Source organism: Muntiacus reevesi, chromosome 11 (assembly GCF_963930625.1).
Source record: "Muntiacus reevesi chromosome 11, mMunRee1.1, whole genome shotgun sequence".
Taxonomy (NCBI): Eukaryota; Metazoa; Chordata; class Mammalia; order Artiodactyla; family Cervidae; genus Muntiacus; species Muntiacus reevesi.
The window spans coordinates 13783313-13855401 of NC_089259.1; the positions used below are offsets into that span (position 1 = coordinate 13783313).

General features: G+C 42.4%; 1 long non-coding RNA gene and 1 pseudogene across 2 annotated transcripts; both read left to right on the forward strand.

Annotated features, from left to right (window-relative positions):
• Nucleotides 1-15008: 15008 nt before the first annotated feature.
• On the forward strand, nucleotides 15009-50325 carry LOC136144219 (uncharacterized). 2 transcript variants are annotated; one of them, XR_010658503.1, is made up of 5 exons: nucleotides 15009-15130; nucleotides 15583-15722; nucleotides 39410-39491; nucleotides 40359-40453; nucleotides 50165-50325. It is a non-coding gene; the product is annotated as an uncharacterized lncRNA (long non-coding RNA). The 2 variants fall into 2 exon arrangements; XR_010658502.1 differs by lacking the exon at nucleotides 50165-50325 and adding an exon at nucleotides 41311-41470.
• A 9899-nt stretch (nucleotides 50326-60224) lies between these two features.
• On the forward strand, nucleotides 60225-61106 carry LOC136144302 (pre-mRNA-splicing factor SPF27 pseudogene; annotated as a pseudogene).
• Nucleotides 61107-72089: the final 10983 nt, after the last annotated feature.

Genomic DNA, 72089 nt, shown 5'->3' on the forward strand with positions numbered 1-72089 from the left:
TACTCAGTTCCTTCCACTAACCTTACCCAATGAGGCTTGTAGCGATCTAACCTGAAAGAGATAAAGCCCAATTTCCTCAGCTCTGGAGCTGATAAACACCACGGCAACGACCAGCTCTGTTCACAGAGGGATAATTAAAGCTCTCAGGAATCCAACCAGTGGTCAAAAGGACAAGGACAAACTCATATTTCTCAATGCCATTCTGGGCAGCTGTGAGCACCTGTCCTCTTGTTGGAATTTAACCCAGTGGAATTAGCATTGCCATCACCCACGTCTTTATGGGTTCAGCTGGAACTTAGTAGTCCATGAGCAGTCCAGCTAGCATCTAGCTCACCGATCACAAGCACCAACTGTGCTACTAACTTAGCACTCCTTGGGGAGGCAAGATTCAGCAAAAATAAGCTCTAACACGCTTTCTTACCGATCAAGGAAAAGTCTAAAATTCCAGAAATTATACATTCCCACATGCAGGTATGGTGATTTCTTTATTGAAAAAAACACGCGCAGCAAGTTATTTTCTGACACTGTTGCAGTTCATGAGTTCTGCAGGGCAAGTTCTGTTACTTGGAGTGTTTGGATCCAGTACAAACGTGTGTGTGTCATGAGATGGGAGGTCAGAGAAAGCACAGCAAAAGGAAGTAACATGCGTGTCCATGCTCTCAACGCCCAGAGGTTTCTCAGAGGGAGAACTCTATGAGAAGCAGGAGGTGAGAGGAGACAGAGGAACGTCCTACCAGGAGGTCAACCTTAGTATGTTCCCCCGAGAACATGCATGCCAACAGGAAAGGGACAGTTCTCCAGTGGAATCAGAGCTGATCCTAAGGACTTCCCTGGTGATCCAGAGGCTACAGATCCTAAGGACTTCCCTGGTGATCCAGTGGCTATGACTCCCAAGCTCCCAATTCCACAGGTTCGATCCCTGGTCCGGGAACTACATCCCACATGCAACTAAGAGTTCAAATGCTGCAACTAAAGATTCCCAGTGCTGCAATAAAGATCTAAGACTCCCCATGCCACAACTAAGACCTGGTGCGGCCAATAAATAATTAATTTTTTTTTAAAGTTGATCCTAGGCTTGAACAGAAAATGCGGGCATGGACATTGAGTGGCCCTTTTCTCTTCCACAACAAGTGGACACACTATGAGTGCCTTCCTAGGACTAAGAGAGAGACAGAGGCTGAGCTAAGACCTCAAAGGTTCTCACTTTTTTCTCTTCTTAAGCACTATAACATGTCTTTTTAAAAGAAATTTGTCTCGGAGCTCAATTTTATAAAACAGATAAATATGATATTTTACTAATATAAATTTATTTTGAATATTTATATTTTTAACACTTATCAATCAATAATAATAAGAAGATAATTGCTGTTAAGCATTATGATGAACACAAATACTTGAAATTATGTGTTATTCTTAGCTTTATTTTGATTTCTGCACCCAAATTATTTATTTCAATTGCCTTTGGCCTTAAAATTTTTTATGTATTTTGAAGTAACTGGAAAATTCAAATTCACACAGAGAGGTAGATGCAAGTGGAAAGTATGGGTTTTTAACAGCTCTCTTTTCAAGTTATATGCTTCAAATGAATAAATCCAAAAACTTAGGCAAGTGATTGAAGAGATTTTAGTTACAAAATGCAGTTACAACAGACATTCCCTCATGGTCCAGTGGTAAAGACTCTGCTTTCAATGCAGGGGGCATGGGTTTGATCACTGGCTGGAGAACTAAGATCACACATATTAGCTTGATATGGCTCCAAACAATTTTTTAATAAATAAATTTAATTTAATTTAATTTAAAATGTCCCATAACTTCTTCTGAGAAGGCATCTAACAGCTGACAATCACAGTTTTAAAAAAACATAACCAAAATGAATAAATAAATAAAAAAACATAACCACAGCAATATTTATCAAGGGCTTGCATGTTCCTTCATGATATAAAAGTCAGCAACAAACACCCCAACCATAAAGTAAGTGCTAAAATATCTCTAGTAAAATAGGATGCTTTGATACATGTGCCAAAGCTATGAGCCTTAGCTTTGTGTCTGATTTAATTGAGCTTTGTAGTAATGACGAACAATTTGTACTTAAGCAGATCAGGAGTGCCTAATTAAAACAAAAAAGTGTGCAAGCTATCAACTTTTCAAAATAAAGACATACTCACAAGAGCTTCAAGTATATTCACCAAAAAGGTAGAAATTTCTACCTCAGAATTAACTTGATCATTCAAATTGATGGTTCTTAATACATAGAGCAAGCTGGAATCAAGATTGCCAGGAGAAATATCAATAACCTCAGATATGCAGATGACACCACCCTTATCGCAGAAAGTGAAGAGGAACTAAAAAGCCTCTTGATGAAAGTGAAAGAGGAGAGTGAAAAAGTTGGCTTAAAGCTCAACATTCAGAAAACTAACGTCATGGCATCTGATCCCATCACTTCATGGGAAATAGATGGGGAAACAGTGGAAGCAGTGTCAGACTTTATTTTCTTGGGCTCCAAAATCACTGCAGATGGTGATTGCAGCCATGAAATTAAAAGACACTTACTCCTTGGAAGGAAAGTTATGACCAACCTAGATAGCATATTAAAAAGCAGAGACATTACTTTGCCAACAAAGGTCCATCTAGTCAAGGCTATGGTTTTTCCAGTGGTCATGTATGGATGTGAGAGTTGGACTGTAAAGAAAGCTGATCGCCGAAAAACTGATGCTTTTGAACTGTGGTGTTGGAGAAGACTCTTGAGAGTCTGTTGGACTGCAAGGAGATCCAATCAGTCCATCCTAAAGGAGGTCAGTCCTGGGTGTTCATTGGAAGGACTGATGTTGAAGCTGAAACTCCAGTACTTTGGCCACCTCATGCAAAGAAGAGTTGACTCACTGGAAAAGACCCTGATGCTGGGAGGGATTGGGGGCAGGAGGAGAAGGGGACAACAGAGGATGAGATGGCTGGATGGTATCACCGACTCAATGGACATGGGTTTGGGTGGACTCCGGGAGTTGGTGATGGACAGGGAGGCCTGGTGTGCTGCAGTTCATGGGGTCACAAAGAGTCAGACACGACTGAGCGACTGAACTGAACTGAACTGAACTGAACTGAATACATAGAACTATGGTATAGAATACATTTTTATGAATACTTTTAATTATAGTATTTTAAATAAGGAAAATAGATTTAAAACACACATTGGAATCAAACATGAGTAGAACTCCTAAAGAACCTTCCCTGGTGACTCAGACTGTAAAGAATCTGCCTGCAATGTGGGAGACCCGGGTTCAATCCCTGGGTCAGGAAGATCGCCTGGAGAAGGGAATGGCTACTCATTCAAGTATTCTTGCCTGGAGAAGTCCATGGACAGAGGTTCCTGGCAGGCTACAGTCCATGGGGTTGCAAAGGGTCGGACACATCTGAAGTGAGATATATGAACGGTAAGAGAAAGAAAAGGTCAGATTATAAAAGACTTTCTCTCTCATGGTTAAGTGTTTGAACTAGATTCTGAGACTCAAGAACAAGACAATGACATGATCAGCTCTGTATTTTAAAGCGATCACACAGGCTTCAATGTGGAAAGTGGATTTTGGTGGAGGCGAAGGGGAGGGAAAGGAGAGAGACGATTGAGCACTGCGAAGGTGCTGTGGTCATCCCGGCAAGGGCTGATGGTGGCCAGAACGAAAGTCACAGCACTTTGACCAGAAGGAACTAGGGTGTTAATTTAAGAGTTATTCCAAAGGCAGAGTAAACAGGACCCAGTGATTGATTAGATGGAGGTTGTAGGACGGAGGCACAAAGTAGAAAGAACACATTAAACAGTCTGGTGAGAGGGAAGGGATGGAGGCAGTGGGAGGGAGGGTCATGAGGGAGGGGATATGTGTGTGCATATACTGATCCACCGTTTGGTACAGCAGAAAATAACACAACATATATATAACACAACAATAAAGCATTATCCTCCAGTTAAATAAATACTCCGGCACGAGCAGTGAAATGGATGGGGTATCCATCACCAGGGCAGGAAATTCAGGAGGAGGAGATTGGGTGAGTGCAGAGAAGAGAGGTGCTGAGCTCAGACACATTAAGTTTGAGATTCAAGTCAAGAAGTAGTCACAGAATCCTTGTAAAAACAATGCTGAACAGAGTCCTGCACACGAAGACAAATAAGCGATAGATCTCTCCTTTAAGGTATGAGTGTGTGTGTGCTCAGCCGCTTCCAACTCTTTGCAACACACTGAGCTCCTCTGTCCATGGAATTTTCCAAACAGGAATACTGGAATGCATTGCCATTTCCATCTCAGGGAATCTTCCTGACCCAGGAATCGAACCCAGATCTCCTGTGTCTCCTGCATTGGCAGATGGATGGATTCTTAACCACTGAGCCAGCTGGGGCTTGTAACAAATGTAAACAATCTGATTACAAAGCAGACAGGGGTGAATACTTTGAAGAGGGGCATATCTTTGGAAAAATAAGAAAGGGTTCATAGGCCTTAAGAGATGAATAAGACTTGGCTTTTCTGGAGCTGGGAAAGAGAAAGACAGTCTAGGCAGGGACAATAACATGAGCCAGAGAAGGAAGCTCCCCCACCCCCCCAAAAAAAGAGATGTGACATCTGGGGAGTAACTAGAATAATTCAGTTTGTTCAGCTTATGGTACAGAATATTGAAGGGGGGGCTGGAAAGGCAGACCAGGGCATATCATCAAGAAAAGCCATAACTGTTCTGCTTTATTGTAGGAACTGCTCTGTACCTGTGGGGAGCCAGTGAAACTCTTCGACTAGGAAGAGCATGAGGTCATGGGTCCCAATCCCCTGAGGCATGATTTGCTTCCTTCACTTCTGAGGCCAAGGACTCTGACCGGAGGGGTTGCTGGGAAGGTAATGTCATCTGTTCCCCCATCAATCTCCCCAGGTAAATGTCAGTGTTAGTACAAAGGGAAATCGCGGTGGCCGCTGGAGAAACCACTGCAGCGGGGCCATGTGGGTGAAGTCATGCTGTCTGAGTCACCAGTGTTGCTCTTTAACTTACTTTGGAATCTTTGGTTTGTGGTGTGGGGGTGGGTTAATTGGCAGAAATTACAGAAGTAGCTATTACTCCATCTTGATTTGGGGGGTCTGTGCACAGACTTAAGAAACTCTTGTTTTACTTTTGAGTTTGTGCCTTATTCATATATATTTTTTAAAAAGAAAAGATTCTTTTTATGTAATGAGATGAAGCTCACATCCAATGTCAGTAGTCCCAGGAATGCCTGAAGTGGTTTTGTCATCAGAATATAAAAATTGAACTCTCCTCCCAATATAAGCAGGCTGTGGCTTGATAAATACTGTGAAAGTAGAACATGGATAAAAGAAAAAGTAAGAAATTCAGTGCAGGCAACTATTAAGACCATCACAATTCTAACCACTGCCAATGAAAAAACCATGAGAAATAAGTCCGAAAAGGCCAGAATTTTCCAAATCAAAGAACATTCTCCAGGATTTTTGTTTTGTTTCTTTTCAGTTTGGCTACATCAGACTATGGGCTCAGCTGGTAAAGAATCGCCTGCAATGTAGGAGACCTGGGTTCGATCCCTGAGTCAGGAAGATGCCCCGGAGAAAGGAAAGGCTACCCTCTCCAGTATTCTGGTCTAAGAATTCCATGGACTGTATAGTCCGTGGAGTTGCAAAGAGTCGGACACGACTGAGCGACATTCGCTTCACTTCACTTGACATCAGACTATGAGATACCTAGTACATGTACCTGTGGTTAGTTTCACACACAAAATACACATGAAAGCACCGCATGTCAGAAAGGTAACAAGAGAACCACATCTAAAGGTCTATTTAGAAACTGTTCATTTAAATGTACTTTAAATTTTTCAAATGATGAAAAGTTCTAACCCAATTGTGATCTCACCCAAAACATCTGGAAGCTTACATGGATTATTTAATAATCCTAAATTAGTATGTGCTAAATCGCTTTAGTCATGTCCGACTCTTTGTGACCCTGTGGACTATAGCCCACGAAGCTCCTCTGTCCATGGGATTCTCCAGGCAAGAATACTGGAGTGGGTACCCCACGCCCTTCTTCAGGGGATCTTCCTGACCCAGGGATTGAGTTCACATCTCTGTGTCTCCTGCATTAGCAGGAGCCACCACTAGCACCACCTAAATTAGTAGTCCTAACCAAACATATCGCTTGCTCCTTGGAAGGTAAGCTATGACAAACCTGGACAGCATATTAAAAAGCAGAGACATTACTTTGCCAACAAAGGTCCATATAGGACAACAACAACAACCACAACCAAACGTATGTACTCTGAAGAAGGAAACTGAGAAGAAAATCAGAAAGAGTTATCAACAGAGACATCCAATTAGAAATGGCCACTCTCGGGAGGGTTGGCACAGAGAAGCAGACAACCAGATGGTCTCTTTCCAGTGGAGCCAAATAGAATGGAACAGTAGATGTTTTTTTCCTATAGGAAGTTATAGGGGGAATAAACTCCAAACCCCCAAAGTGACTATGAATATTCAGAAGATCAACAATTTCATTTTCTTCAATAAGTTCCAAATCACAAATCAAAGTTTTTAACTTGATATGGAGGGAACAAAAACTTTAAAACAAAACTCTACTGCTGTAGAGTTCCAGAGTGCTAGGGACAAAGATCAATGTTTTATGCCCAAGGACTTTTGACTCAAATACAAGATTTAGGTAAGTTAATCATGTAAGGTGAAAGTTAGGCTTTAGCCAATCCCCACCCTCTACTTCTGACATCCCCTGCCCCCACTGCCATTATTACCAGTCTGATGGGTTTCATTTGAGATCTTTATTTAATGTGTTTGTAAAAATATGACTAAATAGTTGTTTTGTACATTTTCACATAAATTGTTTTATACTCTACATATTTTTCTATAATTTGGTTTTTTTTAACCTATCAAACATCTTGGAGATTTTTCCTTACCAGAGGGTAGAGACTAACTCCAGTTTTTTCTGGTATGATTTTTTTTTCTTTTTAACTTTTTGGGGGAAATTGTAGATTCATAAGAAATTATGCCCCCCAAATTTTTCAGGGATATATGAAAGGTCACCCTTCACCCAGCCTCCACCAATAGTCACATTTTAATTTGCATTTCACCGTACTCTTCTATGTATGTTTGTAGACAGTTCTGTGCACTTTTATTATATGTGCAGCTTCACATAAGCACACTGCATTTTTAAGATGCTATTTAAGATGTTTAAGATTTAAACAAGAGTTCAAGTATACCCCTGGCAGTTTATTTGTGTGTGTGTGTGTGTGTGTAAATTGCTGAAGAAAGTATTTTCAAAGTAGTTTTAAGGGTCTTAGAAGTTTGTCTTGTTAAAAATATTGGTTAGGGTGATTATCAAGATTAAAGATTTAGGATCTTAATCATGTATTGTCCTCTCTTGTTCTTAAATTGTTTATTATTTGTGTGTAGCTCCACAGATAGAAAAATAAATAGAGGGATGGTTAGATCTGATTAGCTTTCCTTGCTAGACTAAAACACCTTGGGAGGTTAGGCTGTAATCTCAGAAACCTGTTAAATTCACCATGCCTTTGTATGTCTGATGCATGCTTAAATGCCTGCTGGTTAGTTAGGCTGGTTGATTTTCTGGTACCCTGCTTACCAGAGTGCCAGCTGAATGAGCCAAGCTGCACATTTCCTTGTAGAAATATGCTCCTGGAAAACTCAAACAAAACATTTGCTTATACCACTCTCAGTAAAAGAGTGAGTGAGTGCTAAGTCGCTTCAGTCATGTCCAACTCTGTGTGACCCCATTGACTGTTGCCCACCAGGCTCCTCTCTCCATGGAATTCTCCAGGCTAGAATACTGGAGTGACTTGCCATTTCCTCCGCCTGGGATCTTCTCAACCCAGGAATCGAACCTGCAGCTCTTATGTCTTCTGCTTTGGCAGGCAGGCTCTCTTTACCTCTAGCACTACCTGGGAAGCCCCTCAGTGTAAGAAGTCTTAGCAAAATCTCCTTGGAAATTTAATGAAAGCACCTAGACACTACAGTTGTACATTTTATTGAGCCAGCTCAGAAGATGGGTAGCTTTTCAGTTCCAAGCTCCATCCGAGACAGTGGCAGTTTCCTACATGACTTCTGGCGAAATGTGTCATGAATATTCACGAAGCGAAAGATCAGAAAATACTCGCTGCTTGTTAGTTATCCTGGGATCCTCCTGGGATGCATATGGCAAGGTTCAAGCAAGGCCACATTCATCTCACTTCTCTTCTTTCTCAGGACATTATTATTGTATTACATATTTTAATTTCACTGAAGCAAAGGCAGCCAGAAAAAGAAACCAGAATATTAGCTCCTCAATTGATTGCAATTTTAAAGGACATTGCAATGATTATTTCTTGCCCAAAAAAAAAAAAAAAACCTGTAAATAGATAAGAACAATGTGACATAGAAAAGCTGTCTTTCTTTACCAATCCTGTTCTTCTTTTAATAACATGGAGCTCAAATCCTACTATCTTCTTGAAAGCATCTCTAACCAAAATTCAATTATTGTGGAATAGTCAAAAATGTGGAAGCTGCCATTAAAATGCCTGTCTGAACATAGGAGTGCATGTATCTTTTTGAGTTATAGTTTTTCCAGATATTTGCCCAGGATATATACAATAGAATGTGAAGAGTGAAAGTGTTAGTCACTCAGCCATGTCTGACTCTTTTGACCCCATGGTCTGTCCATGGAGTTCTCCAGGCAAGAATATTGGAATAGGTTGCCATTCCATTCTCCAGGGGATTTTCCCAACTTGGGGATCTAACCTGGGTCTCCTGCATTGCAGGCAGATTCTTTACCACCTGAGCTACCAGAGAAGCCCATGGTGGAATACTATGCAGCCACTAAAAAGAAAAAATAATGCTATTTGCAACAACATGGATAGACTTAGAGATAATCATTGTAAGTGAAGTAAATCGGAAAAAGAAAGACAAGCACCATTTGATATCTGTAATATGTGGAATCTAAAATATGACACAGATGAATCTATCTACAAAAAAGAAATAGACTCATAGATGTAGAGAACAAATGTGTGGTTGCCAAGGGGAAGGGAGGGTGGAGAAGGGATGAATTGAGAGTTTGAGATTAGCAGTTGCAAACTATTATGTAGAGAATGGACAAACAATGGGATTCTACTGCATTCAATATCCTGTGATAAACCATAATGGAAAAGAATATTTTTAAAAAGGATATATTTTTGTAATTTGAGGGCTTCCCAGGTGGCACTAATGGTAGAGAACCTGCCTGCCAAAGCAGGAAATATAAGAGATGCAGGTTCAATTTCTGAGCCGGGAAGATCCCCTGGAGGAGGGCATGGCAAGCCACTCCAGTATTCTTGCCTGGAGAATCCCATGGACAGAGGAGCCTGGTGGGCTACAGTTCACAGAGTCACAAAGAATTGGACACTCCTGAAGGGCACACATATATGTGATATAACTGAATCACTTTGTTGTAGAGCAGAAACTAATATAACATTGTAAATCAACTGTCAATTAAAAAATAAAAAACAGGGACTCCCCTGGTGGTCCAGTGGTTAAGAATTCACCCTGCAATGCAAGGGACAAAGGTTTGATCCTTTTACTGATCAGTGCCCCAGACTTGAGAACTTCTGTCTATGCTACTTGTTAAGCACTTAACCATAGACTGACTAGATTTATTATTTAGTTACTCATGTTTGTTTCATCTTCCAAAGAAACCTTCTATCTTCTTGAGGACAAAAACCATGTCACATACAACTCTCAGAACATCTAGCTCAGTTCCTCCCCCATAGTAATATTTCAGTAAGCACATTTTCAAAATAGCACTATGTTACATTCATTGAGCACTGATGATATGCCAGGATAATATATGCTAAATGCTTTGACGCATTTATCCCATTTAATCTTTACATTAACCAAATGAGGCAGGCACTATTATTAGACCTATTTGTTAGATGTGGAAACAAAGTTACAAAAGTTATAAAATTTGCCCCAAATCACACAGCTGGTAAAAGGCAAAACCCAGACTGAAACCCCAGTCTGTCTGATCCCAGACCCCCCGCTTTCCACCATTTTTGGATATTGCTTCCCAAATTAAAAGAAAACAAACAAACATTTCTTGATTAATTAGATGCTGAATAGTTGGACATGAATGAACTCTTTGAACTCACTTGTAATATCTAGGTCACTTGGCAATAACTAGATATTTACTATTGTGGATGTTGGAATCTGAGATTTATTCAGTCAGCAGAAAATTTTGCTAGGCATGTGCCCCTGAGGACAGATGAGTGAGACAATGTCACCAAAACAAGTAATTATAAAACAATGCACACAGGGCTTTAACGACCGTTTGGAAAAATGCTCATGGAAACATAGGAGACAAACTTAATTTAAAATAGTTCACCATAGTGTCAGCATTTTTAGGATATCTGCTACGTGCCCAGCACAGTGCTAAGCAGTTTATACATATTTAATTCTCACCACCACTCAACAAAACGTAGGCTTTATTATTCATATTTGCAAAGTAGTAAACTGAAGCCTGAAGTTGTCAAATAGCTTGGCCAAGGTCACAAAGCTAATTAATGGAGCATAGATTGACTCATGTTTAGGTCTGAAAGACACCCAGGTCCATGGTTGGTTCCAGCTTCCCATACTCTCATGAACTAGGTTTTCTTCTGGGTTTTTGCACTATCAAGAAACACCAAGGAAAACATATAAATATAAAGGAGAAAAAATATACATAAAAAAGGTATAGGTGTATGAAGGAGGTTTCAGATCTGTCTCTTTAAGGCACTTCAGCCAGCAGAGTGAACCAACAGGGTCATGGGGCTGAGTCATTGTCTGACTTGGAGAATAGATTATTTCGATATTTCACTTCTTGCTTTTTTTTCCCCCTTCAGCTGGGGTTTGTAATTCCTATTGTTCTCTAGGCTGACACCAGGTTTTGTGCTTCTGGCCCTTGTTGAACAGTTTCTTGTCTAGTCCCCCTACCTCTTTATTAAGCACCATCCCTTCTGTACCTTTCCCCCTACCCTCTTGTCACATCAAAAAGAGAGGCTTGACAGGTAGTTGTTCGATTTACCATTCTCATGATGGAGGTTTTAGATCAAAGCCAGAGCACCATCAGTCACATTTATAGCACATTTTAGGACAAGAAAAAATCAAGCAAATGTGGGGCGTTTTCAGGGGACCTTCAGGAGATGCCTTGGGACACCTTACAGGAGGATGAACTCTGGAGCCCGGGGGTACGCCTTTCATACCCAGGAGGCCCAGGACTGTGTCACCAAAAGAGAAACCAAAGGTCATTACCGATGAAGGACCTTTGGCAACGTGAAACCAGTGCCTTAAGTACAAGCCTAACTTTGGGCCCGGTAGTTTCAATTTGAGGAATCTATTCTAAAGAAATAGAGTTGTGTACTGCAATCACCCTCGGTGTTTTTGTCAGTCGAGCTTTATTGAAACTTTCGATGGCTAAGTTGAAGATCTCTCTCAGTAAATGTCACACTGCACTTGAAAATATGTGGGTTATTTTCAAATATCTTTTCATATTGATTTCTAGCACAGTTCCACAGTGATAAGAGAACATGCTCGGTATAATTTCAATATGTTTAGACCATGAAATTTTTGCACCTGGTTTTATGTCCCTGGGGATATGTTTCAGTGTCTCCTACTTCACAGTCTATGGGAACTTGAATAGAATTTATATTCTACTGTTGTGTGAAAATTGTATAAAACTTAATTATGTTAAATTGGTTCACAGAGCTTTTCAGGTCTACTATATCCTTCTACTTCTCTGTATACTCATTCTATGAATTTTTGAGAGTTTAATATTGAAACTCCAATTAAAAATCTTAATTTATCAACTAAAAAATTATAATATATAGTAGAACTGTATGTAACCTTGCTTTGTATTTTCTAAGTCACCTGTAAATGTTTTATCATATTTTAATAATTCAAAAAATGAAAAATAAAAGAGTTGTGTATAATGATTAACACATCATCAATAGCAAAAAAGGGATTTGTTCCCATTAAGATTCAAGCACAGTCCATAACTTACCTTTAGTGATAGCTCTCAAATTTCTTTTAGTCTTTAGGTTCTACCTCCCTTTCTTTTTTTCTTGCTATTACAAATAGTTGTTCAAGAAACCAGACTGTTAGGACTTACTGTATAGCACAGGGAACTATATTTAATATCTTGTAATAACCTATAATGGAAATGAATCTGAAAAGAATATATGTATGTATGAATATATATATGTGTGTATATATAAATATATGTATGTATGAATATATGTGTGTATATATAAATATATGTATGTATGAATATATGTGTGTATATATAAATATATGTATGTATGAATGTATGTGTGTGTATATAAATATATGTATGTATGAATGTATGTGTGTGTATATAAATATATGTATGTATGAATATATGTGTGTATATATAAAAATATATGTATGTATGAATATATGTATGTATGAATATATGTGTGTTTATATATGTATGTATGAATATATGTGTGTATATATGTATGTATGTATGAATATACATGTGTATACACACACACACACACATATTCACATACATGGGCTTCACTGGTGGCTCAGTGGTAAAGAATTCGCCTGCCAGTGCAGGAAACTTGGGTTCATTCCCTGAGTCGGGAAGATCTCCTGGAGAAGGAAATGGCAACCCACTCTCATTTTCTTGCTTGGGAAATCCCATGGACAGAGAAGCTTGGCAGGCTTCAGTCTACGGGGTCACAAAAGAATTAGACATGACTGGATGACTGCACAGCAACAACACACACGTGTGTGTGTGTATGTATTATAACTGAATCAATTTGCTGTATACCTAAAACACTGTGAATTAACCATACTTGAATAAAAGATATTTAAAAAAGAAACCAGACTGTTGTCTGGAGTTTCTCCCTTCCTAGGCTTTGTAACAACTTCCCTATTAAATATGCTTCTCTGTGTCCTGTATTTCCTTGACTTGAGGTTTGATTTTTGGCAAAAACACTTTGTAAATTTACATGGCCTCAACTGTGCCCTTCATCCCAGTTAATTTGTTGAAGTCCTAGCCCCTAGTAGCTCAGGACGTGACTGTATTTGAAGATGGGGGTCTTCAAAAAGGTCATTAAGTTAAAATGAGGTCATAAGGATGGGCTCTAATCCTCTAAGAAGTGTATAAAAGGAGGAGATTTTTTAAATTTTATTTATTTATTTTGGCCGCACTTGGTCTTCATTGCCGGCTGAGGTCTTTCCCTTGGTGCGGTGCGCAGGCTTGTCATTGCAGAGGCTTCTCTTGTGTGGAGTGCGGGCTCTAGGGCAAGCTTCGGTAGTTGCCCTGAGGCATGTGAGATCTTAGCTCCCTGACCAGGGATGGAACCTGGGATCTATGTCCTCTGCACTGGCAGGCAGATAAGAAGAGGAAATATAGGCTCAGACTCAGTACGGAGGGAAGACCGTGAGAAGACAGAGCGGAAGAGGGCCATTGTAAGCCCAGGAAAGAGGACTCAGCCGAAAGCAACTCAGCCAACACCTTAAACTTGGGCCTCCAGTCTTCAGGGCTATGAGAAAATAAACCTCTGTTTTTTTAAGCCACGCAGTCTATGGCACTGAGTTACCGCAGGCCTGGAAAAACTGATGCATAGATGTGCCTCTTTCATCAGAAGGCACACAACCCATTCTTGAGTAGGGAATTCTGTGGTGGAGAGAAAAAAAAAAATATTGCAAACTGTAAATCTTGTTTTTAACCTACATGGTAAGAATGGCTACCTGGTTCAGAATAAATTATGTGCCAGGCACTGTGCTTCATTCAATAAAACACTTCATTTTATTACTTGACCTTACAACCAGCCCCGCAGGTAGGTATTATTGTTGCCATTTACAGATACTGAGACGAATTCAGAGAGATCCAGACACCAACCCCAGGACACACAGCTGGTTAAGTGGCAAGGTTGGGTCTAAAGGTAGCTACCATATGCCTGCACGTCCTGGACCACTTGTGTGCCATGGAAATGATCACTGAGAAATCGGATGCAGCCAAACAGAGCTGGGGGGCAAGCCCGAACTGCCAAGCTCAAACTGGAGAAGAAAGCAGCCCAAGGAGACATATTTCTCCCAGTGAGAAAAAAAAGGACCACTTCTCAGGGCCCTTGGCATCTGAGGTCCTGACCCTGATTTTCACAGCTCCCTCTGCAGTGGCCAGCAGCTCTCTGATGGTCATTGCTATGCTGACCGTGACAGTGATTCCTCCTGGGTCAACATGGAAAATCACTCTGGCATCATCTTGCATAGACCGCCTGCCTCTTCCCTCACCCCCCTCAGCCCACTAACAACCCTAAACTCCACATGCACGCTCACAGCTGTTTTGTTCTATTTTCATTGGCTTTGGATCACATTTCAATTCAGAATTAAGGAGCAGTGAGTGGGAGGCAGTACAGTGTTAAGGTTGAAAGCATGTGCTTTGGGGGAAAAAAAAAACCCAACAGATCTGCGTTGGGGCCCCTGATCTATCCCCTTTACCTTGGCCACTTTAAGTGAGAGCCTTATTTCCTCTTAGCCTCAGTTTCCTCATCTTTAAAATAAGATTAATTATAATACCTACTTCACAAGGTTACTGTGACAACTAAATGAGATCACACATATAAAGCACACCTCTAGGGCCCTGAAACTTAATCAGGTACCTTTGAAATATTAGCCCTAAAAGAGAAAAGCACTCTGCTAAGAAGTGACTAAGAATGTCTGGAGGAGCAGACACATGGAAAGGCAGATCTGTGATTCTGGGTCACTTTGTCACTAGTCATACTTGACTAGAAAGTTTCAGGAACCCTGGCCTTCCCCTCTTTGGCCCCCAGATCACATTGACTGCTTTTTCCACTGCCTTTTTAGCTAGCTTATCATTCAATCAGCTCTGGACAAATGACATTGAAAGCTACAGTCTGTGTCCAGTTAACTAAAATAGCAGTTAAGCTATGTAAGGAAGCCCAGAGCCAGTTTTCTCCTGAAATTTCTGGCCACTCACTTTGATCAGCAATGGGAAATTTCCAGCCTGTGAAGATTTATCTTACTGTGGGAGTCTATGTTGGCGGTAATCTCCCCCACTTTCCCAGTGGGGAAAATGCATCATATTTAGGACCAGTCAGGTATGTCAGTAGTATCTTTGTTGATGACACCCAGTGTGATGTAGTCAGGGCTGGTCTGATGTTTTTGTGTCTAACGTCTTTTGTTTCATCGCCTGGACATCAGCTTCTTTGTACCCTGCTTGCTGGCCCGGTCATCCTTGATCAATGTGTGGTTTTGTCTTCTGTCTTCATGGTGGACTCCACAACTGGGGAAGCCTGTTGTTGGCCTGATAAATGGGACATGTTTCTTGGAGAGATGCTCTGCCAAGTGGACCTTGGCCCTTAGTGCTTAGAGTCTGGGGCTGTGGGGTGGCCTCAAAAATCTCATCCCTGTGCATGTGGACATTTTCAAGATGGCCTTCTCGGCTTTCAAGGCCTTTCTCTGCTGGGGTGGGGTGGGAGGTGGAGGCTGGTGTAGAGAAAGAGAAGCCACAGCTTCCTTGTTTTCATTTTCTCTGCTTTTTGGTAAAAAGTGTGTGAGGTTTTATGTTTGAAGTAACCAATTCCAGAAAAGAGAACCATCTGACCACACCCCACAAATGCCATGAAGACCCAGCATTTCTGGGAATCTTTGCTGTTTGCAGCTCGGGGAGTTCAAATGAGATCTGGGAAGGTAGCCGGTGGTTTTTCTCCCTGGATCATTTTCTGTCTTTATTTCTGCTTCGTCTATTTTTTAACTACCCAAAGAGAGCAATTGAATTGTATTTTGCTTGGTAGGTTTGAGGGCTGTCTTCCAAGGAAAATGTTAAAATCAGAGTGACAGTCACAAGGAAACAATATTTCACCCTATGAAAATAATTTGTAAGAAATCTGCATTAGGTTACGTGTTATATTTCACCTGAAACTTCCTACACAGCTTTTTTGGGGGGAAGTGATGAGCAGAGCATTGGAGGTTTTGAAGTTTGATTTAAATCCGTCAACAACAGTATTTCAGATGTACTCAGTCTAACATCCAAGAATCACCAAGCGCATGGCATTGACTGCCCAGCAAAATAAAATAAATCCCTCATTCCCCCATTTGGGAAGGAAAGTTAAGAAAAGGGAAGAAATTTCTCTAGTTACTCAGCCAGTGAGACCTAGTGTGGATGAAATTAAAACAAACAAACAAAAATATAGTTCCCAACTTTTAGTTCTCGGTAATGAAAAGTTCCCTTTTTAATCATTTTTATTAACTTCTGGAGTTTTGGGAAATACGAATCATGATCTGAATTTTACTCTTTCTTGGTCAATATTAGCTTTGATTATACGATTAGTCCTTTACTTGAGATCACATTTTTTTTTTCCAGATACAGATTTTCACATTGTACCAAATTCTACCCAGAGACCAACAGTTTTGTGTTATCTTTGCTTAAGTCCTTTATTTCTTTTTTCTAAACTAGATGCCTCTGAGCTAGTTTCCTTTGTACTGTAGTAAAATGGAGGGGTCCATATTTGTTAGAATATCCTTGCTTAAGTCTTGGGTGTTTTTTTTTAAATCTACTTATATTTAATTGGAGGATAATTGTTTTACAATATTGTGTTTTGGTTTCTGCAGTACCTCAGCATGAATCACCCATATGTATTCATATGTCCCCTCTGTCTGGGACCTCCCTCCCACCTCCCACCCCATCCCACCCCTTTACATTGTCACAGAGCACCATACAGCAAATTCCCTCCAATTAGCTATTAATATTTTACACGTGGTAACGTATATGTTTCAGTGCTACTCTCCCAGTTCGTCCCATCTTCTCCCCACACTGTGTCCACAGGTCCGTTCACTATGTCTGCGTTTCCACTGGATATTGTTTTTAAAACTCTTTGTACATGGAAAGAAAATAGAACCAATAGACATTGTGTACCAATATGTACCAAGCACTCTACTAGACATTTACAATATGACTTCAGTGAATCTTCCCTCCCATCTATAAGGAAGCTACTTTTACTACAGATAAAGCAATTGGGGCTCAGAGAAATTAATTAATACCTTACCCAAGATAATACAACCAATAAGATGATGCAAATTAGATTTCGACCCCAGCATTCTCTAACTCCAAAGTCTGTCCTAATTTTTAAAAATTGATATAGTAGCTCAAATTCCTCACTTCCTCATTCTCCCACAGAAGGGAACATGTAGATACAATGAACCTCTTATATCTAAGGTTCAAGTAAACATATGAGCTCCCTGAGGAGTTGACTCTTTTCATAGAGAATCCAGAAACAAATTGGAGCCCCTGCAGAAAATAGTTTGGAATTCCCTGTCACATGATGCATAAGGTATAGATTTTAATAACTGTCTAGAAATGTGGATAGCAAACAGCATTGTTTGGTTTAAGAAATTTTTACTTCTCAAGCACTATCATAAATAATATTATTTTCAAATCTCTATACAGTGTCATTACCCCAGATATTACCTGGTGATATCTAGAATGAGTACTTATATTTCCAGGAGTACTTGGCCACCAAGTTCACTAACAATGCAATAGAACTTCCTTCTCCTCCTTATCAATCTTTCAAAAGAGTCATTCACTCCTTTGCTGTCCTACAATTCTAAACTGTTTAATGGTTCCAAACTTCCAAACCCTGAATACAGTGGTGGTGGTGGTGGTGGTTTAGTCACTAAGATGTGTCCGACTCTTGCAACCCCATGGACTATAGCCCACCAGGCTCCTCTGTCCATGGGATTCTCCAGGCAAGAATACTGGAGTGGGTTGCCATTTCCTTCTCCAGGGGATCTTCCTGACCCAGGAATTGAACCTGGGTCTCCTGCATTGTAGGCAGATTCTTTATCGACTGAGTTACAGGGAAGCCCCTGAATACAGTACTGCATTTAAATAGAGTAGAATGTCTAGTTTGTTAGAATAGCCTTTAAACGAATAATTTCATTTCAAAGACCACAATTTTCCTCATCACCCAGGCTCAATAGCTCAGAAGCATTCTAGAATCTATCTCCAGGCCTTTGCTCTCTAATTCAGCTACTTAGCAAGCTCTATTAATTCCTTCTTTATAATGTTTCTAGAGTCTAGCACTTAATTTCCATCTTTCCCCCTGCGGCTCTTGTTCAGGCCTCTATAGTCTCATACCCAGACTATTATAATAAACTTTTAACTACACTGTCTCCATTTTTATCTTCCTCTAACCCCTAATATACAATATAAGATTAATCTTCCTTGAAATATCAGTTTTATCTAATAGATGCCATCATTAAAACCGCCTTTGTTTCCAGTGCTTATAGATAAAGTTATAACTCTGAAGTCCAACCCTGTGATGGATTTTTCCTGAGTCAACTCAGCTAATCTGGAACCACATTTCCCAACTCCATTCCCCAGAGGGTCTAGGTTAGGGTTTCCCACAAGAGAAGTTTGCATCATATTTGGAAGAAGAAGGGGAGGCAGCCATTTGTTATGCTCTGAAGGTCAAAGTAGGCCCCACTGTAGGCTCACAGCTGGATCTCCTGGCTACTGGCCTGGCCTGCTGCCCCGGCTGCTGCCAGCTCCCTTTTTTCAGCCTCTCCAAGTTCAGGGCCAGGTGTATGTGCAGCTCGGAAGCAAAGGGCTCCTGTTCTGCAGGCCACCATTGTCACTGATCATGAAGTGGTAAGTGACCACTTCCTGGGGTCCACTTTTTCCTGAAGGTTTCATTTTTCACTCATGGGTTCCCATTCACCCTTGCCCCTTCCTAGGTTCTGTTCAGCTTTTCCTCCGGATTCCAGCCTCTGATCTCTGGGGACCTTCAGACCCAATTTCATGATAGGCAACAGCCAGTCTCATGTAGATCTGTCCACCAGCTTCCATGATTGCCTGAGGCCATCAAAAACTAGGACAGGGCCAGGAGCAGAGTCTCTCTCACAGCTTCAGAAGGAACCAACCCTGCTGACACCTTGATTTTGAACTTCTAGCCTCCAGAGCTATGTGACCATCAGTTCAGTTCAGTTCAGTCGATCAGTCGTATCCAACTCTTTGCAACCCCATGGACTGCAGCACACCAGGCTTCCCTGTCCATCACCAACTCCTGGAGTTTACCCAAACTCATATCCATTGAGTCAGTGATACCATCCAACCATCTCATCCTCTGTTGTCCTCTTCTCCCACCTTCAATCTTTCCCAGCATCAGGGTCTTTTTTAATGAGTCAGTTCTTGACATCAGGTGGCCAAAGTATTGGAGTTTCAGCTTCAGCATCAGTCCTTCCAATGAATGCTCAGGACTGATTTCCTTTAGGATGGACTGGTTGGATCTCCTTGCAGTCCAAGGGACTCTCAAGAGTCTTCTCCAACACCAAAGTTCAAAAGCATCAATTCTTCAGCACTCAGCTTTGTTTGTAGTCCAACTCTCACATCCATACATAGACTTCTGGAAAAACCATAACTATCACTCAATGGACTTTTGTTGGCAAAGTAATGTCTCTGCTTTTTAATATGCTGTCTAGGTTGGTCATAACTTTTCTTCCAAGGAGCAAACATTTTTTAATTTTATGACTACAGTCACCATCTGCAGTGATTTTGGAGCCCCTAAAAATAAAGTCTGCCACTGTTTCCATTGTTTCCCCATCTATTTGTCATGAAGTTATGGGACCAGATGCCATGATCTTAGTTTTCTGAATGTTGAGTTTTAAGCCAACTTTTTCACTCTCCTCTTTCACCTTCATGAAGAGGCTCTTTAGTTCTTCTTTGCTTTCTGCCATAAGGGTAATGTCATCTGCATATCTGAGGTTACTGATGTTTCTCCCAGCAATCTTGATTCTGGTTTGTGGTTCATCCAGTCCGCCATTTCTCATGATGTACTCTGCATACAAGTTAAATAAGCAGGGTGACAATATACAGCCTTGGCTCCTTTCCCTATTTGGAACCATTTTGTTGCTCCATGTTTGGTTCTAACTGTTGCTTCTTAACTTGCATACAGATTTCTCAGGAGGCAGGTCAGGTGGTCTGGTATTCCCATCTCTTTAAGAATTTCCCACAGTTTGTTGTGATCCACACATTCAAAGGCTTTGGCGTAATCAAGAAAGCAGAAGTCAATGTTTTTCTGAAATTCTCTTGCTTTTTCGATGATCCAACAGATGTTGGCAATTTGATCTCTGGTTCCTCTGCCTTTCCTAAATCCAGCTTGAACATCTGGAAGTTCACAGTTCACCTACTGTTAAAGCCTGGCTTGGAGAATTTTGAGCATTACTTTGCTAGCATGTGAGATGAGTACAATTGTGCAGTAGTTTGAGCATTCAGAACATAGAGTTGAGCTATTTGAGCCACCCAGTTTGTGGTCCTTTGTTCCAGAAGCCCCAGGAAACTAAAACAGCCCCTTGAGACATCTTTCCCAACTAGGGAGTCTCCGTATTGCTAGAGATCTCCCAGGACCCTGTACCCTCTACTTTTGGAAAAGAAAAAGAACTGACAGTTTGTGAAAGTACCAGCCTCTGTATTAGATGCTCTGCATTCCTCATCCCAGTTAACCTTCAGGCAGCCCCTAGGAGGTATACATTACTCTCCTCATTTGAGAACTGAGCACATAGTGGGACTTCCCTGGTGATCCAGTGGTTAAGAATCCACCTTGCAGTACAGGGGCTTCCCAGGTGGTTCAGTGGTGAAGAATCTGCCTGCCAATGCAGAAGACACGGATTCAGTCCCTGGATTTGGGAAGATCCCCTGGAGAAGGAAATGGCACCCCACTCCAGTATTCGTGCGTGGAGAATTCCATGGACAGAGGAGCCTGGCGGGCTACAGTCCACGGGGTCTGAAAGAGTCAGACATAACTGAGTGACTCGGCACACATGCACACTTGCAATACAGGGGACTCGGGTTCAATCCCTGATCTGAGAGCGAGGATCCTGCATGCTGTACACCGCAACTGCTGAACCTGCTGGTCTGAGCCCTCTGAAGTCTGAGCACCGCAACTAGAGAGTCTGTGTGCAGCAACCAAAGCTCTCACCTGCGAGAGTGAAGATCCCGGGCCCACAGTTAAGGCATGATGCAGCCAAATAAGCGAGTATTAGGGGAGAGGAAGAAAGAAAGAAATGAGCACTTAGAAACATTAAATACTTGCCCAGGGTAAGTGACGGAGGTGAAATTCAAACCCATGTCTAACTCCAAAGCCAAAGCTTTTCCCATGATTTCATTCCTCCCCCCTTTCCTTGAAAGAGCGGATAGTTCAAACCTCAAAACCTTCCTGTCCTCTGACGTTTCTCAGTTGTTCTGTGTTTCCCAAAAGAGACCCACAGAGTTGCAAGAAAAACTGAGAGGCAGAGTCCTCGCTTAACAAAGCTCAGTCCCTACCCTCTGGTACCTCGGCCCCATATACTTCCCTATTTTGTAGAAGTATTCAAGGAAATCTGAGCTAATTAGACTGAACCTAGAGAATGTCAGGAAGAAATGGAAAAAATCAAGGATTTACAGGATGTCCTTAAAGTTGCAATTTTATGATTTTCAAGTGTAAGTGAAATACAAAGTGTGCCAACAAAATATTGCTTGGGAGAGAACCCTTGGGGGATCTGCTTTAATGAATAAGTAAGTATGTTTTGAAATTAGCTTTCTATTGTCTACAGTAAATCCCCCATGTGAGCTTGAAAGTAGTTGCTTTCTAATTCATGAAAAGAATTTCCCTCTATTGTTTTGCTTACCCTGTTGGAAGGTGCTTATAGAGAACCTCAATTCAGGGAAGGCCACTGGTGCAAAATCCGCCAGTCTGAGCCAAAGTCAGAGGGCAGAGGTCAAAGCTATCAGGTTTAGCCCAGGGAGGGCCCCAGGCCCAGAGAGTCAGGTGACCTGACATTCTTGGATCCAGAGAAGCTCATTTGTGGGCCTTCCTGCAAATGAGGCCCTCAGAGAAGAGTTCCTGACTTACGTAGACTTTGCTGCTAAGACCAAAGTTTTAACTGTATCCTGTTAACTGTTTTAACTGTCTACTGTATACTGAGCTACTGTATACCTCAGGGAACTCTAGTCAGTGCTCAGTGTGAGCATGTGTACCTGCTAAGTCACTTCAGTTGTGTCTGTCTCTTTGTGACCCTATGGACTATGGCCCATGAGGCTCCTCTGTCCACGGGATATGCCACGACCTTCTCCAGGGGATCTTCCCAACCCAGGGATCCAACTTGCATCCCTTAATGCCTCTTGCATTAACAGGCAGATTCTTTACCATTAGCGCCACTTGGGAAGCCCATTCAGTGCTCTGCGGTGACCTAAATGGGACGGAAATCCAAAAAGAGGGGATATCTGTGTATGTACAGCTGATTCACTTTGCTGCAGAGTAGAAACCAACACGGCACTGTGAATCAACTATACTCCAATAAAATTAATTCTAAAAAGATCTATCAGTCAATAAAAATGAAGAACCCTTGACTTGGTGTGTTGGTAGGCTTGGCCCCAGGTTCCTATACATAGCTCTTGACCCCAAACATCTCAGTCTGGCTCACTACTTCATGCTGAATGTTTTCTGCTTGCCTCCCAACCCCACCCCCAACCTGATCCATTATCCACCCTGCTCTACATCCCAATCTGAAAGAAATCTAAGAACTGCATCTTTGACCTCCTACCTTCTGGCTTCCATTTATTACCCTGGATCCCTCAGCACTGAGCCAAGACACATCGGTAAATGCTTTCCTCCATCAAAGGCCAGAGTCGCTTTCTGGAAATCCCACCCCTACAGTTATACTTCTGGCCTCGTCCCTTTAGGCTTTGCCTCCCCTTGCTTCTCCAGGCTTATCAGTGGCAGTGTGTGTGTGTGTGTGTGTGTGTGTGTGTGTGTGTGTGTGTGCTCAGTCGTGTCCAACTCTTCCCAGCTCCACAGACTGTAGTCTGCCAGACTCCTCTGTCTGTGGAATTTCTCAGGCAAGAATACTGGAGTGGGTTGCTATTTCCTCCTCTAGGAGATCTTCCCGACCCAGGGATCAAACCCATGCCTCCTGCATTGGCAGATGGGTTCTTTACCAGCTGAGCCACCTGGGAAGCCCTGGCGGTGGTGATAACTTCTTGTTATTGCTAAACTGGCACCTTCTTCATCTTCTACCCATTCCTTTAGCTCTGCCTACAACTTTGCAAGTATTTTCTTCATGAACTTTCGAGTGGACCATTTGCTTTTCTGCTGGTACCCTGATGGAAATGCTACTGCATGTCCAGTATCTAACATTTTGGAAAATAATAGATACTCCGTAAAAATTTGTTGGCAGAAAAAAAAAAAGAGGATGATGGATGGGGAATAGATTCTGCTTCAAAGGGGGAATAACTTTACTCTCCCTTCACTCTCTCCCCAGTAACTGTTGCCCTCCACTCCTTTCTTCAATTTTTTTGCCTCTTCAGCCTTTGGTTTATGATCTTATCCCCAAGAGTCCCCAGGGAAAGAGAACTGAGAGGACAATGATCTAGACACAGTTACCCATCCCCACCCCCAAAAAGAACTAGAATTGAAAATTTGGAGCATTCACATACCTAGTTCCCCAAGTTGGTGTTTGGATTCTGCCTAAAATGTCAGTGGAAAAATGCGACACAAGTGGATGGTGAGATGGGAGACGTCTGTGGATGAAAGTCAGCGAACTGATAAATTAGCAGTACATCCCATCTGGCATGAAGAAGCCACAACAGAGAATAAAGCAGCCTTGCGGAGGGGAATTATGGATTCATGTACACTGTGCCAGAGAGGTTCTCATTTGGCATTTTAACGTGCTGACAAGCTGTGCTGAAAGGCCGTCTCATTTTCCAGGCCCATAATGAAATGATAAAGGAGTGGTCAATTGCCCTGGGCCCTTCTTTAGGAAAAGCCACTAATGCTGAGTTGGTACATCTGGATGGGGAAAGGGGACTAAATACTAGGACACATGAAGTTTGTTACCAGGGATTGGAGCTAATCAGCAGTGAAAACCAAGAGGACTGTGTTCAGCTGGAGCTTCTGGTCCTCATATGTGAGAGACGGGGGCTGCTGGCTCAACTATGAACAGCAAGTTTCACCTTCATTTCTCTTCATCCTCGGGGCTCAGATGGTAAAGATTCCACCTGCAGTGTGGGAGACCCAGGTTCAATCTTTGGGTCGAAAGATCCCCTGGAGAAGGGAATGGCAACCCACTTCAATATTCTTGCCTGGAGAATCCCATGGACAGAGGAGCCTGGTGGGCTATAGTCCATGGGGTCACAAAGAGTTGGACCCGACTGAGTGACTAACACTCTTTATTTTCATGTTTATATAAATACAAAAAGCTTATATCAGCCTCCTTGTATTGAAACAGGGATATTTTCTGTGACTTTCCAAAGAAAATCTGTGATTTTCAACCCCCCTCCCCGTATCTTTTTATTTATTGACTAATTTTTTTTTTATTATTTTTTGGCTGTGCTTCTGTATAGCAAGTGGGATCTTAGTTCCCTGACCAAGAGTCAAACCCATGCCCCTTGCAGTGGAAGCCCGAAGTCTTAACCCCTGGACCCCCAGGGAAGGCCCCCTCATCTCTTTTTTAGGTTTGGCTCCGTTTGCTGTAAGTATTTGTGGAACATCAAGATTGTTCTAGGCCTTCCAGATAGATCAGCATTCCCAGAGATTCCAGTGGGGAGGAGAGGACTACCTTCCACTTATCAGCCACCTGGAACAGGGCCACATTTGGGAGGAAGCCAAGCCTGAGTCCAAATTCTGGCTCTTCCACAGTTAACTAGCTGTGTGACCTTCACCTCTCCATGTCTCGGTCCCCACATGACTCCAGTGGGGATAATCCCTGCATCACGGCATTGTTGGGAGGATTAAGTTAGGCAGCACGTGCTGGTACCCAGAATAGTCCCCAGCTCTTAGTAGGCCCTCAATAAGCGGTGTCTGTAAGGGTCGCTGGCCACCAAGCATCCCTGCATTAGTTGACCACAAAGACCGTGGCGCGGGCGCAGGATGAAATAAATCACTTTTGTTTTCCCTGTCCGGACAAAAGAAGTCCCCTGGCTCTCATTGCATATAAAGCAGCCAAAACAGACTGAGTCCTAAGAGCCCCCTTTGTCCCAACAGAGGCCTCATTTGTCAGACCCAAATGCTGCCCTGGCAGTCCTGGACGCCTGTGCCACTGCTACAAATCTGTTTGGGTTGGAGCACCCCCAGTTCACTGCTGTGATGAGTCCAAACTCCCGGTCTGGCCAGGCGCAGCTGTGAATTCATTCAGAGTGGCCCTGCCCACGGGGCTCCGGTCACCGCCGGCTTCAAATCCTGAGAATCAGCAATTCGTTTTGATGACCTCGCTCCTCTCTGGGTTGAGGTGGCCCAGGGGCCCTGGCCTGCCAGGGGGTCGGATGACTTTTGGAGAGGATTTCTGGGTTCCAGGAGCAAGCATCCTTGGTGTAGGAAGTGAGGGGACCTGGCAGGATTCCTCTTGGTGCCTGCTCTTGGAGCCTGTGCCAGGAGAAAGACACTGCTTTTGCTTTGTAAGTTGTTAGAGGGAAAAGCGTAGAACTTTTAACAGAGTTTGAGACAGGAATTCAGGTGGCGCTAATGGTAAAGAATTCACCTGCCGATGCAGGAGACACAAGAGATGCGGGTTCGATCCCTGGATCAGGAAGATCCCCTGGAAGAGGGCATGGCATCCCACTCCTGTATCCTTGCCTGGACAGAGGAGCCTGGCGGGCTACAGTCCATGGGTCCGCAAAGAGTCGGACACAATCGAGCGACTGGACATAGCAGAGTTCCTCACTCTGTTCAGATGAACTGCAAACCTGAATGCAAGGATACTGGAAGTCATTATAACTTATCAGGTTGTAAGCACAGACCCAGGAACTGGCCTGTGGATAGGTTATCCACGTGGGCCTCACAATCACACCCATGTCTCCCAGGGAATTACTGTTTCGACTCTCCTCCTTGGACAGGGGTGAATAATCAGCACGATCAGAATAATGAATCTACAGACCTTCGCTCCAAGTGGGCTCATGAGCTGTCTTTTTAAATATATTTTTTAAATTTCCCTTCTTATTTCTAATTGTGGTAAAATATGTATAAAATTTACCATCTTAACCATTCTAAGTGTATGTGTCATTCAGTCGTGTTTAACACTTTCACACTGTTGTGCAGCCAATCTCCAGAACTCTTTTCATCTTGCAAAACCGAAACTCTATTTGTTGTTGTTGTTCAGTCTCTAAGTCATGTCCAACTCTTTGTGATCCTGTGGACTGCAGCACACCAGGTTTCCCTGTCCTTCACTATCTCCTGGAGTTTGCTCAAACTCTTGTTCATCGAGTCTGTGATGCCATCCAACCATCTCATCTCTGTCACCCCCTTCTCCTCTTGCCCTCAATCTTTCCCAGCATTAGAGACTTTTCCAAAGAATTGGCTCTTCACATCAGGTGGACCAAAATATTAGAGCTTCAGTTTCAGAATCAGTCTTTCCAATGACTATTCAAGGTTGATTTCCTTTAGGATTGACTGGTTTGGTCTCCTTGCTGTCCAAAAGACTCTCAAGAGTCTTCTCCAGCACCACAATTCAAAAGCATCATTTCTTCGGTGCTCAGCCTCCTTTATGGTCCAACTCTCACATCTGCACATGACTACTGGAAAAAACATAACTTTGATTATACAGACCATTGTTGGCAAAGTGATGAAACTCTATATCTATTAAATAATAACTTCCCATCTCTGCCTCCCCCAGCCCCTGAAAACCAACATTTTACTTTTCTATCTCTATCAGTTTGATTACTCTAGATACCTCATATAAGTGGAATCATATAGTATTTGTCTTTTTGTGACTGGTGTATTTCACTTAGCCTAATGTCCTCAAGATTTATCCAGGTTGCAGCTTGTGTCATAATTTCTTCCTTTCTAAGCCTGAATGATATGACAAGTTGCCTTTTTTTTTTTTTTTTTTTTTTTGCTGTGCTGGGTCTTCATTGCAGCACATGGGCTCTTTGTTGCTTCACATAGACTTTCTCTAGTTGCAGCCCATGGACTCTAGAGTTTGGGCTTAGTTGCCCTGAGTCATGTAGAATTTTGATTCCTGGACCAGAGATCAAACCTGGATTCTTAACCACTGGACCACCAAGGAAGTCCCGTAAGTTGTCTTTTTTAATTACAGTCCTCTTAGGGATCCTGACAATATGAGGGAGAGCACTGGAAGGACTAATACTGAAACGAAAGCTCCAACGCTTTTGGCCACCTGATAGCAAGGGCCAACTCATTGGAAAAGACCCTGATGCTGGGAAGGATTGAGGGCAGGAGGAGAAGGGGATGACAGAGGATGAGATGGCTCGATAGCATCACTGATGCAATGGACATGAGTTTGAGCAAAGTCTGGGAAACAGTGACGGACAGGGAAGCCTGGTGTGCTGCAGTCCATGGGGTTGAAGTCAGACAAGACTTAGCGTCTGAACAACAACAAAGGCTAGGTGGGGAAGACCATTTAGGGTTTGAAGTTTCATAAAGCCTACAGAGATTGAATCTTTTTATGGATACATTACCATCACTTATATCCAATATCCACTGTCACGTGCTGCCATCAGGTAATTAATGCATGTTGATCACTGATGGTGTAGAGAGCCTTGGGTCATGCCTCATCTTCTGTACTGAGTTCTGAGGAAGACCAGGTCTTGGTTTCCAGGGGAGAGGGAGCCCCAACCATATCACACAGCTCTGACATGTGTTAGTGGTGAGCTCCTTGATGAGTCACTTCACCACTGTGACTTTGGTATTTTCATTTGGTATCAAATGAAGATGATATTAGGGCTTCCCAATGAAGATGGCACTAGTGAGTCAAGAATCTGCTTTCCAGTGCAGGAGACATAAGAGACTAGGGTTTGATCCCTGGGTCAGGAAGATACCCTGGAGGAGGACATGGCAATCTACTCCATTGACAGAGGAGCCTGGCAGGGCACAGTCCATGGGGTCACAAACAGTCGGGCACGGCTAAGCAGTAGTGAACCCTCCTTAGGTTGGGTGGGGATTAAATTAAAGGGTATATACAAAAGCACCAAGCGTGGTGCTGGGTCAGTTTCCAACAAATGGACATTAAATATTAGCACAAAGCAAACGACAGATGAGGTTCTTCCCCTCACCAAGCAGAGAACCCAGAGTGGCCAGTGGTTCTGGTACTTTTAGAGTTAGGGATCCCTCTGAGAGTCACATCCATGAATACACAATCTGACAGTGAATTTCCAGGGAATTCTTGAATCTTATGATGCCCCTTCATGGATTTGGAGCAACAAGATCAGGGATCTGGAATCTAGATAGCAAAAGAAAAAACATTCACAGACAATGCAGATGATGTTTTACACAGTGTGAAGAAATAAAAAGCAGTTTAGCGATGTTTAGTGATAAAGAGATTCCAATTGTTGTTCAGTCGCTAAGTCATGTCTGACTCTGTGTGACCCCATGGACTGCAGCACACCAAGCTTCCCTGTCCTTCACCATCTCCCAGAGTTTGCTCAAACTCATGTCCATTGAGTGGATGGTGCCATCCAACCACCCCATCCTCTGCTGCCCTCTTCTCTTTTTGCCTTCAATCCTTCCAAGAATCAGGAGATACTGAGTTAAAGAGTCAGGTGAATCCAATCAGAAACACTACAGATATTCAGAAATTTCCCCAAAATTCAGCACTTCCTTTTCATTCTACTGTGACTGGTTGCTCTTTCACTTACCACCCTTTGAAAGCACTTATCCTCTTGGTAGCTACAAGATGCAGCTTTTTAAAAAAATATTTTATTTGTCTGCTACCAAGTCTTAGTTGTGGCTTGCAGAATTTTTCGTGGCATGTGGGATCTAAGTCCCTGACCAGGGATCAAACCCAGGCCCCCTGCATTAGGAGCACGGGGTCTGAGCCACTGGGCCACCAGGGGCATCCTTTCACAATGTAACACTTCTTGGTGTCTGCCCTGTGGCCTGGTGGGTTCACTTTCCAGTCCAACATCTATGCCTTCTTCCTTGTGCTGCACACTTGGAGAGCCCATCTGTGGCTGAGCGCCTCTCCCAAGGCCTCACAAACCCAACTCTTTCAATGAGATTGTGGATGGAAAATCACTCTTGGGATTGTTTTTAAACTTTCAGATACACCACTGTCCCATGAGGTTCTCCACTGATTTACTATCACTTCATAGGTGTCTCCACAGACGCTTGGTGAACAGACATGGCCTTGTGTTTCAAGGGGATTTGTTTTTATGGGCTCAGATGACTTAGCTCTAAAATCCAACTACCATCCTCTACCTCACTGAGTTATCTGTCTAAAATTGGGGGCTGGGATAACAATGGGGGGCACCATCAGTTTCCTGCCTGCCTGCCACCCTGGACTGTTCTCCAGCCAACTCGGGGCATGGGCATCACGTAAGCAGTTCTACAGGTGTTACCAGTCATTTCAAATCCACTTCGAATGGCACCGTTTCAACTGCTGTTATAGATACCATTTCTGCACCCTGCCCTCCATGGCCTAGTGTGAGCATTTTACTAAATTTCAGTATTCTTGTAATCACTGCTTCAAGCGTAACATTAAAGATTTATACAGTAACAAAAAGCCTCTTGTCTAAGCAAGTAGAGGAAAAACATATAGGGAGGCTAATCTTCTAATTGCCTAGGAACTGGCAGGTTACTCAACTCTCCAATTAGAGAGCCTTTGATTTAAGTTAAGTAGCAAATCTATTAAATCTGATACCTTAGAATGGTTTGAGTAGCCATACTGTTATAAACTACTTTAAAATGGCAGTAATCCGAAGAATCCAGGGTAAGATAAGAAACAGGTCTACTCACACTGCCAGAACAAATAACACAACCGGCCCCAAATATGTCAACCTTCCAAATCCAAAGCCCTGGAAAAGATAGCATCGATCAAAAGGATTTCTACTCTCTTTCCCCCCATCATCTTAGTGCCAGCAAAGCCAATTCTTCACAGTGGCAAGAAAAATAAGGCTGACTCTATGTTTCATTTGACTTTGTTTTTAAACTGCACTTTCCCCCTAATTACAAGATGTATTCATGCTCCATGGAGAGAGCTTGGGGAACAACACAACAAGGTAAATGTCACTTAAGATCTCATCTGCCAGCAACAACCACTGTAAGTATCTTAATATATGACTTTCCTTTCTTTTACATTTACATAGATAGAAAAATTTTTTTACAAAAACTATGCACTGCTACACAAGGTCTTTTGGTCTACTGGTCTATTTATTTCATTTAGCAACAGATTATATTTCCATAACAATAGATAGTCTCCTTAGTATGTTTCCTAATGGCTACATTCAGCTCAGTCCTTTGCATGTACTGTAATCCCCTCAAGTTATACGTTAAGTACATTACAATGTTTTTCTGTCATAAATAAGGCTTTGATGAATGTCTCCATAGGAACATCTTTAACTTCATCTCTGACTGTTCTTAGAACAATCCTAGAAGTGTAATTCCTATCACTAACATAAACACATACTTCTAATCTTAGGCAATCTTCAAGTTCTTCTTTTGATTTTATGTGTTTATCAGTCATTTCACCACCAAAAAATAGCACTAATGTAGATACAAGGCAAAAGGAATAAACATGCCTCCCTCAGACCCAGAGACATCAAACCTTAAAGTTGTTTGCTAAAGAAACTTGAAGAGGACAGACTAGAGATGATCTATTTTCTGAAAAGCCAACCAGAAAAAATGAGCTACCTGCTGATGCTAACGGGGAGATTCAAGAGGAGTAACCAAAACACAATTTGAAACACAAATTTCAAATTGAATTTCCAACACATTCAAAAGCAAATTCCATGGGGAAGGTGACGCAGTTAGGAAAGGCACAGGTACCCAGAACAGAAACAATGCATTATTTCCAGTGAGTAATACATAAAACTGCAGCAATATGTACAGATTAAACTGTCAAAGATAAAATGGTTGGGGATGTGACAGTCACATCTATGTTTTTGTTTGTTTCTTTCTATCCACGTTGAGCACACATATATTTAAAGAGTGCAATCATTTTACAAGTCTTACTACAGAAACAGTAGCAGTCACACCCATCCTCTTCACTTTTTTTCCTTGCCAGAGGCAACTACTTTCTTACTTTTTCAGCTGATTCTCTTGCCATCATCATATCCCTAATAGCTTATTTCTCTAATTATGTATCTAATATTTTTCTAGCTTTTTATTCAGCCCAATTATTGAGATTACTTTTTTCTTAGATGAAAACATTATACATTGTCTTTCCACTATGAAAGATGAGAATTTAGCTCTCTTATATTCCATCAATGCACTCATACATCTAACAGGCTTGTGGTTGCCAAGGGGGAGGGAGTTGGTGGAGGGATAGAATGGGAGTTTGGGGTTGGTGGTGGTGGTGGTTTAGTCACTCAGATGTGTCCGACTCTTGCGACCCCATGGACTGTAGCCTGCCAGGCTTCTCTGTCCTTGGGATTTTCCAGGCAAGAATACTGGATTTGTGTTAGCAGATGCAAACCTATTATACACAGAATGGATAAACCACAAGATCCAATTGTATAGCACAAGGAATTCTATTCAATATTCTATGACAAATCATAACAGAAAAGAACACTGTTAAAAAGAATGTGTATATATATATATATATATGAGTGAATTTTTTTACATCTTTTAAAAATTGAAGTATAGTTGACTTGCAATGTTCTGTTAATTTCTGCTGTACATCAAAGTTATATATAATACATATATATATATAACTGAATCACTTTGATGTACAGCAGAAATTAATAGAACATTGCAAATCAACTATGCATCAATTTTAAAAAAGATATAAAAAAATTCACTCATATATCCTCTCAATATATTATCAGTCTGTCTATGTGTGCATGTGTAACTTTGGTTAGACCAGTAATCAGTGATTGCATGAGGATAATAATATTATTCTCTGATTATTTTCTGCACAATGTTTGACCAAGTGGTCATCATTATTTTCTCTGCTTGATTTTGCCAGTATTGCTATTGAGTCAATCCGAACCTGTCCACCAATTTAGTCAAGAATTATCTACAGACATTCAGTTGTTTGAATCAAGACATTCAGATGTATCAACTCTTGTGTCATTTTCATCTGCAAGTTCTCTCCTGGAAACCTCAACTACTCCAATCCATCTGGTTTTCCTCATGCCTCACCAAGATGCCTCTCCCTCATCCAGAAGCAGGCCCTTCACTCAGATCTCCTGTTCCCAAAATTGGGTCGCCCTTTATCTTGATTAACTCTGCCAGGAGATTTTCAACAAAGAGTGCTTGGAAATTAAACATTTTGTGAGCCTGAAAATGTTTTTATGCTACCCTCTCGGTTGGGATTTGACTAGATATATAGAGCCCTATTCTAGGTGCAACTGTACCTCAGAATTTTTATGGCATCAATCCATTATTATATTTCAGAATTCTTACGGAGGAAAAAAATCACTCAGATTTCCAATCCTTTGTGGCTTGGTTTTCCTCTGGAAGCCTATGGTCTCTTCCCTTGAAGTAGTCTGAACACCAACGATGATGAGCTTTTGGTGTGAGGTGCTGCGCTGGGTCTTCCTTGTGGCTCCCCAGCTCAGTATTTGTGGCACAGGGGCTTAGTTGCCCCTCGGTAGGTGGAATCTTATAACAGTTCCTTGAGCAGGGGTCAAACCTGCGTCCTCCGCATTGGAAGGCAGATTCTTAACCACTGGACCACCAGCGAAGTTCTAGTGATGATGTACCTTAAGGTGGGATTATTTCCACCCATTGTCCTAGGCATTTCATTCTGTGAACTTTTCTTGAATTAATGATGATTTCATCCCATCTATTTTTCTAGCCATTATCTTTTCTCTCTTTTCCCTCTCTCCCACCTTGGTGGCCTACTTTCTGAGATATTTTGCAGCTTTATCTTCCAACCCCTCTAGTGAGTTTTCCATTTCAGCAATAATGGTTTTGATTTTCAAAAACTCTCTTTTATTTCTTTGATCTTTTACAGCATCCACTTCTTGTTTCATGGATGTTTTCTCTGAGAATATTAAGTATTTTCTCACATGGTCTCTATCTCTCCAAGTTTTTTTTTTTTTTTTTGCCATTTGTTTATTTTGGTCTCCACCTTTGTTTTTAAATGCTTACCTCAATTGTCTAGTAATCCTTGGTTGTCTGCTCATATTTAAGAGCAAATCTTTCAGCTCTGTTTATAAGCTTATAGCACATGGATGGGGCTTATTTGATTTGAGCTTCAGTGAAAGAAGGTCTGACTGGGCCATCACCTTCGGAAAACTCTGATATTAGTATCTTTGGGTCTTTTCTCTTAAGCAGATCAAAATTCCCAGAAAAGGATTATCTGCTTTCCTGTCAATATTCTGGAAGCTTAATGAGAAAAAAGAGCTGGGAACCAGTCCCCTTTTTTAGAGGATCCCCACTGTCAGCTGTGCCTGACATTTCCCCCTTCTTTACCATCTCAAGAAAATAACACTCATCTTCTTCAGGAGTGGGTATAGAATAATCCCTGGGTTACACAGGCAAGAGAAGATGTTTAGGAATCAAATTACCATTCAGATCAATATTCATGTTTCTAGCCTCACCTTAATTCCTGAGCCTTTGACTATCCTCTAAAAAATTGGGCTGCTTTTCTGTTCTGCCCACCACTGGCCTAGGACTCTGCCACCTTGGGTCAGCCAAGTTAGCCAACATTCATCCAAGTGCCTACCAGCTTCCAAAATCTGTTGCTGTCATCTTTTCATTTCTGTTGAGGTTATGTCATGTAGAAATACATATGTCATTCGGATGGACAGATGAAGAAGCTGTGGTACATATATACAATGGAATATTACTCAGCTATAAAAAGGAATGAATTTGAGTCAGCTCTAGTGAGGTGGATGAACCTAGAGCCCATTATACAGAGTGAAGTAAGTCAGAAAGAGAACAACAGATATCATATATTAACACATATAGATGGAATCTAGAAAAATGGTCCTGATGAACCTGTCTGCAGGGCAGGAATAGAGACGCAGACATAGAGAGCAGACTTGTGGACAAGGCTGGGGAAGGAGTGGAGGGGGCGAGTTGAGAGAGTAGCACTGACATATACACACTGTCATATATAAAATAGATAGCTAGTGGGAAGCTTCTGTAAACACAGAGAGCTCAACCCAGTGCTCTGTGACAACCTAGAGGGGTAAGGTGGGGTGGAGGGCAAGAGGGAGGTTCAGGAGGGAGAGGATATGTGTATATTTATGGCTGATTCATGTTGTTGTATGACAGAAACCAACCGTTGTAAAGTAGTTCTCCTCCAGTTGTTGTTTTTTTTTTAAATACTGTCATTGTATTGGGATCTCAAAGGGAGAAATAGAGATTCATATATTTCTAGAAGCGGTGAGTACTTTTAAGGAAGAGAAATTGAGCTAGAACAACTATTATACCAAAAATTCAAAGGGCAACAAACTGAGAGGAGGGTAAGAGTATGAAGCAAGATGCTCCACGCTTAGCTCTCTCTTCTAAAGAGTGAAGCAGAATGCAACTGAATCACGGAGGAAAAGTGAACACCTCGTGGTAGGTAATTATATTTGGAGAAAACTTTATTATGGTAGGTGATTTTATCGGCCCCAACCAATAAAAACAGCTACCATTTTCAGATTTGCTTCAGTCCTAGTATTGGTCTAGATAACTCACTTACGTTAACTTGTGTGATCTTCGTGATGCTATCATACTCATTTTCCAAATGAGGAAACTAATGCACAAGAAGGTAAATTAGCACATCTAAGATTATAGAGATACAAAGAGAGTCAGACTTTGAGTTCCAGTCATCTTGACACTGGTCTTCCCAGGTGGCTCAGTGGTAAAGAATTCACCTGCAGTGCAAGAGATGCTAGAGACTCAGGTTCAATCCCTGGGTCGGGAAGATCCCCTGGAGAAGGAAATGGCAACCCACTCCAGTATTCTTGCCTGGAAAATCCCATGGACAGAGGAGCCTGGCAGGCTGCAGTCCATGGAGTTGCAAAGAGTTGGACATGACTGAGCATGCACTTGGACAGCATCCTGACACTAAAGTTATGTCCCGGGGTCATATTCATAATGTGATACCCATAGACTGTATTTCCCATATTATACTTAAAATGGACCAGCCATCCATATTTTCCCCACATTTCCTCACAACCTCAGTCTCACTCACAGTCATGTGTCTCATATTTCTTATTTTCCTTATTGGGCTATTTGCTGTCTCTTTGTTGGGAGGCTGGTTTATTCCTTTTAACTTCTTGGTCTTCAGCTAGTTGGGATCCATTTCTCCCATGTGATGATCAGGGTGTGGTTCTTGCTGATGTTTCTGTAACTTGCTGTAACTTCATCCAAAGACTGCTTTATGGTTTGCTTTGAGAAATTTGCAGATTATAAGGGCAGGGGATGACTTAACCAAATACAATGGATTACTAGCTAAGGACAAGAAATTACTTCTTTTTGTGCATTATTTATAGCACAGAAAATGAGTTTTTGTCCCTGAGTAGTTTCTGGCGCCTGCTGGGAAGAACCAGAAATTAAGTTCATTGGCACTCTGGTTTTATACTTTTTCTTCAACTCTTCTTTGAGGTTTCATATTTTGCCACTCAGGCCTCCTTGCTTTGCTAAGGCCTCTTCCCAGAATTAATATTTTAAGATACTAATAGTCTGCTATAGTGTGGTTCCTTAGAAGATTCATGAGCCCACACTGCCTCCTCCCCCAGTTCAGAATGCTACCACTGACTCTTCACAATGACTCTAGGCAGCTTTGAGCACCATGCTAGGCCTCGGGTGGGGAGAAGGAAGGACACAAACTTGGGAAGAAAAGATAAATAGAAATGAAAAGGGAAGCAAGAAGAAATGGAGGAAGAGGAAATAGATAAAACAAGGTTGCTAACCAGGTGATGGGGAGAGGCTCCCAGTGTTATCCTGGGTAAACATGGAGAACCAGGTGATGGGGAGAGGCCACCAGTGTTATCCTGGGTAAGCGTGGCTAACCAGTTGATGGGGAGAGGCTCCCAGTGTTATTCTGGGTAAGCGTGGCTAACCAGTTGATGGGGAGAGGCTCCCAGTGTTATCCTGGGTAAGTGTGGCAAACCAGGTGATGGGGAGAGGCTCCCAGTGTTATCCAGGGCTCTACATCCAGTTTCCCCCCAATCCCCCCGAGGACTGGATAGACCACCCCAGGTCCAAAGGACAGGAGTTTCCACCTTTCATTTTGGCCATAATATAGTTTCCTCAGTTCTTCTCTCATTGGTTTTGACCTATCCAACCTGCCTTTTCACTTCAAAACTCAGTACAGTCATCCCTTGGGATCCATGGGGGATTGGCCCCAGGATCCCCTCAGATATGAAAATCCACTGATGTTCAAGTCTTTTGTAGAATCACATGGTATCATACAATGAATATAGTCAGCCCTCCGTATACACAATTCCACATTCCTGGATTCGGAGAGGCAACTGTAATTACATCAGCTCTGGGCAGGATAGTGTGTGAAAGGCTATATAGCCCACAGAATGTTTTTTCTTTTTGCTGCTTTTGTTTCTTTCATGATTTTTACAAATATTTATTTATTTGGCTGTGCCAGGTCTTAGTTGTGGCAGGCAAAAACTTTAGTTGCAGTAGGTGGGACCTAGTTCCCCGATCAGTGATAGAACCCAGGCCCCTAGGAGGGCAGAGTCTTAACCACTAGACCCCTGGAAGCCCCCAACAGGGTGTCTTTAACATTGCCCTTGGATGCCTTTAGACAGATCTGCTCTTTTCAATGCCTGGGGCTCCCACGTGCCTTGTCTGAGCCTCCACTTCTCTCAGAGCGGAAGTGGCCTGCTTGGCTTTTGAAAGCCTGTGAGTAGGTGACATCTGCCTGATTCCGTGTGCGACCCCTAAGTGTGGTTTCCCGTGTCCTTCGTCCACCACATAATGAAGCTGTTGCAGAGGCGGGGGAGCGCTCAGTGCAGGTGCCCGCCTGCGGCTGTGTCCATCAGAGCGGTAACAGGAACCAGCTGGACATTATAGAAGCCGACGTGCAGTGAGATCCCAAGGTGTGCCAGGCCCTGTCCTAAACACTTCACACGTGATAACTCATTTAATCCTAAAACACACAGGTGGAGATAGATGAGGGAACCGAGGCACCGAATCATCAACTGGGCCAGGTTTGCCACGTGGAAAAGCCAGGACTTCAACCCCTTCGACTTCAAGCCTCCATTCGATCCTCACAGCCCAGCTCACTTGCTGCCATCAACCGTGGAGTTAATTACAGAGATAATTAAATTAAGAACTTTGAGGCTTCTGGACTCTAACACTTGCTCACTCAGCTCCTTAACTCACTTCCTCCCTCCATGAGGGAGCATAGTAGGCAAGAAATTTATGGGATCCTGTCTCTAAAATGAGAAGAACGGACCACATGTATCCATTATCACCCAGAGGGGCCTCTTTTGTATTGTTAGGCATTTCTTCACCGAGAACCACTCAGGATTCCAAGTCTTCTAAAGAAAGATCAGGGGGGAAAAACACAAAGAAAAACTGAAGAACATACCTTTCAGAGCAAAGCAATAGTTTGCTTTGTCAAGGCTTGGGACGTGGCCCTGGGTTTTTTTTTCAATGAGGTCTTTGAGTGTTGCAGGAATGTAATACACCAGGCATAAGCCATTTTCTTAGAGAGTCCAGAAGTCTAAGAGACAAAAACAACTTGGAATTGCTTTTGAAGGTCAGGTATTTAAAGTCCCCAACATAATGACTTATTAATAAAGCTCTCCACAGCTCATACATGAATGTTATTAACAAATCCTATTTAATCAGTCAAGATAATCTGATTAACTGGAATAAAAGAGGCATCTAGATCCCCAGTAATTCGCTGAACTTGCACAACACCAAGGGATGTCTATGCTGCAAACCCAAGTAAAAGCATTTTGTGAATGTGTATGTGAGAGGTCTGATCTGGGCCCAGCGCCTTTCCCAGGGGGCTGCTGGCTTCTAGATTCAGCCATACTCAGCTGCAGCCTCACCAGGGGCCCTGTCTGGTCTAGCCAACTCCTGCTGGTCAGGATAGCTCCATCCCTCTGTCCCCCTACGGGTGCCCCCTCCTTCCTGTTCTGAAGCAACAAATCTCTGCGGTCTCCTCCCCGCCCGCTGAAGCCATGATGGAGACGGGGGTGTTGGGGGGGCAGCGTGCAGCAGGCAGTGGCGCTGGAAGGAGACTTTGTTGCAGCCACAGGAGCAGAGAAGAGGGTGGCCACTTGGGGCCACCTGTAGCCAGAGCACGCCAGGACACCCGTTCCTGCCTCCAGAACTTGGGGCCTGAGGATCACCTCGTCTCCTTCATCTCCACAGTCTCCTGGGGGATTCAAGCACACAGCCGCTTCACCCTTCTCAACCCCAAGTTCAGGCAGTCACTGGTGGGAAAAAAAAATGATAAGCATCAAGTAAAAAGGCCTTATTAAGATTTTTTCCAAAACTCCTCAAATCCAAGGCTCTGATCCACTTTTGCAATTGTGTGTGCTCAGTCATTCACTCGGGTCCGACTCTGTGTGACCCCACAGACCTTAGCCCACCAGGCTCCTCTGTTGAAGGGATTCTCCAGGCAAGAATACTAGGGTGAGTTGCCATTTCCTTTACCATAGTCCCTTGTTTTTCCTTTCATGTGGCAACCAGCCCTGAACTCACCTCTCATGTGTCCATGTGTCTTTGCAGACCCCTCATGCTCTGGTCTGGGTGGGATAAGTGGGGAGGAGGTTTTGTGTACCACTCCTTCTTCAGCCCCCTCTCCTTTGAGTCTTCTTCAAAACTCAGGCCAAATCTTACCTTTGGAGCTCATTCTTAGACGACTTGATCTGTTGGAATTTTTGTTTCTGGGATACTGCTTCAAAGAGTCATTAATTTAACTTGCAATGTGCCCAAGTTGTTTACACTGTGTCCTCAAAACTGAGGAAACAGATAACAAAACCATGGCTTGGGGGACTTCTCTGCTGGTCCAGTGGTTGAGAATCTGCCTTCCAATGTAGTGGCTCAAGTTCTAAGATCCCGCGTGCTGTGGGCAACTAAGCATGTGCCCCAACTATTGAGTCCACACACTGTAAAGTCTGTGTACTGCAAACTGTGACAAAGACTCAGGGCAGCCAAAAATGTTTCTAGTTAAAATAAAAATAAAAAAGATAGCATGGCTCCTGCCCTCAGTGGGCTTCCAGTCTAGTGAGGAAACCTACTGACTTGGACCTGGTGATATTGCAGTGGAAGTGCTAAACTAGTCTTGTGAGCAAAGTTGCAGGAATGCTTCCCAGGTTAGGAGAGAGAACCACTGCATCCGCCAGCGTTCCGTATGAGCTCCATTGTTGAGGATGACAGTGGGTACCCAGGGCATGGCTTCCTGGTTGATTCAACCATGTTCTGTTTTTACTTAGACACACTTTGGCATACAGTTCATAATGTTTTTATTTGGCTTTTTTGCTTAATCTCATAATAAATGACCCTTCCTCTTTTCTTCTTGCTCCTGGTTTGGAGGCTCCTGGTCCTACACATATCATCCATCACTTGCATGTGCCCTGATGGGGCTCCAATTTAGGATGTGAACAGCCGCTGAGAGGTAATGTCCTAAGGGACTTCCCTGGTGGTGCAGTGGTTAAGACTCTGCACTTCCAATGCAAGGGGCGGGGAGTGTCACGGGTTTGATCCCTGGTTGGGGAACCTAAATCTCACATGCTGCACAGTGTGGGGGGGGGGGGGGGGAAAGAACATTCCCAAACATTGCCTCCTGTGGCCACATGAAGATGGAACTGGAAATGGCCAGGCTGCACCATTCAAAGGGGAAAGTCAAGCATGCTCACTGTCACCCACCAGCCTCCCTCCCCCTCCACATTCCACTCCAGGACCACTGCTGACAACCATAAAATCGAATTCCTGGCTTGGAAAAGCTGCTCCTTAAAGGCAGATGTGCAAACAAGAGTATTAGGAGGAAGGCCTATTCCTCAGTTCAGAGGCTCTGCATCTCAGGGCACAGTGTTGCTTCAAGCTCTAGTCTTTGTTTGTTTTGGTTCTGGCCCACGGCACGTGGGAATATTGGTTCTCCCACCAGGGATCGAACCTGCACCCCCTGTGTTGGCATTGCAGAGTCTTAACCACTGGACTGCCAAGAAAGTCCCCAAGATGTATTCTTTTTTTTTCCCCAAGATGTATTCTTGAAGAAGGTTACAGGAAGTGTGATCTCAGACGCCCCTCCCCCCCCAGCTTTTCCAGAATGGAGTGGCCACCTTTTGTCTGAATAAAAACACCACGGGTTTTCAGATGTGTTCCTGAAAGCCCTGGTGCCTGGCAGCCCCAATGTTAGTGCTGAGGGCGCTGACCCCAGCTTCGGGAATCCTGAAGAACAATTTCGGCCACTGATGCCAGTGGGAGAAAGAGGGGACAGATCCGAGTCTGTTTTCCTCAATGAATGTTGGTAACTGTCACCAAGGGGACCTCAAATTGCACCTGGGCGGCCAAGCATGAAGAGGAGAATGGACCCCAGGCTCTGCAGAGGGACTTGACCTGCCCGAGGACACATGATAGGTAAGGATTCTACCCCAGTCATTGTGCTCCCCTCAGCAGAGTCCTGGTCTGGTTTAAGTAGCCCAGGCAATCCAGCCTGTCTTACATCTGGGACGGGTCAGGTTTCTTAGCTACGAGTCATTTCCCCTACTCACACAAATGGAAAAAATTGATCAGACACCAGCCTGTTGGGTCATCTCTGCCCCTGCCACACAACGTGATGGGCACACGGCTTTGTCAGGCAGCGAATTGATTGGCTTAACTTCCAACAGGACCAGGAAAATGATTTATGCCTACTTCTTCACGTGTGACGAGAATGACGGAAGTATCCTATACGTGCATCCTGCTTTTTAAACGATGTGCTGTGAGATAGAGATATTAATTGCCTGATGGAGAAATTGAGACTCAGTTCATTTACATCCACTAGCGGGAGAGAATGGAGAACAGTTTTGTCATCTTAAAACGTAAGATTTGTATTTCTAGCCCTGAGTAGAAATAACCAGTGACAGTAAAAAAAAAAAAAAAAAAAAAAGAATCTGATGACATGTTCTTAACTAACAGAGAATGGAAGAGTCATGACCATCATTAGAATTCCACTATTCTTTTGATTAAGTAACAGTAGATGAGTTCCTATAGGATATGCAAGGACTTCCCTGGTGTCTCAGATGATAAAACTGTCTGCCTACAATGCGAGAGACCCAGATTCGATTCCTCGGCTGGGAAGATCCCATGGAGAAGGAAATGGCAACCCACTCCGGTACTCTTGCCTGGAAAATTCTGTGGATGGATGGAGCAGTCAGCTAGGCTACAGTCCATGGGGTCACAAAGAGTCAGACACGACTGAGTGACTTCACTTTCTTTCTTTTCTTTCTTTATAGGATATGCTGTGCAGACTCTAAAACTATGGGGGCTGATGAACTAACAGATCTCTCCCTCCCTCTGTCTCTGTCTGTCTCCTTCCCTCCGTCTCCTCTCTCTCTCTCCCTTCCTCCCTGTCTCTGACTGTCAGTCTCTCTCCTCCCCCCTCTCTCTCCTCTCTGCCTCTCTCTCCCTCCCTCCCTGTCTCTCACTGTCTGTCTGTCCTTCCTGCCTTCTCTTCCCCATTCTCCCCCCTCTCTCCTCTCTGTCTCTCTCTCCCTTCCTCCCTGTCCCTCACTGTCTGTCTGTCCTTCCCGCCCTCTCTTCCCCACTCTCCCCCCTCTCTCCTCTCTGTCTCTCTCTCCCTTCCTCCCTGTCCCTCACTGTCTGTCTGTCCTTCCCGCACTCTCTTCCCCATTCTCCCCCCTCTCTCCTCTCTGTCTCTCTCTCCCTTCCTCCCTGTCCCTCACTGTCTGTCTGTCTGTCTGTCCTTCCCGCCCTCTCTTCCCCATTCTCCCTCCTCTCTCTCCTCTCTGTCTCTCTCTCCCTTCCTCCCTGTCCCTCACTGTCTGTCTGTCTGTCTGTCCTTCCCGCCCTCTCTTCCCCATTCTCCCCCGCCCCGTTCTTCTCTCTGTCTGTGTGTCTATCTCTCCATCTCTCTCTCCCTCTCTCCCCCTGTCTCTCAGAAGCCAGCTACCAGACACGTTCAGGAGACCTCCCAGCCTGTGAGGAATCATTCTTCTCCTGAGGCCTCATGCCCTGAATTTCAGAGCGAGGAGGGTCAGCGTTTATTTGTCTTGGGCCGCGCCGTCCGCGGGCGGTCTCCCTGAGGTAACCCGCTGAGGCTCTGAGGCGCGGGGCGCAGGCGGGCGCCCTGGGCCTCCTTGTCTGCGCTCCAGCTCCCGGGGAGAGGACCCTCCTTCGTGGGAAGGCCTCCACAGGCCCAGCCATGGATTGTTTATTTACACTCAAGGAACAGATCCTGAAAAATGAAAACCAAAACCAGTCAGAATTCAGATGACCGAGGTCTGGGTGGGAAGGCATATTCTGGGGTGATTTCGCAAGCAAGAGTTTCAGAGAGAATTCCGTCCTAATACTAAATATTTTTGAGAACAGACACTCCCTTTTCTCAATGCCGTGTTGAGCAATACAGACTTAATACAGCCTTAAATAATAGGGTTGAACACAACTTTTGGAGCGTGTCTGAATAGGGATTTTATTCCTCTATTCCTTAGGAAAACTTTTGGAAAATACCATATAGGGGCTTTGTCAGAGTGTCGTTCTTGTTCAGTCGCTCAGTGGTGTCTGACTCTTTGCAACGCTATGGACTACAGCCCACCAGGCTCCTTTGTCCATGGAGGTTTCCAGGCAAGAAGACTGGAGTGGGTTGCCATTTCCATCTCCAGAGGATCCTCTTGGATCAGGTATCAAACCTGTGTCTTCTGCGTTGACAGGCAGATCATTACCACGGAGTCACCAGGGAAGCCCTTATCCGAGTGTTGTGCATGCTCAGCTGCTAAGTCATGCCCAAGTCTTTGAGACCCCATGGACTATAGCCTACCAGGCTCCTCTATCCTTGGGATCTCCCAGGCAAGAATACTGGAGTGGGTTGCCATTTCTTTCTCCAGTGAATCTTCCCAACACAGGGATCGAACCTGAGTCTCCTGCATTGGCAGGCAGATTCTTTACCACTGAGCCACCTGAAAAGTCCTATGTGAGTGTTCAGTTCAGTTCAGTTCAGTCGCTCAGTCGTGTCCAACTCTTTGTGACCCCATGAATCACAGCACGCCAGGCCTACCTGTCCATCACCAACTCCCAGAGTCCACCCAAACCCATGTCTATCGAGTCGGTGATGCCATCCAGCCATCTCATCCTCTGTCATCCCCTTCTCCTCCTACCCCCAATCTCTCCCAGCATCAGGGTCTTTTCCAATGAGTCAACTCTTCGCGTGAGGTGGCCAGAGTATTGGAATTTCAGCCTCAGCATCAGTCCTTCCAATGAACACCCAGGACTGATCTCCTTTAGGATGGACTGGTTGGATCTCCTTGCAGTTCGAGGGACTCTCAAGCATCTTCTCCAACACCACAGTTCAAAAGCATCAATTCTTCAGCACTCAGATTTCTTCACAGTCCAACTCTCACATCCATACATGACCACTGGGAAAAAACCATAGCCTTGACTAGATGGACTTTTGTTGGCAAAGTGATGTCTCTGCTTTTTAATATGCTGTCTAGGTTGGTCATAACTTTCCTTCCAAGGAGTAAGTGTCTTTTAATTTCATGGCTGCAATCACCATCTGCAGTGATTTTGGAGCCCCAAAAAATAAAGTCTGACACTGTTTCCACTGCTTCCCCATCTATTTGCCATGAAGTGATGGGACCAGATGCCATGATCTTAGTTTTCTGAATGTTGAGCTTTAAGCCAAATTTTTCACTCTCCCATTTCACTTTCATCAAGAGGCTTTTTAGTTCCTCTTCACTATCTGCTATAAGGGTGGTGTCATCTGCATATCTGAGGTTATTGATATTAATCCCAGGAATCTTGATTCCAGCTTGTGCTTCTTCCAGCCCAGTGTTTCTCATGATGTACTCTGCATATAAGTTAAATAAGCAGGGTGACAATATACAGCCTTGACGTACTCATTTTCCTATTTGGAACCAGTCTGTTGTTCCATGTCCAGTTCTAACTGTTGCTTCCTCTCCTGTATATGTAGGTTGTAGGTTCCTCCAAAATAATAGACTCTTGGCACTGAGATTCCAGGCCTCTGTTCTTTCCTGCCAAGCCTCTATCTTTCATCCAGTTATTGGGTGCTCCTTGGATGCTATGCTTTGTACCATATACTTTACATGTCCCCCTCGATTATTTATCACAATTCAATCAAGCAGGCCCCAATCACTATACCTATGTTACAAACAAGGAAACTGATACCGAGAGAAGTCAAGTCATTTGCTCCAAGTCAGAGACCAAGTGAACACAGACCCTGAAGTCCAGCTCACATCCATTTGACTTCACATCCATGCCATTAACCACTGAGCTTCTCTGTCTCCTCAACAGACCACCACTTCTTGACTGCTGCTTCTTTTTTTTTTAAGTTGCTCTTTCACTTCTAAATTGATTGCATCTGTAAACAGCATGATGTATAAATGCATATCCTTCCACTTTTACTTTTAGAGAGGTTCTTAGAGTATTCAGAGTTTCTCAGCCTCAACACTGTTAACACTTGGGGCTGGATAATCCTTTGTTGAGGAGCTGTATGGCATATTGTAGAATATTTAGCAGCATCCTTGGTCTCTACCTGCTATGTGCCAGTAGATAAAACCCTTCCCCCAAAGCCGTGACCATCAAAAATGTCTCCAGAGGGACTTCCCTGGCAGTCCAGTAGTTAAGACTTCACCTTCCAATACCAGAGGTGCAGATTCGATCCTTGGTCATGAAGAGAAGATACAACATGCCTCAAAAGGCCCCAAAATCAAAACATAAAACAGAAGCAAAATTCTAACAGTTTCAATAAAGACTTTCAAATGATCCACATCAAAATAAAATCTTAAAAAAATTTTTAAAGTCTCCAGATAGTGCCAAATGGTCCAGAAAGGAAGCAAAATCACCCCCAGCTTAGAATCCACTGAACTAGCATTATACCCAGTAGCTAATTAAAAGAGGCAATGGGTTTCAAGTTCTCCTTTCTCATAGTTCCCATCATTACTTCAACCTTCCCTTATGTTACAGTGTCCCAGCAGTAAGGTCACATTCAACTAGCCCTCAAAAATGGACCCCAAACACGATTGGAGGAGGAAAAAGTCTGTAACTTCTGCAGGCAGGACAACTCAGTAACAGGTCTATGAACAGCACCAAGACAGTCAGCGGAGGAGCCGGCAGAGGACCTGGCAGTGAGAAACAGACCACCAGCCCTTCTCTTTGGCATCAATATCCACAGCATCTTTGGAGACCAATCGCACAGCTTCACTCATTAATTGCTTGGGAGTCTCAAGATTCCAGACTCTAAACCATGTGTTGTTTGCAGTTGTCATTGTCATAAATCCCGGGACTCTTAGGATTGTGGAGCGGATGTTTAGATTTACGAAATGACAGAAGATATAGAAAGTATTGCAAAAGTGCTCAGGCTAATCCTACTACTTTTCATCCTAATCTAGAGAGCTGTCATCACCTTAAATAGTAGGATTGAATATGACTTTGGGAGGGTGTCTGAGTAGGTGTTGTGTTCCCCTATTCCTTAGGGAAACTTTTGGAAAATACCATATAGAGGCTTTGTCTGAGTGTAGGTTCCTCAAAAAAAAAAAAAAAAAAAAAAGACTCTGAAAAATGAGTTGGATACTAGTGGTTTGTTTGGGAGAGGATCCCAGGAAGCATGGTAAGTAGGCAAAGCAAAGCAGGGAAGGGAAGAAAGCTAAGAAATGGTTATCTTCAACAAAAGGGTTACCTCTATGGGCAACTGCGGCTCCATCCTCTTGGGGTCCTCTAAGTGACTGTGTATAGCACACCTTAAGACTGTGCCCCCAAGGATTACTGGATTATCTATCAAACCCCTTTCCTCACTGGTTGTCATCTCCCGGGGACATGAGCTCCAGGGCACTTGTGGACATGCCACACTCCTGGGGGAAGAGAACACGCTCAGTCATAGAGAAGCAGGCAGGTGAGTTGCATTGGTTACCAATGGCTGCATAGCAAACTACCCCAAAACTAACTAGCTTAAAGCAACACACATTAATAATATCCCAGTTGTTGTGGGCTGGGAATCCAGGTGCAGCTGAGTTGGGGGTTCTGCTCAGCATATCTTAAAAGGCTGCAACCAAGGTTATAACTGGGCTGCAGGCAGCTGAAGTTTCACATTGTGGGGGAAGGTTGTCCCTGGTGGCCCAGTGGTTAAGACTCCATGTTTTCAAGGCAGAGAGTGAGAGTTGGATTCCTGAATTAAGATCCACATGTGCCATAACATGGCCAAAGATATAAATATAAATAAAATTTTTAAAAAACTAATTGGGGAGGAGCCAACTGCAGGCTCTCTCAGGTGGCAGTTGGCAGGATACAGTTCCTCACAGGCTGGTGGCCTAAGGGTCTCGGTTCCTTGCTGGCTGTTGATGAAAAGTCCTCCTTGTCACATGGCCCCTCCATTGAGCAGCTCACAACATGACAGCTGGCTTTCCTCAAAGAGAACAAGAGAGGGCGAGTGTGACCAGGGTCACAATCTTTATAATCTAATCCCAAAAGTAACACCCCATCACTTTTGTTGGATTCTAGTCATTAGAAACGCGTCAATCCCATGCTCCAGGAGTTGAGTTTACACTAGGCATATAACCAGGAGACACCCTCCCAGGAGCCGTGTTAGAGGATGCCCATTTCAGGAGTGGATGAAAATTGCCCACCAAAGCTGTAGGTGACCTCTGGGCTGAGACAAAGGGATATGACCACAGCACTTGCATGCACCCTGTGGATATAGCTTCATGTTGTTACATTATCCCTGGTTAATGAGACATTCTAGTTGTCTTCAAATTCCAAGGCCCTGGGAAACACAGCTTTTTTTTACTGAAGTAGAGTTGATTCACAATATTCCTGTTGGATCAGATGCTAAAAAATCTGCCTGCAATGCAGGAGACCCAGGTTCTATCCCTGACTGGGGAAGATCCCCTGGAGAAGGGAATGGCAACCCTTTCCTGTATTCTTGCCTGGAGAATTCCATGGACAGAGGATTCTGGCAGTCCATGGAGTTGCAAAGAATAGGACATGACTGAGCAACAAACATTTTTATTGTGTTAATTTCAGGTGTACAATATAGTGATTCTGTATTTTTGTAGATTATACTCCATTATGTTATTACAAGATAATCACTATAATTCCCTGTGCTATACAGTATCCCAGTTTATATCTTTGTACCTGTTAGCTCCATTGAAAAGGCAAGTATTACTATGTTGTTGTTGCTGTTCAATCACTAAGTCGTGTCTGATTCTTCGAACCTGCGGACTGCAGCACATCAGGCTTCCCTGTCCTTCACAATCTCCCAGGGTTTGCTCAGATTCATCTCCATTGAGACGGTGATGCCATCTAACCATCTCACCCTCTGTCGTCCCCTTCTCCTTTTGCCTTCAATCTTTCCCACCATCAGGGTCTTATCCAATGAGTTGGCTCTTCGCATCAAGTGGCCAAAGTATTGGAGCTTCAGCTTCAGCATTAGTCCTTCCAGTGAATATTGAGGGTTGATTTCCTTTAGGATGGACTGGTTGGATCTCCTTGCTGTCCAAGGGACTCTTAAGAGTCTTCTTCAACACCGCAGTTCAAAAGCATCATTTCTTCAGTGCTCCAAATTGGTCCAAATTTCACATCCATACAGACTACTGGAAAAATCATAGCTTTGACCATAAGATCTTTGTCTGCAAAGTGATGTCACAGCTTTTTAATAAGTATTACTATAAATGAGGACACTTAGTGAACCTGGTGCAGACTGACAAATCTGAAACAGACATGAACCAAGTGACAGGCACCGTGTTGAACTTATGAACCAAGTTCCAGATTGTGTGTGTGCTCCGTCGTTCAGCTGTGTCTGACTCTTTTGTGATCCCATGGACTGTAGCCCACCAGGTTCCTCTGTCCATAGAGTTTTCCAGGCAAGAATACTGGAGTGGTTTGCCATTTCATACTCCAGGGGATCTTCCAGATCCAGGGATTGAACCTGGATCTCCTGTGTCTCCTGCATTAGCAGGCTGATTCTTTACCGCAGAGCCACCTGGGAAACCAGAGACACAGAGATAAATCCTTAGGGAGGCTACTGTCAGTAGGGGCAGGAGGTGGAGGGATGTAAACCTAGGGCTGAAGAACAGAACCATGCGTACTGTGCTCTGCTAGACAGAAACATTGAGCTGCAGGTACCCAGGCATCTAATTCCAGGTGGGTGGGGAGAGGTGATGGGGATGATCTGGGAGGTGGAGTGAGGAGCAGCAGTGTGCAAATCTCCCTGCTGTCATGGAACACTGCTGCCTCTCCTTCCCTATAGAGTGATCCTTGAAGGATCACCAACATGCCTACCAGGTGCCTTCATATGCTTAATCTTTCATAAAGATTTGTTCTCAGGCACTTTCCATGTGGGCTGTGCTTTCAGGAGGACCCTCTGCCCAGGCCCTGAAGAAAACCAGGAATAAAGGTAAAAATGTAAGAAGGAACAGAATGGCAAGACCAACACCACAAACGCATCAGATGACAAGGGATTCCCCCTCCTCCCACCAATTACTGTCCAAGAACAGTGTTCTGAACTCCATAACTGGGCCCTCCAAACCCACTGTGCATTGCGAGCCCCCAGGTACAAATCTAATCTATTCACCTGCCCGCTGATAAAACCACAGGAGCCTCCAGAGCAAACAACTGCCTGCTGTGAGAGCATTTTTCTTTCCCTTTTATTAAAAAAAAAAAAAAAGAACAACAACCTTATCTCGAGGTTAGCTTCATTATCCTGGACATTGGAATGAAGGACACATGATGAATAACCCTGTTGCCTAATCTCCACCTCTTGTCCATTCAAACTGAAAGCAAGGAGGCCCCAGAGGAAAACAGGGAGGGAAACTGAGTCCCAGAAATGAATGGCAGGACTCTACAAGTGTGCTTCTTTGAGCAAAGCCACATCTGGTTTTCTCAACACCTGTCCCCCTCTTCCCTTCGTTAACATTCCTTTGATCTTCTATTTTTTCCTGTTCTTTTATCCATTTCTTCTCCTTATACTTCTTTTCATTCTTGAAAACCAGCTTCTCATCAATCACTGTCTTCAGAGTGTGATTTAAATGACTGATCAAGGACTTCCCTGGAGGTCTAGCAGTTAAGATTTCGCCTTCCAATGCAGGGGGCACAGGTTCAATCCCAGGGTGGGGAGCTAGGATCCCACATGCCTCGCGGCCAAAAAAACAAAACATAAAACAGAAACAGTGTTGTAATCAGTTCCATAAAGACTTTAAAAATGGTCCACATAAAAAAAAATTTTTAATGACTAATCAGTAATGAATCATGAATAGGAATAACAATGTGACCTAGTAAATTATTTCAATAATCATTTGATGATTTTTTTATAGTAGGTCATTGTTGCCTATTTTTTTTTTAACTTTTTATTTTGCATTGGAGTACAGCAGATTAACAAGGTGATAGTTTCAGGTCAACAGGGAAGGGATTCAGCCATACACATATATGTATCCATTCTCCCCCAAACTCACCTCCCATCTAGGCTACCACATAACGTTGAGTGGAGTTCCCTGTGCTAGACAGTAGGTCCTTGTTGGTTATCCATTTTAAATACCACAGTGTAAACATCATGGGTTTCCTCCGTGGCCAGGAGTAAAGAGCCTGCTTGCAATGCAGGAGATGAAGGAGACTCGATCCCTAGATTAAGAAGATGCCCTGAAGGAGAGCCTGGCAATTCACTCCAGTATTCTTGCCTGGAGAATCCTACGGACAGAAGAGCCTGACGGGCTCCAGTCCACAGGATCACAAAGAGTCAGATACGAATGAAGCGACTGAGCACGCACACACCCATACATGTCTATCCCAAACTTCCAAATCTATCCCTCTCCCCGACCTTTCTCACCTGGTGTCCACTAGTTCATTCTCTAAGTCTGTGAGTCTGTTTTGTAAATACCTTCATTTGTATCATTTTTAAACTCTAGATTCTGCATATAAATGATGTCATATGATATTTGTCTTTCTCTGATTTACTCATTTGAAGATTGCCACCACAAGTGGATGAGTGGGGAGCTGGCTTCAGAATGAAGGGGGATCATCCAGCCTGGAAGGGATGCTAGTACGCCCCCCACACAAGAGTCACCGCTCTGGTAAGTGCAGGCCTGCAGGTGTGCCTTCTAAATTATACCTCACCAAATCTTGCAGGGGAAGAATGAGGCTCTCTGAACTCCCCCATTCCACCTAAAATCAGTGCATAAAATTTCCCTCGACATCTCTGCACCAGGGCAAGAGCATTCTTATCACTGGAGACTTGGAGTCAACGCTGAAATAGATCTCTACAAACAAACCTACTGAAATAACCTGTGTCTTCCGTAAGTTTCCCCCATTCTAGTTCCTAGTCACTCTTCCACAATTTATTGCCCCAACACAAATCCTTTCTTCCTTTGTCTTGTCAAGTTCCAAAATTGATCATTCTTTGTGGAAATGCCATATAAGCTCTCAGGCCTGTCTCCTTCTTTGGGTCTTCACTTCATTTCTCTGAAGGCTCCTTGCTACATAAGAATATTAACATCAGGGGACTTCCCTGGTGGTCTAGTGGTTAAGACTCCATGCTTTCACTTCAGGAGCCACAGGTTCAATCCCTGGTGAGGAGACTAAGATCTCACGTGGCTCACCGTGCAGAGAAAAAAAAATTAACTTCAAATATCTATATGCTTGTCTCCTATTAATCTGTCCTGTGTCAATTTAAATCTCAGGCCCAGCCTAGACATAAGAGGGTGGAAGCTAGGGGGAAAATCTGTTCTCTGTTACAGTAAGAAGTCACCTACTCAGAAGCATCCCAGTGTCTTTCAGGCCACGGTAGCAAGTAGTCCAAAGGTCAGCATCCTCTGGCCCTAGGGCCTTGTAATAAAGCCAGCATCCTCCAGAAAGCCCTGAGCTCCAGCTAGGCTTGAGCATAAATTCCATTCCCCAAGTCATGAGCATAATTACAAGCTTCAGAGGTGGAGGCAAAGAGGTAACCCAACTCCAAACCTCCTGCCCATTCAGGGTACCTCAGGTTTGAGACCTTCTCCATCTTTCCCAGGAAAAAATATCAATAACCTCAGATATGCTGATGACACCACCCTTATGGCAGAAAGCAAAGAGGAACTAAAAAACATCTTGATGAAGGTGAAAGAGGAGCTGGCTTAAACTCAGCATTCAAAAAACTAAGATCATGGCATCCAGTCCCATCACTTCATGGTAAATAGATGGAGAAACAATGGAAAGAGTGAAAGACTTTATTTTCTTGGGCTCCAAAATCACTGCAGATGGTGACTGCAGCCATGAAATTAAAATATGCTTTCTCCTTGGAAGAAAAGCTGTGACTCACCTAGACAGCATATTAAAAAACAGAGACATTACTTTCCCAACAAAGGTCCATCTAGTCAAATCTAGGGTTTTCCCTGTAGTCAAGTATGGATGTGAGAGCTGGACCATAAAAAAGGTTGAGCGCCAAAGAATTGATGCTTTTGAACTGTGGTGATGGAGAAGACTCTTGAGAGTCCCTTGGACAGCAAGGAGATCAAACTAGTCAATTCTAAAGGAAATCAGTCCTGAATATTCATTGGCAGACCTGATGCTGAAGCTGAAGCTCAAATACTTTGGCCACCTGATGCAAAGAGCTGATTGATTAGAAAAGATCCTGTTGCTGGGAAAGATTAAAGGCAGGAGGAGAAGGGGATGACAGAGGATGAGATGGTTGGATGGCATCACTAACTCAATGGACATGAGTTTGAGCAAGCTCTGGGAGATGGTGATGGACAGGGAGGCCTGGCGTGCTGTGGTCCATGGAGTCACAAAGAATCGGACATGACTGAGCGACTGAAGAACAACAACAACAACAACCATCTTCTCCAAACTTGTTATCCATTACTCCCAGGAAAGGACATCAGCGATGCCTGGGTCTGGTCCCCGTCCTTGCCAAACCCCACCTGCTGGCAGGGCCTGTCTTAAGTCCATGAATTCTGAACTCCCAGTAACATTTGCCACAATGATGATAATGACTTCCCATTCAGGAGCAGTGCCTCTTAATTTCTGTTATACCAGAAGTGTCAGAGAGGGCGAGGAGTGAGGCAACAGGAGAAAGAAAACTAAAGATGACACTAACGAGGCTAGATTTTCCCCTTCTTTAAGGATTCTATCAGTTGTGTCTGTAGGGGATTTAAAAGATTAACACATCAACTAATGAACAGATTTTTAAAGTGCAGTATATCCATACAATAGAATATTATTAAACAACAAAAATGAAGTACTGACAGCCTGCGACATAGATGAACTTCTAAAACATTATGCTAAGTCAAAGAAGCCAGTCACAAAAGACCATATTTTGCATGATTCCATTTATAGCAAATTTCCAGAATGGGAAAATCTATAGAGACAGAAAGTAGATTAATTTTTGCCTAGGGCTAGGTGAGTTGGAGGAAATGACAAGCAATGGCTAATGAGTACAGGGTTTCTTTTTGGGAGGATGAAAATGTTCTGAAATGGATCATGGTGATGACTGCATGACTTTGAATATACTGAAAACCACTAACTCTGTACACTTTAAATAGGTGAACTGAATGGTATGTGAGTTTTATCTTAACAAAACTGTTGTTTAAAACAGAAACAAAAGAGAGTTAACACAGCCTCTGGGATGTTTGTGTGTGCTTAGTCGCTCAGTCATGTCCAACTCTTGAGACCCCATGGACTGTAGCCCGCCAGGCTCCTCTGTCCATGGGATCCTCCAGGCAAGAATACTGGAGTGGGTTGCCATTTCCTTCTCCAGGGGAATCTTCCCGACCCAGGAATCAAACCCAGGTCTCCTGCACTGCAGGATAAAAACACCCTGTAATATGGATGAACCTGTAAAACATGTTAAGTGAAAGAAGCGAGGTTAAATGTGATTTGACTTAATTTTCTGTATCAACTCCCAGGGTCAGTTTGGACGTAAAGTTAATGAAGCATAAGCTTCAGGCTCCATACTCGCATGCTGCTGCTGCTCCTGCTGCTGCTGCTAAGTCGCTTCAGTCGTGTCCGACTCTGTGCGACCCCAAAGACGGCAGCCTACCAAGCTCCGCATCCCTGGGATTCTCAAGGCAAAAACACTGAAGTGGGTCGCCATTTCCTTCTCCAATGCATGAAAGTGAAAAGTGAAAGTGAAGTCGCTCAGTCATGTCCAACTCTTAGCAAGCCCATGGACTGCAGCCTACCAGGCTCCTCCATCTATGGGATTTTCCAGGCAAGAGTACTGGAGTGGGGTGCCATTGCCTGCTCCACCATACTTGCATGGGGCTCTTCAAAATCAATAATCAAATCATAGTTCATTTTATATTCCTGATTTATCATTCTTTTCCTTAAAGAAGTAGCCCCAAATTGTAAAAGTTCTGTGGCTCACAAAACCTGGATCTGTCTAATGAACATACAATACTTTTATAATCAAAAAACAAGGAACCATGATTTTTTTAATATATATTTTTTAAATATTTTTGATCAAATGAAAGATTCTTTAAATTCTATAGTGCTTTACAATTTTCAAAAATTTCACACACACATGACTTTGTATAATACCACAATAATCCTTTTTTCTCCTACTCCTGTATTGCCTCTCCTCCCTTCCCTCTCCCCACTGGTAACCACTAGTTTTTTCCTCTGTGTCTGTGAGTCTGCTTCTCTCTTGTTATATTCACTAGTTTGTCATATTTTTTAGATTCCACATATAAGTGATATCATATAGTATTTGTTTTTCTCTGTCTGACTTATTTCACTCAGCATAATGCCCTTCATAAATATATTTACAAACATAGAATTTTTAATCTTTAATGTGTCTCCCTTTCTATAGTACTGGAGCCCCATTGAGTCTCTGAAGATCTCTTCTCAACAGTAACCTATATGAAATCGTCATGTGACTTCACAGGAAATTTGATCACAGGCTCAGGTGGAATAAGTCATAGTTTCCTCTGGGTACCCAGCCCTGTTCATGCTGGCTGTGGCTTCAGGACACTGCGCCTCCAGGAGAAATTGCAAGAGAAAACTGTTCAGGAACATCTTCAGGTTGTTTGTTTGCTTGTTTTTAACAATTTATTTATGTATTTAAATGTGTATCTTGACTCTAATTGGGTATGCGTGCATGCTAAGTCACTTCAGTCATCCAATTCTTTTTGATCCCATGGACTATAAACTCTCCCCCATGTTCTTCTGTCCATGGGATTCTCCTGGCAAGAATATTGGAGTGGGTTGCCATGCCCTCCTCCAAGGGATCTTCCCCACCCAGGGATGGAACCCAGGTCAATTATGTCTCCTGCATTGGCAGGCAGATTCTTTACCACTAGCGCCATCAGGAAAGCTCTATCCTTTTCTATAATACTTAAGGGAAAAAGGTTCAACCTCTAATGCACATGTGGTGGGAAATCTAGTGTCCCCTACTCTCTCATGTCCAAAATCCTCGGGCCTCAGGTTCCAAGGAGCGAGCCCGCTGAAACTCCTACCAACAAAGTCCTAAGTACACAATCAACCAAGACATACACATCAACCAAGTACACATCAACCAAGAAAAGATCCATGGTAAACCCATCCTTTACTTGGGAACTGGGTATAGATCTGGGTGCAGGATGTCTTTTTAAGCTACATCAGAATACTGTCAACTGGGGAAGCTATTCAGATGGGTGAGGTGAGGGGACACTCTTCCACGCTGGGGGTGCAGGCTGCCCCTATATCTCTAGAAAGATGCGGAGAAGGGTACAGAATGACAGGATACATGATTTTCCCTTAGAAGGGATGCCACTGGGGTTTGGTGGGAGCACACCCCTCCTGCCTCCCCCGCCCCCGTCCCAGCTGTGTGGACCCCTTATTCAGGAAATAAGTCAACCAGAAAGAGACTCGGGGACTTCCCTGGTAGTACGATGGGTAAGAATCCATCTGCCAATGCAGGGACACGGCTTCAATCCCTGATCCAGGAAGATCCCACATGCTGCAGAGCAACTAAGCCCGTGTCCCGCAACCGCAGAGCCCAGCTCTGGAGCCGGGAGCTGCAGCAAGAGAAGCCACCACCACGATAAGAAGCCGGGGGAACCACGGCTGCGGAGTGGCCCCAGTGCAGGGCAACTAGAGAAAGCCCAAGTGCTGCAGTGAAGACCCAGAGAAACCAAAAATAAATCAACTAATTAATTCAATTTTTTTTTTTTTGAAGAGAGACTGGGGCTGTTAAAATTCAAGTTCAAGTAAGAAAAACAAAACTCAGTGTTCTTCTACAAATGTGAGATTTTACTGTAGCCAGTCAAGAGATCTCCTCATGAAGTTAATGGAATGGAATATTCTGGTTCTAGGGTCCCGACTGTAATCCTTTAACAATGCTGGCTGGACTCTGCAATTATGACAGCTAAGATGTTCATTAGTATTCAGGACTCAGCTCGGGTGGGTGAAACCTTTTATGTCTTTGGGATCTCCTCAGAAATCATGTGTAATTTTAAATGCTTAAATGCAGAAAACAATCCCTAGATTTAAATAGCCAAGCGACACAGAAGGGGAAAGAATCCAATGTGGTGGGTTACACCTACCGGACTCACACTTGGAAGAGTGGGTGAGGTGGGAGTCAGGTTCTGCCCCCCACCCATCCCTCCTGGTACTCCCTCCTCACACCAGCCCCGGAGGTTACGTCCTCATTACTGGTGAGCTGCTTGGCTATAAATGCCATTCAAGCAGTTTCTAACCGGAGAAAAGCCTGAACATCGTGCAGCTCTTCCCAGCTCTGCAAAGTGGACACTCTGCACACGTGTTTATCCATTACTAGATTTAAGCTTCCTATAACACTGGGCATGTACAGCCTAATTGCCGTTTTTCTAAAGGAGAGGCTCAGAGAAGTTGAGTTACTGGCTAAGGTCACCCAGGTATTACATGGTAGAACAGGATTCCAACTTGTCTGCCTGATGTCAAAAGCTTTTGTACTTTCCACTGGGCCAGTCTTTTCCAATTCTAAACAGCAATGGAATGGGTGGTAATTAACAGGCTGTGAACGATGTTCCTGAGATTTTTATCTAGGCCAGAGGGTTACCATGGACTGTAGCCCTCAGGTCCAGACAAGTCCCTTACTCTTTCAGCTCTTCTCTCAAAGCCATCAGGGAGGCCTTTCAGCACGGAAGCGTTTCTTTACCCTCCCCTACTTGTTTCTGCTCACTTACTGCTGTCTGATACAACAAATATGAGTTTTTTTACTTATTATTCACATTCTCCACTAGAGTATAAACTCCCAGAAGGCAGGAGATTTCATCTGTTCAGCAAAGTATTACTAGATCATGAAAAAATATCAGGCATACCCTAGGCCCTCCATAATTATTGGTTGAGTGAATGAATGAATGAATAAATCCTGTCTTCCTAATCATGCAATTGGGTGCATGTTACTGAAAAAGATATGTAAAATTTATATATGTAAAGAATAGAATTTAAAGAATGCAAATGTAAAGAATAGAATTTCACCAATGTTGGCTGTGGCTTCAAATCTAGTTTCATTATAATTACAATTTTTTAAAGTAATATTTTAGCAGAGGAGCCAAGATGGCAGAGGATTAGGACGGGGAGACCACTTTCTCCCCTACAAATTCATCAAAAGAACATTTGAACGCTGAGCAAACTTCACAAAACAACTTCTGACCGCTAGCAGAGGACATCAGGTGCCCAGAAAAGCAGACCATCATCTTCGAAAGGAGGTAGGGCAAAATATAAAAGATAAAAAGAGAGACAAAAGAGCTAGGGACGGAGACCTGTCCGGGGAAGGGAGTCATAATAGAGGAAGTTTCCAAACACCAGGAAACCCTCTCACGGCCGGTCTGGGGGAAGTTGTCGAATCTCAGAGGGCAACCTAACTGGGAGGAAAAAAAAATAAAACTCACAGATTACATGCCTAAAAGCAACTCCCAGCAGAAAAGTACCCCAGACTCCCGCATCCGCCACCAGCAAGTGGGGGCAGAACGGATAGGTGCGGGCGGTATTGCTTAGGGTAAGGACTGGGCCCGAATGCCCTGAGGGCAATTGGAGGGAGCTAACATGAGATAGCAACTTAAACTGTGGGATCACAAGAGAGAGAGAGAGAAAATTAACCTGCCGGTCATTCGCAGAACAAAGGGACTGAGCAATTTCAGAGAAGAGCTAGAGCAATTTCAGAGAAGACGGACCCATCCCCGCCAGAGGCAGGAGGCAGGGGGGAGGGGAAAGGGGCAAACTCGGCTCCAGAGACAGCACCCCTGATCAAACTGCAAAAGGCCTCCAGTTTCTAACCAAAGACTTCCTGAGATTCTGGATGGTCGACATCCGCCAGAGGGTCGCAGCTAGAGGCCAGCTCCCGAGAATAGACACAAGCCGCACCCACCCGACTGGCATGCGTGGAAACTGAGGCTGGGACCGCGGAGGGGAGAAGGCGCACCGCACCAGGGAGAGTGCACCCGTCAAGCTCCTGGCGGCCTGAGCTGCTCGGGCGGGAAGGCACAAAACGCAGGCCCAACCAAATCTGTGCTTTTGTGGAGTACCCAAAAACTGGAACTGCACGCAACACAGGGCCCACTCCATATAGAGCAGCCGGGAGCCTGAGCAGTGTAGACGGGGAAAACACACACCTATGAGCGGGGGCCAACCCAGTGTGGCCGGAACACTGCGAGTGCTCCCCACACACGATATCTACCTGCAGCGCCCCTCCCTCCCCGCAGCGCGACTGAACAAGTGAACATAAACAAGAGACCACCTCCACCCGCCTGTGTCAGGGCAGAAATTAGACACTGAAGAGACCGGCAAACAGAAGCCAAATTAACAAAGGGAACCGCTTCAGAAGGGACCAGTGCAACAGATTAAAATCCCTGTAGGTAACACTACTACACTGGAAGGGGCCTATAGATATCGAGAAGTGTAAGCTGGAACGAGGAGTTATCTGAAACTGAATCGAAACCACACTGATCGAAACAGCTCCAGAGAAATTCCTAGATATATTTTTACTTTTTTTTTTTTTAATAAAAAAATTCTTTTTTTTTAATTTTTTCTCTTTTATTTTATTTTAAAATTACCTATTACTTCCCCATTACTCCTTAACTTTCATTTTCATTTTCATATATTTTTACTATTTTTTTAATTAGGAAAAAATTTTTTTCCTGTTATATTTTTTTTCTCTTCTTTTCTTTTAAAGTCATCTATTACTCCTCTATTACTCCTTAATTTTCATTTTCATTTCACTACAACCTTGCAAAAAAAAAAGGAGAAGCCCTATTTTTAAACCAAACTTCATATATATTTCTAAAATTTTTTGTTTTTGTTTTTAATATTGTATTTTTAAGAGTCTAACCTCTACTCTAGATTTTTAATCTTTGTTTTTCAGTATTTGATATCAATTTTGGACATTTAAGAATCCAATATTCAGTACCTATTTTTACTCAGGAGTGTGTTGATTACTCTCTCCCACTTTTGACTCTCTGTTTTCTACCTCAGAACATCTCTATTTACTCCCTTCCCCTTCTCTTCCCAATCCAATTCTGTGAATCTCTGTGGGTGTCTGGGCTACGGAGAACACTTTGGGAACAGAGAACTGTGTAGATCTGTCTCTCTCCTTTGAGTCCCCCCTTTTCTCCTCCTGCTCATCTCTATCTCACCCCTCCCTCTCCTCTTTTTCATGGAACTCTGTGAACCTCTCTGGGTGTCCCTCACGGTGGAGAAGCTTTTCACCAATAACCTAGAAGTTTTATTATCAGTGCTGTATAGTTGGTGAAGTCTTGAGACTACTGGATGAATAAAACTGAAATCCAGAGGCAGGAGACTTAAGCCCAAAACCTGAGAACACCAGAAAACTCCTGACTACATGGAACATTAAGGAAAAAGAGACCATCCAAAAGCCTCCATACCTACACTGAACCCAACCACCACCCAAGAGCCAATAAGCTCCAGAGCAAGACATACCACCCAAATTCTCCAGCAACACAGGAACATAGCCCTGAGGGTCAACATACGGGCGACCCAAAGTCACACCTCACACATAGACCCATCTCAAAAGTCATTACTGGACACTCCATTGCACTCCAGAGAGAAGAAATCCAGTTCCACGCACCAGAACACCGATGCAAGCTTCCCTAACCAGGAAACGTTCACAAGACAATCGTCCAACCCCATCCACTGAGTGAAACCTCCACATTAAAAAGGAACCACAGACCACCAGAATACAGAAAGCCCACTCCAGACACAGCAATATAAACAAGATGAAAAGGCAGAGAAATACCCAACAGGTAAAGGAACATGAAAAATGCCCACCAAGTTGAACAAAAGAGGAGGAGATAGGGAATCTACCTGAAAAAGAATTTAGAATAATGATAATAAAAATGATCCAAAACCTTGAAAACAAAATGGAGTTACAGATAAATAGCCTGTAGACAAAGATTGAGAAGATGCAAGAAATGTTTAATAAGGACCTAGAAGAAATAAAAAAGAGTCAATTAAAAATGAATAATGCAATAAATGGGATCAAAACCACTCTGGAGGGAACCAAGAGTAGAATAACGAAGACAGAAAATAGGATAAGTGAGGTAGAAGATAAAATGGTGGAAATAAATGAAGCAGAGAGGAAAAAAGGAAAAAGAATCAAAAGAAATGAGGAAAACTCAGGGACCTCTGGGACAATGTGAAATGCCCCAACATTCGAATCATAAGATTCCCAGAAGAAGAAGACAAAAAGAAAGGCCATGAGAAAATACTCGAGGAGATAATAACTGAAAACTTCCCTAAAATGGGGAAGGAAATAGCCACCCAAGTCCAAGAAACCCAGAGAGTCCCAAACAGGATAAACCCTAGGCAAAACACCCCAAGACACATATTAATCAAATTAACAAAGATCAAACACAAAGAATAAATATTAAAAGCAGCAAGGGAGAAACAACAAATAACACACAAAGGGATTCCCATAAGGATAACAGCTGATCTATCAATAGAAACATTTCAGGCCAGAAGGGAATGACAGGACATACTTCAAGTAATGAAAGAGAATAACCTACAACCTAGATTACTGTACACAGCAAGGATCTCATTCAGATATGAAGGAGAATTCAAAAGCTTTACAGACAAGCAAAAGCTGAGAGAATTCAGCACCACCAAACCAGCTCTTCAACAAATGCTAAAGGATCTTCTCTAGACAGGAAACACAGAAAGGTTGTATAAACGTGAACCCAAAACAACAAAGTAAATGGCAATGGGACCATACCTATCAATAATTACCTTAAGACTTAGAAAGCTCCAGTGAACCTAAGGATGGAGGGTACGGGTTTGGTGGCCGGGGAGGTTGTGGTGGATGCGCTGCCGTATTTTGATCAGGGTTACGAAGCGCCTGGTGTTCGCGAAGAGGCTGCGGCGTTGGTGGAGGAGGAAACTCGCAGATACCGACCTACGAAGAACTATCTAAGCTACCTGACAGCCCCAGATTATTCTGCTTTTGAGACAGACATAATGAGAAATGAATTTGAAAGACTGGCTGCTCGACAACCAATTGAATTGCTCAGTATGAAATGATACGAACTTCCAGCCCCTTCCTCCGGTCAGAAAAATGACATCACTGCATGGCAAGAGTGCGTAAACAATTCTATGGTGCACCTAGCATCAGGCAGTCCGAATTGAGAATCTGGAACTAATGTCCCAGCATGGATGCAATGCCTGGAAAGTGTATAATGAAAATCTAGTTCCTATGATTGAGCACGCACAGAAAGAGCTTCAGAAGTTAAGGAAACATATTCAAGACTTAAACTGGCAACGAAAGAACATGCAACTCACAGCTGGATCTAAATTAAGAGAAATGGAGTCAACCTGGGTATCCCTGGTCAGTACGAATTATGAGATTGAAAGGACTATTGTACAATTAGAAAATGAGCTCTTTCAAATGAAGCAGCAACACGGAGAGGCAAACAAAGAAAACATACGGCAGGACTTCTGAAGTAGACTGGCTTGGTGGGTAGAGTGAAAGTTACGTTGGGCTTTCACAGAACATCAAGCATCTTAACTATGAAGAACATCAGCATCTTTGGGAAACCATCAGTGGTTATATGTTTAGAAACCGTAAAATGTGGGTAGTTATATTCTGTTTGTACATTTTAGCAAAATAAAAAACTTCAACATGGTGGGGAAAAAAAATTACCTTAAATGTAAATGGGTTGAATGCCCCAACCAAAAGACAAACGCTCACTGAATGGATACAAAAACAAGACCCCTATATATGCTGTCTACAAGAGACCCACCTCAAAAAAAGGGACACATACAGACTAAAAGTGAAGGGCTGGAAAAAAATATTTCACACAAACGGAGACCAAAAGAAAGCAGGAGTCGCAATACTCATATCAGATAAAATAGACTTTAAAATAAAGGCTGTGAAAAGAGACAAAGAAGGACACTACATAATGATCAAAGGATCAATCCAAGAAGAAGATATAACAATAATAAATACATATGCACCCAACATAAGGGCACGGCAATATATAAGGCAAATGCTAACGAGTATGAAAGAGGAAATTAATAGTAGCACAATAATAGTGGGAGACTTTAATACCCCACTCACAACTATGGATAGATCAACTAAACAGAAAGTTAACAAGGAAACACAAACTTTAAATGACACAATAGACGAGCTAGATGTAATTGATATCTATAGGACATTTCACCCCAAAACAATCAACTTCACCTTTTTCTCAAGTACACACGGAACATTCTCCAGAATAGATCACATCCTTGGCCATAAATCTAGCCTTGGTAAATTCAAAAAAATTGAAATCATTCCAGTCATCTTTTCTGACCACAGTGCAGTAAGATTAGATCTCAATTACAGGGAAAAAATTGCTAAAAATTCAAACATATGGAGGCTAAATAGCACACTTCTGAATAACTAACAAATCATAGAAGAAATCAAGAAAGAAATCAAAATATGCATAGAAATGAAGGAAAATGAAAGCACAACAACCCAAAACCTATGGGACACTGTAAAAGCAGTGCTGAGGGGAAGGTTCATAGCATTACAGGCTTACCTCAAGAAACAAGAAAAAAGTCAAATAAATAACCTAACTCTACACATAAAGCAGCTAGAGAAGGAAGAAATGAAGAACCCCAGGGTTAGCAGAAGGAAAGAAATCTTAAAAATTAGGGCAGAAATAAATGCAAAAGAAAGTAAAGAGACCATAGCAAAAATCAACAAAGCTGAAAGCTGGTTTTTTGAAAACATAAACAAAATTGACAAACCGTTAGCAAGACTCACTAAGAAACAAAGGGAGAAGAACCAAATTAACATAATTAGAAATGAAAATGGAGAGATCACAACAGACAACACTGAAATACAAAGGATCATAAGAGACTACTACCAGCAGCTCTACGCCAATAAAATGGACAACTTGGAAGAAATGGACAAATTCTTAGAAAAGTATAACTTTCCAAAACTGAACCAGGAAGAAATAGAAGATCTTAACAGACCCATCACAAGCAAGGAAATCGAAACTGTAATCAGAAATCTTCCAGAAAACAAAAGCCCAGGACCAGATGGCTTCACAGCTGAATTCTACCAAAAATTGAGAGAAGAGCTAACACCTATCTTACTCAAACTCTTCCAGAAAATTGCAGAAGAAGGTAAACTTCCAAACTCATTCTATGAGGCCACCATCACCCTAATTCCAAAACCAGACAAAGATGCCACAAAAAAAGAAAACTACAGGCCAATATCACTGATGAACATAGATGCAAAAATCCTTAACAAAATTCTAGCAAACAGATTCCAACAACATATTAAAAAAATCATACATCATGACCAAGTGGGCTTTATCCCAGAAATGCAAGGATTCTTTAATATCCACAAATCAATCAATGTGATAACCACATTAACAAATTGAAAGATAAAAACCATATGATTATCTCAATAGATGCAGGAAAAGCCTTTGACAAAATTCAACATCCATTTATGATTAAAACTCTCCAGAAAGCAGGAATAGAAGGAACATACCTCAACATAATAAAAGCTATATATGACAAACCCACAGCAAGCATTACCCTCGATGGTGAAAAATTGAAAGCATTTCCCCTGAAATCAGGAACAAGACAAGGGTGCCCACTCTCACCACTACTATTCAACATAGTTTTGGAAGTTTTGGCCACAGCAATCAGAGCAGAAAAAGAAGTAAAAAGAATCCAGATAGGAAAAGAAGAAGTAGAACTCTCGCTGTTTGCAGATGACATGATCCTCTACATAGAAAACCCTAAAGACTCTTCCAGAAAATTACTAGAGCTAATCAACGAATATAGTAAAGTTGCAGGGTATAAAATTAACACAGAGAAATCCCTTGCATTCCTATACACTAACAATGAGAAAACAGAGAGAAATTAAGGAAACAATACCATTCACCATTGCAACAAAAAGAATAAAATACTTAGGAGTATATCTACCTAAAGAAACAAAAGACCTATACATAGAAAACTATAAAACACTGATGAAAGAAATCAGAGAGGACACAAACAGATGGAGAAACATACCGTGTTCATGGATTGGAAGAATCAATATTGTCAAAATGGCTATACTACCCAAAGCAATCTATAGATTCAATGCAATCCCTATCAAGCTAACAATGGTATTTTTCACAGAGCTAGAACAAATAATTTCACAATTTGTATGGAAATACAAAAAACCTCAGATAGCCAAAGTAATCTTGAGAAAGAAGAATGGAACTGGAGGAATCAACCTGCCTGACTTCAGACTCTACTACAAAGCCACAGTCATCAAGACAGTATGGTACTGGCACATAGACAGAAACAGATCAATGGAACAGAATAGAAATCCCAGAGATAAATCCACGAACCTATGGACACCTTATCTTCAACAAAGGAGGCAAGGATATACAAAGGAAAAAAGGCAACCTCTTTAACAAGTGGTGTTGGGAAAACTGGTCAACCACTTGTAAAAGAATGAAACAGGAACACTTTCTAACACCATACACAAAAATAAACTCAAAATGGATTAAAGATCTAAATGTAAGACCAGAAACTATAAAACTCCTAGAGGAGAGCATAGGCAAAACACTCTCCAACATAAATCACAGCAGGATCCTCTATGACCCACCTCCCAGAATGTTGGAAATAAAAGCAAAAATAAACAAATGGGACCTAATGAAACTTAAAAGCTTTTGCACAACAAAGGAAACTATAAGCAAGGTGAAAAGACAGCCCTCAGATTGGGAGAAAATAATAGTAAATGAAGCAACAGACAAAGGATTAATCTCAAAAATATACAAGCAACTCCTGCAGCTCAATTCCAAAAAAAAAATGACCCAATCAAAAATGGACCAAAGAACTAAACAGACATTTCTCCAAAGAAGACATACAGATGGCTAACAAACACATGAGAAGATGCTCAACATCACTCATTATCAGAGAAATGCAAATCAAAACCACCATGAGGTACCATTACACACCAGTCAGGATGGCTGCTATCCAAAAGTCTACAAGCAATAAATGCTGGAGAGGGTGTGGAGAAAAGGGAACCCTCTTACACTGTTGGTGGGAATGCAGACTAGTACAGCCGCTATGGAGAACAGTGTGGAGATTTCTTAAAAAACTGGAAATAGAACTGCCATATGACCCAGCAATCCCACTTCTGGGCATACACACTGAGGAAACCAGATCTGAAAGAGACACGTGCACCCCAATGTTCATCGCAGCACTGTTTATAATAGCCAGGACATGGAAGCAACCTAGATGCCCATCAGCAGATGAATGGATAAGGAAGCTGTGGTACATATACACCATGGAATATTACTCAGCCATTAAGAAGAATTCATTTGAATCAGTTCTAATGAGACGGATGAAACTGGAGCCCAATATACAGAGTGAAGTAAGCCAGAAAGATAAAGACCAATACAGTATACTAATGCATATATATGGAATTTAGAAAGATGGTAATGATAACCCTATATGCAAAATAAAAAGAGACACAGATGTACAGAACAGAATTTTGGACTCTGTGGGAGAAGGCGAGGGTGGGATGTTTCGAGAGAACAGCATCAAAACATGTATATTATCTATGGTGAAACAGATCACCAGCCCAGGCTGGATGCATGAGACAAGTGCTTGGGCCTGGTGCCCTGGGAAGACCCAGAGGAATCGGGTGGAGAGGGAGGTGGGAGGGGGGATCAGGATGGGGAATACTTGTAAATCTATGGCTGATTCATGTCAATGTATGACAAAAACCACTACAATATTGTAAAGTAATTATCCTCCAACTAATAAAAATAAATGAAAAAAAAAGTAATATTTTATAAAAATTCCTCTAAAATACTAGCATTCAAGACAGCAAGCTGTTCTTTATGGTATCAATACATGTAGGTGTTTAAAATTTTTCATTGACAAATTAGTGAAAGAATGCACAAATAGGTAAGACCATCATTTAAACCTGAGCTCTATTTAAATAAGACTTACTTAATATAAGTCTGTCTCAGAGGCAAGACACATCATAGTCACTGGAGTTTCATAATAATGAAAAGGAATCAACATTCTCCTAAAGCTTGGAACACCACAATCCTTCTGAAAAAGGATCCTTGTAGAAAAAAAAAAAAAAACCAACCAACTCATGTCGTAATTAACTGCACAAAATCTATTCGTAAAGAAAACAATGTATTAGAGAATCAAAGACACCAAGAGGGGGAAGCTTGTGTTAACAGTCAGTCAAATTTTGTTTTAATAAAAAGGTAGATGGGAAGAAGATTAGGAAAATATGCATTATAATAACCAAGTTTTTTAAAGTCTTATCACAGAAAATTGAAAAGAAAATCCATAAGGAAAATGCCTGAATGAATGCTGCTCTTAAATGATGGCAATCTTTACGTGAATTTCTGATAAAAGAAAGCAAGGACTTCCCTGGTGGTCCAGTGGTTAAGAATCCACCTGTCATTCCGGGGAACACTGGTTCGATCCCTGGCTCGGGATCCACATGCCTCAGAGCAACTAAAACCTATGCTCTGCAACAAGTGAAGCCACCGCAATGAGAAGCCCACACTCTGTAACTAGAGAGTAGCCCCCATTCATCACAACTAAAGAAAACCTACACACAGCCATGAAGACCCAGCACAAAGGTTAAAAAATAAATAAAAATAAATTTTTTTAAAAGGAAGTAAACAAAATACCGTCAGCCCTCTGTCTGCTGATTCAACCAATCTCAGATCAAAAATATTTTTTTTTTTAATTCCAGAAAGTTCCAAAAAGCAAAACTTGAATTCGCTGAGCACTGGCAACTACTACATAGCATTTACATTGCATTAGGTATATATAACTCAGAAATGATTTAATGTATACAGGCAGATGTGTGTGGGTAACATGCAAATACTACCCCATCTTCATAAGGGACTTGAGTATCCAGGAGTTTGGTACCCATTGGGGTGCCTGGAACTAATCCTCGAGGATTCAGAGGGACTACTGCATAATTAACCAGGGAACTTGGAGAGTAATGACATCCTTACAGGAGACAACTGAAGTGCCCCAGAAATATTTTAAACGTTTTATTATGATGTTTCAAATGTACACAAAAATAGAGTACTTTCACAAACTCCATCTACCCATCACCCAATTACAACAATACTATAGATATAATACTATCTCCTTTACAGTACCATCCATTCCCCTCTCCTTCACCAAATGAATGATTCTGAAGCCAGCCCCAGACACCACATCATTTCAACTCAACTCCCTTAAAATAGAAGACAGATACTTTTTAAAAATCATGAACACAATGCTAACATCATACTTTTTTAAAAAAATCAATTGACCCCGAGCTACTCAACCTTAATGGAAAAGAATGAACTGCATTCCATTCTAGCTAAATAGAGTTACAGGATAGCTGAATAAAAAATTCAAGTAAGGAGACAAATCCTGCACCCTTAGGAGTCACACTGGCCAGCCTGACTGCTAGTCAGCAATACAATTTCTTCTTCCTTTGCTTCTTTATGACTTCAAGGCCACCTGACCACAGAGCACAGTGCCTGAGAGCAGAGGCTCTTAGAAAGGGTCTCATCCCAGCTGTGTCACATATTTGTGTGGGACACTGGGCAGAGGGCTAGATGGATGTAAAAGTATTCTGTAAAAAGAGGACAATAATCATGTTTGCCTCCTAGATTTTTTATACAACTAAATGAGACAGTAGGGCTTCCCTGGCGGCTCAGTGGTAAAGAATCCTTCTCCCAATGTTGGAGATGCAAGAGATGCGGTTTCATCCCTGGGTCAGGAAGATCCCCTGGAGAAGCAAGGGGCAACCAGCTCTAGTATTCTGGCCTGGGAAATCCCACAGACAGAGGAGCCAAGCGGGCTACCCTCTATGGGGTCGCAAAAGAGTCGGACATTGACTTAGCAACTAAACAACAACAGACAACAAATGAGACAGTGTTCTCATTCTCTAATACACAACAAGTGTGCAAACTCTATTAACTTCTGTTATCATTGGGAGGTGTGGTGGGTGGAGATCTCAAAGGCCAAATTAAAAGGGATGTTTTTCTAAGATAGCTAACAGATTCAGTTTCAAGCCAGTCACTAAGACCTCTGGGCAAATTTTGATTGCTGATTTTGTGTGTCTGAGTCTCTTGGACTCATTGAAATAGCCAGTAGAAATTATTTAGGCATCAAAAGCTTATGACATTTTTATTGTAACATCAATTTTGATGTCATGGCCAAGAGCACCTTAAAAATGCGCTAAATCCTATTAAAAGTACCGTGTGGCAAGGGTGATGGTCAGTGTGAAAGAAAATACTACATTTCAAAGATCATTTTAAAGACTAAACCCATTTTAAAGTCAATGTTGCTGATAAGATAGAAGGAATGAAATGAATTGATGAAACTTAAGTGTGCCCATCAGTTGAAGGCAAAGACAACAGGAAAAAGTGGGGTTGGAAATCTAAGACTTCATAAAATGGAAAGAAAGTGAACCTTAAAAGCAACAGATAAAATCTGAAAGGGTAAAAGAAGCGAAAACAAATATTCTCTGGGAAGGATAAGTCCAGGAAGGACATATCCTGAATCAGATCCAGAGGCAGACAGAAAAAAAGAAAATGGCTATTTTTAATTTTTTCTTAAGCAAGATCTAAGGACAAATGTACCTCTGAAAATTTCAAATAATTTCTTCAAGTGTCAGTGTGAAATTATTTCCCAGATTTAACTATGAAAACTCACTTGGATAGGTGTTAATTGGATAGGAATTGAAAATATTTCCTCCACCCTGAAATGTGCTCCTAGTATTTTTTTTTTCTTTTGTGAAATGTTGATACTTTGAGGTACAGTACTTGGTCCAACATATGACCATAGGTAAGCTTTATTATTTTTTTTAATGAAAAGAAATATAACATTTGACATTTGCCTATCATGTGTCTAGAACTCTACTAATTGACTTCTATAAATTGTCTCATTTAAGTAAGGAGACAAAAATGGATAACTTGAGGAAATGAAAATTAAAAGCATTCTATATTTGCATCTTTGGGTCCTGCTCTTAGCAGATCCTTAATAAGGGATTTGAAAGTCATCTCTGAGGGCCCAGGTAGCCAGCCACTGCATCAACACTCCAAACCAAAGCCACTGAATGAATTAACTCCAGTGTTTCTCAAGTCAGTAAGCTCACAACTTAACTCATTTGAAAGCTTATTTTTCTCCTCCTTAAAAAAAAAATTTAAATCTACAGAAAAGTTGAACTAGTACAATGAATAAAGATGCTCTCCTTTATAACCACAGCTCTATTTATCACCCATATCTAAGAAATTAAACCTCCCTGGTGGCTTAGACAGTAAAGAATCTGCCTGCAATGCGGGAGATGAGGGTTCAATCACTGGGTCAGGAAGATCCTCTGGAGAAGGGAACGCAACCCATTCCTGTATTCTTGCCTGGAAAATGCCATGGACCTATGATCCTGGCAGGTTACAGTCCATGGGATCCCAAAGAGACTGACAAAACTGAGCAACTAACACACACATCTAAGAAATTAACATTCAGTTCAGTTCAATTGCTCAGTCGTGTCCAATTATTTGTGACCCCATGGACTGCAGCATGCCAGGTCTCCCTGTCTAACACCAACTCCCAGAGCTTGCTCCAACTCATGTCCATCAAGTTAGTGATGCCATCCAACCATTTCATCCTCTGTCATCCTCTTCTCCTCCTGCCTTCAATCTTTCCCAGCATAAGGGTCTTTTCCAATGAGTCAGTTCTTCGCATCAGGTGGCCAAAGTATTGGAGTTTCAGCTTCAGCATAAGTCCTTCCAATGAATATTCAGGACTGATTCCCTTTAGGATTGACTGGCTTGATCTCCCTGCTGTCCAAGGGACTCTCAAAAGTCTTCTCCAACACCACAATACAAGAGTATCAATTCTTCGGTGCTCAGTTTTCTTTATAGTCTAACTCTCACATCCATACATCACTGCTGGAGAAACCATAGCTTTGACTAGATGGACTTTTGTTGGCAAAGTAATGTCTCCACCTTTTAGTATGCTATCTAGGTTGGTCATAGCTTTCATTCCAAGGAGCAGTCACCATCTGCAGTGATTTTGGAGCCAAAAAAAGTAAAGTCACTGTTTCCATTGTTTCCCCATCTATTTGCCATAAAGTGATGGGACCAGAAGATTAATTACCATCTAATATGCAGTCTCTATTTAAATTTCTGCAATTGTGCTGAAAATAATTTTTTTCTTAGGTCTTTTCCCCTGTAAATCTAAGACCTTATCAAGGTTCTAGTATTGCTTTTGGTTGGTATATCTCCATTTTATTTTCAGTTCTGATTCTCAATAAATTCCTCCCAATATTGATCCAACAGATCCTCCTCATACATTTCATCTCCTGGATTCTCCAGTGGTTCTCAATATATCCCTGACATCATATCTGCAAATCTGAAGTCTGTTTTCTGTGAGAAAATTTAAAAACCAAAGGTCAGTACCTAGTTCATTCTAGACTAACATACGGTTCTAAGAATGTCCTACATATAGAACTCAAACCAGTGGCCTGATGGTTTGACCATGTGTATTGTCAAACTGCATCCTGACCATACATATGTATGGTTTGTTCCACTCAGTCTGGGTGTACAGACATATATACATACATGTATATTTAATATGAATTCATGGCCAGAATTTTTAAATTAGGAAGAAATTTTCCCCTAATTTCTGATTCTTCCTTATAAATGAAATCAGAAGAATCAGTAACACTGACCTTAAATTTCCAAAATATAACAATTGGCTGGAATCTTCAGGTAGCAGCTTCTGCCTTGAGATGGGTCTGGACCCACCATTTCCACAGTCCACAAAGTGGTTGGTATAAGTAGTTCCCTCCTACTAAGACAATAGTTTAATGAGATACAGGAAACAAGGGACAATGAAATTCACTGCACTTCTGCATTCTTTTAGAGATGGTCATCAGGAGCATAGGGAACCTAACTCTGGTGCAGAGAAAGGACACCTATTCTTAGTGATGCCACACCATTTTCATTAAGGTTATTGTGGATGGAGTTGAATATGCTCCTTCAGTTGGTTGCCATGGAAACCATGAACTAGTGAGCATTGTCTAGTAGCCTGGGTCATGTGACTTCAAAAGAAAGAAACTTCTGGAAATACCTAACTAAAGAATTACTGGAATGAGAAGCAGGCAGGATAAAGTATTCAAGGTGCTTATGAATTCCATCTGAGAAGCACATGCTAATGGGAAATCACGACTGAGGCCGAGTGGGTGAACCCTCATCCCTTCCTGTTTAGCTCAAATGCCTGCTAGGACTGCAGCGACGACCTCAGAGCTCAGGCCTCGGGTCTTCCTAGGCTAAGTGAGTGCAAGGAGATAAAAGAGCTTTTGTCCTCAGCTTAGCTTCACACGATCTGGTTACAGGCTCTTCCGCCCTCTCCTCTGCTATAGGGAACATCTGCTTATGTAAAAATATCATCAACAAAGCATCACAAAGACTTTCTTGTCTGCTGAAGTGGAACAGAGATGGTAGCCTTCACCCCCAAATTCAACTTGGCTTCCACGTTCTTGCTCAAATCATTAACTCTCCAATTAACTCAGGTCTGGAAAACAGGGCCACGAAGTCCTCTGAAACACTGGAACCAGAAACAAATGAACAAAGCTTAAGAGTCCGAGGACACAGCGTTCCAGGAGAGGTAAATATAGAAGCTCTCAGAGCCAAAAAAATTCACTGAATCTCCTGAGTGATTTATTTTACAATTTAGACAAGTTTTAGGATAAAGAATTCTTTTTAAATATTTATTTATTTGGTTGTACAACACAGAATCTTTGATCTTCACTGTAGCATGAGGGATCTTCCATAGCTGTATGTGGGATCTAGTTCCCTGAATGGGGATTGAACCTGGGTCCCCTGCATTGGGAGCTCAGAGTCTTAGCCACTGGACCATCAGGGAAGTCCCCAGGATAAAGAACTTTAAAACTCATTTATTTTTAGGTAAACCTCCCACCTTTCAGAAGGAAACAGTCTCTAGCAGGTAACCATAAGAGGAAGTCAAACTCACTGTACAGTCCCAACAATGGTGAAGAAAACAGAGGTGGTATTTCTCAGTCTCCATGACTGATTCAGGTATTCAACAGATAGGCTTTATTAAAAAGAGTTACTGGATAGGAAGGGAGATTGGAGGAAAATGGATACATGTATATGTATGGCTGCATCCCTCTGCTGTTCACTTGAAACTATCACAACATTGTTAATAGGCTATACTCAAATACAAAACAAAACGTTTAAAAAAACAAAGTACACTTTTTTATTTAAAAAAAATTAGCCATGAATCGTTATAGTCATTATCATGAAAGAGATCTTGTTAGAAGGGAGAGTTAATTAATGAATATAGTAAAGTTGCAGGATATAAAATTAATACACAGAAATCCCTTGCATTCCTATACACTAACAATGAAAAAACAGAAAGCGAAATTAAGGAAACAATCCCATTCACCCTTGCAACAAAAAGAATAAAATACTTAGGAATAAATTTACCTAAAGAAACAAAAGACCTATTTATAGAAAACTATAAAACACTGATGAAAGAGATCAAAAATGACACAGAGGGGAAAATATACCATGTTCCTAGATTGGAAGAATCAGTATAATGAAAATGAGTA